Genomic DNA, 72,089 nt, shown 5'->3' with positions numbered 1-72,089 from the left:
AAAATGCTAACCTTTCCAGGAAAAAACCTTAACAACTTACATGCAAGGAGACATGCATCCCAAAACAGCTAGACAACTTAGTTCATTTCTCACAGCAACATCATATTTCCAATGATAAAAGAGTCTTTAAAGATATAGAACTTACTTCTTCTGTATTGGTTCCAAAAATAGTAATGAAAAAACATATACCAGGGAAAGGAAAAGAGATAATTTTAGTTCTTTTCTTAGATCTTGCAACACAACTTACCAAACCCATTATTAAGAAGTAAACGATGTAAGACAGAAAGTTCCCTGTATAATTTACAGAGCAATAAAAATTGTGTTAAGTTGCTCTGACAACTTGCCAATGTAGAAAGGTGGATATAAATCAAGTAAATAAATAGTAAAGGCAGGAACTCCTGCCGTTAATGTAGGAACCTGAAAAGCTGTAACACAAATAGGATGTGCTAGGAAAGAAGAACTAGAATACTAAAGTATTAATTTTATAATGGCATTTGTCATCTCCCACAGGTTCGTGTAATTGCTACTGGGAAAAACACTTAAGCCTTTCTACCTGCAGTTTTTATGTTTTCATCATCACATCATTATTTTTCTCCCCAATTCCTCCCTCCCTTGTTTCCCTCCCACTTTGAGGTGTCATGACTTCAATTTCAGCTGAATATGAAGTCAAACAAATCTGATAAATAAAAAGCAGGTTCCGTTCCTTTTCTGAACTACATAAATGCATTGTCTGTATTTTGGATTGCTGTTTTTATGGATTAACTTGGTTTACTTTGTTTTCAATAGGACTTTAGACAATTATATTTCCAAGCAAGAAGAGCAGATTTCAAACTGTTTTGGAATTAACCATAACATAACTTTACCTTTTGAAAATTCTATCTAAAATGCATTAATCTAAATTTTGTCTGTATTTGGTAGATTCAGGTAATAAAGCAATTCTGCATACACACGTGTTGGGGCTCAGCAGGATTGAGCTGCTGGTGGACTTGGATAGCGAGGAACCATATGAGTCTGCTATGGAAGATGTGACCCTGGGTAGGGTTCAGACTCAGATCAGGGATCAGAGAGGTTGGTTGGCCACCAGGAGGCGCCTGAGGCATGGAGCAATGGGGAGGATCAAAGGCAGTTTGTCTCTGATGCTTGATTTAGAAGGGCTGAGAAACGCAAGCAGCAACTCCGTAGGCAGACTCATAGAAGATAATTACGCACAGGTGGTTGTGGATGGGCCCCTCCCAAGAGAGTTTGTAGGTGAGGCATTGGGAGGGGACATTTGCAGGAAACAACCATTCGAATTAGTAGTGAAGAAAATCTGTCTGTATTCTAGCCGTGTCTGTTCGTTTAGATTATCTGTGTTGCTTCATTTGAACTATCTGGGTTGCTGCCAAGCTATTCTATTGAATGTGAGTTGTCTGGGCCCTGAGCCAAAGGATTCGTTATCTCAGTAATTAAATAGTGAACGAAACATGGACATTTTCATAAAATCAAGCTCAACTGCACAAATAATTGTGCAGTCAAGCTCAACTACACAAATACGTCATAGGTTTTAATCCTGATTTAAGTTTTGCTGTTTTGTCCTGAAATATGCCTCAGTTGAAATCCTCTGCTTTTGTAGTCTATTTCTTTTCCATACTGACTCCTTGTTCATAACAAAACCCAGAAGTATGGGGAAATTATAGCTCCTTCAGAGCTACTGGCTGCTGCTTTGTGGCTGGGCTGCTGCTGCAATCATGTGATCTTCATTTCCAACATTCTGTGACAGCATCACAGCCTGTCTTACAATCCCTTGCTCCCCCTTCCACCTAGCAGCAAGGAATTGACTCATCATGTGAGTCTTAAAGAAACAATAACTTTAAGGTGTACAAATACAGATCTGATTATTTTTATATTTCCTCCTTTTAGCATACAAACATGCACATGTATCAGTATTCCATCTTCAGAAACTCAGGGTATGTACATAGCATTCAATCTTCCTATACGTCTTCATCACAGTTGTGAGATGGTCTAAAAGTCACCAAATGAGCTTCTGTGGCTACAGATGGAATAGAAACTGGTGTCATTTAAATACATTAGCAATGAATACATTGAATAATATAAACAACTTCTGAAATCCAATTAATTCCATAACTAAATAAGTTCATTGTAACAATGAACCTAAATGCCACATGATTAACAGTTTAATCCCTTTGCAATAAAACATTGCATGTGTGATCAGTAATATATGTATACATATATGTGTGTGTGTACAAAGTCAGACTCAAGCTTGTCTATATGTCACCTCAAACACAGTGTAATATTATTTTCTTTCTTTCATTCATTTTGTAACCACTAAGCTACCATTTCACCTTGCTTGTCTTATTTGGTGTTCTATCAAATTTTCCTTCAAGATAGAGATTTTGAAAGATTGCTTGTTAAAAGCACCAGTTGTTCAAAGCTTTCAAAACAGACATTGCTGGAAGAATAAGGGAAACATAAAATGAAAAGAACAATGAAGTGGAACAAGCTTGAATAACAAAAGCAAGATTTTAACAATCACTTCCAACTGCAATTACCTTAATCCCCTCTAGTGCGTAAGTGACCTGACAAGGCATCCAGGAGAGAATGGCATAAAATGTTCATATAGCTTCCTTTGTCATCATGTTCATTTCTTCTGGTTAATTAGTACAATGCAGAAAGTGGCATGTCAAGAAAAGAATGTTAGTTGTTTATAAACACAAAAAAGAAACCAAAGGGGCAGAAAAGACTCCATAGATTCAGTTATAAAATGATAATTCTCAAAAAATGGTTTATCATCTGCTCTTTATTCTTTTCCTTCTGTCTGGCTTACTCCCAAAATCTGATCCTTGAATCAATCAATCACTCAATCAATCAATCAATCAATCAATTAGATTAGAGCTGGAAGGGATCTTCAAGGTCTTCTATACTAGGAGACCGTAAACCATTTCAGACAAGTCTACTCTCTTCTTAGCTGAGGAGCAGTTTGAGTTTTATTTTTCCATATTAAACCCAATATTCCATATTAAGCCAAATATAATTGTAGTCTTGTATAAAAGTTAACATGTTTATTGAAATAAAATATTTTCCTCTTTTCTTACAGAACTAAATAAAATCCATTATTTTTTAGTTTCTTATTCTGCCATAAATGAGAATAAAGTATGGATACCAGTATATACTCTAAATATGTTACCACTTTCTTATACATCAGTCCATCTGATCAAGCTCGTCCCATGAAGGCACTTGCAGAAAATGTCACAACTACAACACTGACACCTTGATAGCTTTGGTGTACACAGCACAAAATCACAGCACAAGATGGAGGAGGTGGAGGGGGGCGAGGTGGCAGCCGGCAAAGAAAGGGGAGAGGAGGAGGAGGAAAGGAAGAGGGGAGCAGGATGGGGGGGAGAGGGCTGCCCCTCTCTTCTCAAACAAACAAGGCTCCCCTCTCTGCGTCTGCTCCTTCCCTCTCTTCTCAAGCAAACTCTCTCTCAAATTGAGAGAGAGTTTGTTTGAGTGAAGTTAAGAAAGAAACACACACACATACACACACAATAAAAACAAATGACAATTACTTAAATTACAAATAAATTGAATTCCTCCCCCCTGCCCCCTCCCTCTGACTCACATACCTTCCAGCTACACCAAAATTCCAGATTCGGTCTAGCTAGGCTCCAGGGCCAGGCAGGCTAGGATAGTGGCTCCTAGAGCCACCACGTGCCCTCTGCAGGAAGAGGCCCAAGAACTATGGGCCTCATTTGCATACTAATTTTTTGCTTTTTAACCCTTGGTTAACACTTAAAAGGCAAAAAAACCCTTATGCAAAGGAGGCCCCGAGTTCTCTGGCCTCCTCCTATACTTAAACACTATGTACACTTCAAATCACTGTGAGTTGAAGTCTGGTAGCAACTAGCTTGGCCTTAATTATTTTAGAAAAAATCTTTAAAATTCCTTCCTTTTCCTGAGGAGACTGGTGAGGCCCCGCCTCCCCTGCCTCTTGTGAGTGCACGTCCCTGCTTCCAGCTCAATTCTGATTGATTGATTTAGTTATCCAAGCACTAATACTGCACTACTGGGAGAGTGCAGAAGAAACTACACATGCTGTTGCACATCTCCATATTATTGCTTTTCAAATGCCTAAATAAGGCAGGTAAGTGAATGATTTAGATCTGTCATAGCAATTGGTAGTTGTAACAAAAGACTAACTGATTAAAAACCTATAGTTACATTATTCACTGGTAACTAATAACACCATTTTCATCCCAAAAAATTGAAAGAGATGGTAAGATATAAAGATTAATTATTGGAATAAATCCAGAGACAAACACTTTCAAGTTGTCTCTACACAAGATAGTTAAAATTGTAATTAATTAATTCTCTTTCATACTAATACTTCTGACAACATTATGAGAATAAAAAAGAATAACAAAACACAAATTCTTTGAAGAAAGGATGGAAATATCAGTAATATTTAATGATCATGTAGGCAAGAAGACATTAATTTGATAAATAACTATATCACATGTATCTTTGCAGTATGAAATACTTTATTCATGTCTAAGGCAAATGAATTATATATTTTTTGAAAAATGTACAAGGCTTGCTGTTTAGTTGGATTGATATTAAAAGGACCTAGGACTAGAACAATTTTGAGGACTTTCTTTCTATCCATGCTTGTCAGCATATTGGAATCAGAAGTAGCTATTTGGTTCTTGTAATGTGCTATTTGTTTTGGTTTTTCTTATCCACCACCACATGTTTAGTCTTTCTTATCCTAAAGAGACATGAAAAATAGAGCCAAACATTATATTTGCCATTTCAGGGAAAACATTTATCCCAAAGTAGAAAAAAATCTAAATAATGAGTTACTGATAACTTGGATTGAAGCTGAATTTCTCATTAACCAGTTCATTCAAAGTTTTAAGAAGCTTCTTTTCTTTCTTTTTTTATTTCTAACTTTATTCAAAAGGTTAAAATACAAAATCTAAAGTAAAAGAAATAATTAGGGAATACAAACAACTAAACTAGACAATAACAAAAGCCAAACTAGACAATAACATTAAACCAAAGAAAAAATGTGGATTAAAAGGACAGAAAATAAAAACATGTATTATTCCCCCTAATTGAACACTGAGAAATATATTGAACAATAGCAGCTTCCTCCCTTGCAAAACAGGTTTTCCCTCAACCTTGACCAGTCTCCCAGTTCCTGCTGTCTCAACATTTTTAATTAATGGCTTGCTGCTGTTAATTTTTTGAGACAATATTCCAGTTATTTGGGGGGCTGCCACAAAGAAGGGATGAACTTATTTTCAAAAGTACTAGACGGCAAAAAACAATGGGTGGAAACTAATCAAAGAGAAAATCAACCTGGAATTAAAGGGAAACTTCATAACAGTGAGAGCAATTGATCAGAAAAACAGCTTGCCATCAAGTTGAGGATGCTTCATCAGCAGAGGTGGGTTCCTACCAGTTTGCACCTATTCAGTAGAACCGGTTCGTCAAATCTACCGGACCGGTTAGAAGAGGTTCCACCAGTAGACCTGGAAAGCAGGCCACACCTACAGAAGAGGTTCCAAAATTTTTTGAAACCCACCACTGGTCCTTGGATATGATTATTCTACACTATCATGCTCATATTTATAAAAGAGCCAAGGTGGTGCATGGTTAGGATGCAGCACCGCAGGCTACTTCAGCTGACTGCTATCTGCAGTTCGGCAGTTCAAATCTCACCGGCTCAAGGTTGACTCAGCCTTCCATCCTTCCGAGGTGGGTGAAATGAGGACCCAGACTGTGGGGGCGATATGCTGACTCTGTAAACCGCTTAGAGAGGGCTGAAAGCCCTATGAAGTGGTATATAAGTCTATATATAAAAAAAACTCAGTGCCTCTGTGAAAGGTAAGGATGACTACTGCGTTTGTGGTGCAATCAGAACATTGCGTGTGTTGAAGTTGTTTTAACGCAAACCAAAGGTGCCTTTTAAAAAACAAGTTTACATCATATTCTTATGCATGCCAGTGCTGTGTGTGAGGTAATGTAAGGTGGTTCTGACAAGTGTCATCGGCATCTTCATATCGGCAAGCCACTCCCACCCGGTCACATGGGTGGCAAGCCACTCCCACAAAGGAGGCCACACCCACAGAGTAGGTTTGAACAATTTTTGAAACCCACCACTGTTCATCAGTGAAGGTTTTAGAGAAGAGACTGAAAGTCACTTGTCTGAACTGGTATAGGGTCTCCTGCTTGAGCAGGGGGTTGGATTAGAAGACTTCTAAGGACCTTTCCAGCTCTATTCTGATTGATTCAAAGATAATAGTTCACTCTGTAGCAGCATTTATGAAACTCCAATATTTAATCACATTTCTTTCAATCTGGGATGTATAAGTTTATGGGATATTCTCCATTCAGTCTCTTTAAAATGTGTCTATTAATTTTAAGACACATTGTAGTCATTTTCCTTGACTCTATGCATTCATCATATTCCAAAATGTAAACCAACTTAAGTCTTGAATGTGTTTTGGGCAGAAAAAATTAACTTGAAAAGATAAATCACCTTAACATTATGCCTTTAGTAGCATTTGTAAAAGTCAATAATGGCCCATCAAATGCCTTTATTGATGCAAAAGAGATTTGCTTTAAGTGAAATAAACATCTTTGCAAAAAGAGTTACCACTCTTTACATTTCCTTAAAAAAAAAAACCTCAAATAAAACTTCCCTGCACAGCAATATACAGTACATCACAATAAACATTGTCATTCTTTTTTTTCTCCCATTTAGTCAAAAAGTATTAAATATTAAACATATACTTTGGGCCTCATGTTGGCTGAAGGGCAATGTTTGAATAGACTGTGGAAGATGACTATAATCAAAAATCAGAAAGAAAAGGAACTCAGGGAATACTCCCAATCTGCATACTGGAAAGGAAAAAAACCAGAAGCTGAACACAAGATATTATAAAATGGATCATAAAACTAATTGCATGGACATAGTGCTTATTGAACTAGTTCTCACTAGCTTACATGGTTTCATAATAAGTAGCATATCGCTAAATTGTTACACATTCTCACCTGACAAACATGTCCACATGTATTTTTCTGAAAGCTATTTTGGTGATTGTGTGTCCAAAAACTTGCCCTATTTTCCCTATTGCTTAGCAAACATTTTGTTACATGACTTATAATGTTTTAAATATGTTCAAAGACAAAGATGAAAAAATTCCATAGTAATCTACCTGCATGGCTATTTTTTGTCCCATTTCCCACCTCTACCCATCCACATCTGTTTGTATTCAAATCCCAAATAAGAGCCATGGTGGCACAGTGGTTAGAATGCAGTACTATAAGCTACTTCTGCTGACTGCTGGCTGCCAGCAATTTGGCAGCTCGATTCTCACCGGCTCAAGTTTGACTCAGCCTTCCATCCTTCTGAGGTTGATAAAATGAGGAGCCAGATTATTGTGGGGCAATATGCTGACTATGTAAACCACTTAGAGTGCACTGTAAAGCACTGTAAAGTAGTATATAAGTCTAAGTTCTATTGCTATTGCTAACTGGAAAAACTGAACATGCCCCTTCAGAAACAATCCAGAACTTGTTGGCATAGTAGAAAGCCTAAGGTTCTTTATATCATCATCACTGCCCCAGATCACGGCCTTGCAAAGCAACTTAAAGTGTGCATTGCGAAGTACATTAAAGTAATACCTGGCACAGCTGCTTCAAAGCCTTTCCACTGTTGTATCTACATATGAATGCCTATACAACTACTTATCTTCCCTGATAGTCCCAGCAGAAGTGTTGTCTGTGGAAATACAGGCAAGCAGAGACAAGCAGAAAAGCTTTGAAGTAGCTCTACAGAGGCCTCCCATGATTGCAATAGTTGCTTTGTAAATACCAGCATGCTAGAGCAAATAGGGGGTTGAGGTACTTCAGTGCAGGATCCAGAGGGACTTCAGCCACTTCTTGGCTTATTTTAGGATTTCATGCTTGAAAAACAACATTTGAAAGATTATTTTTATAAAAAATATAATTCACAATCTTCATATTTCATATCAAATATTTGAACAGTAACGTAATTTCAAAAGTTCCTATCATTAAATCACACAAAACATTGGAGGGGGAGACATTTTCTATAGTAGAAACAGTATTGTACACTGGGTCATTTGGGTCTTTAGTCTTAATTTTTTTTTAAAAAAAGTAATAAAACATGTGTGAAGTCTTTATTCTTCTGGAGATGTTATTGCTGAAGCTACAGCTGAGGTACTGTGGTGATTCTAACAGCAGGTCCAAGATCCAAGGAAGGCTGACAAAGTCAGGGGGGTTGAGGCCCTGCCCAATGAAGATAGGCTTGGGGAATTTGGGAAGCTTGGTTTGGAGAAAATAAAACTGAGGGGGAACATGGTGTCAATGTTCAGGTATTTAAGTGTGCCATAGGGAAGATTGTCAACAAATACTTTGCATTGCCACAGAAACTAGAACCAGAATGAACAATACACCAATCTAGATTTCATTTAATTATAAGGGAAATTTTCCTAGTGGTAACATCTGTATAATAGTCAAATAGTTTACCAAGAGAGGTTTTGGGTTTCTCAATCTCACGAGTTTATAAGAAGAGGTGGACACTCCAATTAAACAAATAATTGTTTCATTCACATTGCTGAGGGTTGAACTAAATGAGTTCTTTATACTATCCCCATCCACTATTCTATGACATGATACTAGATTGAGGATGGATATCCCTTGATTTAGCAAAGTACTTGTTGATATCCAGAATCCCATGCTACTTGTCCTATCCATTTGCTGAACTATCTACATAGGGGTCTAAATTCAGATATAACGATATAAACTGCTGTTTAATACTGTATATATGTCTCTATTTGTGTTATGGTAATAAAAGAAATATATGTACATTAGCACTTTCTTAGGGTATATTTTTTCTTTAATATAGGCTCATAAATGCCTTTGTCCTGTGAGGAGAAACTGTGAAATCATCTGAAGTATACTTCCATTGTTTCATAACAAATATGGCTACACTGATTAATAGCAACAGTTAGAATTATTAGTTAATAAATTTAAGTTTGTTACTTATATGGACGTGCAAATTGAGAGAAACTTTTTGTTAAACTCTGATCATCTTTTTCATTGATGTCTAAGATATTATCATTGATGTACCTTTTGAAAGTTGTTTGTCGCTTCCTTTTCTTGTCTCCCTAAACATCTTTGTGTTTATCCTTTATTTGTAGAAAAATATAGATGAAATATTAATTATCATATAAACATGTGCAGGAAGCTACAGTTAATTCTCCATCTTTATAGGTTAGGTTAGGTTCAGGTTTATTGGTTTTGTATGCCGCCCACTCCCGAAGGACTCCGGGCGGCTCACAATAAACAGGGGAGGGAATAAATAAGACAATACAAACAATTTTAAAATCCACAACAGTCACAATTAAGACGGGGCTGGGTGCTTTAACAGCCCCCAGCCTGCCGGAACAGCCAGGACTTAGTAGCTTTACGGAAGGCCGGGAGGGTAGTAAGGGTCCGGATCTCCACGGGGAGCTCGTTCCAGAGGGCCGGAGCAACAAAAGAGAAGGCTTTCCCCTGGGGGGTCGCTAGCCGGCATTGGCTGGCAGATGGAACCCGGAGAAGGCCAAGCCTGTGCGATCGAATTGCTCTTTGGGAGGTAATTGGCAGGAGGCGGTCTCTCAGGTACCCAGGTCCGATGCCATGTAGGGCTTTATAAGTAACAACTAGCACCTTGAAGCGAGTCCGGAGACCAATGGGCAGCCAGTGCAGCTCGCGGAGGATAGGTGTAATGTGGGTGTACCTAGGTGCACCCACAATCGCTCGCGCAGCTGCATTCTGGACTAGCTGAAGTCTTCAAACACTTTTCAAGGGCAGCCCCATGTAAAGCGCATTACAGTAGTCCAGTCTTGAGGTCATGAGGTTGTGAGTGACTATCTGAAGTGCCTCCCGGTCCAGATAGGATCGCAATTGGTGCACCAGGCGAACCTGGGCAAAGACCCCCCTGGTCACAGCCGATAACTGGTGATCAAAAATCAGCTGTGGATCCAGGAGGACTCCCAAATTGCGAACCCTCTCTGAGGGGCGTATAATTTCACCCCCCAGACTGAGAGATGGAATAATAATTTATATACAAATATGTCCTATTCATCTTCTGTCTTAGTATAGAAGGTCATAAATTACAATCTCTGATGAAAATGATACTCACAATTAAGACAAAAATGTCAGTGAAATAGAATTAATAGTGCAAGATGCTAATTAAATAGGTAAATTGTCTTTCTCCTCATAAAAATGCATTAGCCAGACTCATATTTACTCTTCTTCTGTTCTGAAATTAGTGTGTTCCTTGAAGCTTATGGCAACTGTAACTGTAATGAAGCAGAAAAATGATGAATGTTAAAATATTAAGGTAATCCATGAATGGTAATAAATGTGCTCCTCCTTTTGGGGCCCATGTACATTTGATGAGCTAGTGAAGTTTTAAACCTCTTTTAATTTAAGACAGAGAGGTTTTATTTCTTTCAAGCTACAGTGGAAATAATTTCCTTATCTATCATTTAATGGTTTAATACTTTCATTAATCCACACATCATAAAGCAGAAAGTGATTTTTATACCTATACCAATCACTTTTTCTGGCTGGCTGCAAATGGAAAATGGCTGTTTTTCTGCTGATTCTGAATTTAAACTTAAGGGCAGTATCCCCACAAGCCTGAGTAATTGTGGAAGCAAAGATTTAAAGACAGAGAGAAACACTGTCATCTCTTTCTTGCTGTTATTGGACTTATTATTAGCTTGGAGAAGAAATAAATGAACAAAGCAAAAGGAAATAACCTCAGAGAAAAGAATGGAGCCCAAGCATATTGATGGATGAAAAGAAAGCAATGTCTCAGAAACAGAGATACAATAGTGATTTATTATTAAGTTTTCATTCACAGAATATCAATTTCTCTTTAAATTTTTGAAATACCCTACAAATATTCTTTATCTGCTGATTTTTTGCCAATCCAGAAAATTTCTCAGACTGATTCTCATTAACAATGCTATGAAACATGGTTTGGTTGCTCAGCAACATTTTTACGGTCATCATTATCAACTGTAAAGTATTTTTAAAATTTATACCATACCATCTTATATGTATGTATTAATTAAATTATGTAGAACAATGTATAAAACAATAATTAATAATTGCTAGTCTTCTTATTTCTAACACCAAATGTTAATAACTATACTGGTTCATATTACACCTAGTGAAAGCACTATTAGTGTGGCGCGTGTAAATTATTTCCCTGCTCAGATTTTTGACCTCTGAAGCCATAACAGATCCAGTTATCTTACATACTGCCTTATTATGAACTTGTTCAATTGTTATTATCTACAGAATGTTTTTAATATAACTTAAGCAGAAGATATTTCTTCTTGAGCTTACAAAGAAAGGCTGTCTCTGATGCCATACCACCTTGATAACTAGAGTCTGTCCACATCAATGTGAAACAAACATTCAAAAGATTGAAAAAATCCTTGCATGTTATCCTTGAAGAATTAAATTCTCTATCTCACACAGTAATTGTCAGCTTCTGCTTTGCTATCGCTTCAGCTGCCATGAAACGGGGAGTGAGGGCATGGTATTTGGGAGGGGTTACTCATTGTGCTGGTGGAAGGTTCTGGAGTTCACCGACTGATCGGACTGCGCATGCGTGGGTGTTTCCCGCCAGGTCTAACGGCACTGACATTCCATCTTCATGATGCCTTTTGAAGTTATCTTGCACCTGACATTTGGAAGACTTATGATTGGGCTGGGACTGTGATGCCAAGGGGTGGGGAATGGGCTATTCTATATATCAACTGCTTTCGCACCTAATTAATCAGACTTCGCTATGCATTGCCTTTAACCATTTTTAATTAGTAAAAGTACATTTGATTTCTACGCATGGAGTCTCATGGTCTTTCTTTCCTAATTAACTAATGGAGAGGAGCTGACAGTAATATTGTATTAAAAAAAATATTTCCTTAAACTCATGCAAAAACCTACTAGTTCAAACAAAAAAAACTATATCCATTTCAACCAATGTCACAATGCATTCAGTGTTGTTTGATTTTATAATAGTACATCATCTTAATCTAATGGTATCTACCACAGTTGCTCTCATCTCTCAACTTTTAGATGTTTACCACAATGGATTTATAATTTCTTTAAATATTGACACCCTATCTTGTGCTTGATAGTTTTTAAATAGTATGTAAACCCTAAGTTTGTTCATTACAGTCTGAGAGGTCTTCAGGTGTTTTTTGCAAGCTCCAAGTGGGCTTTTGGGTGTTTTGCACTAAGGAGAGGCTTCTAGCTAGCTAATCTGCCATAAAGCCCAGATCAGTGGAGAGCTGTAGTGATGGTTGTCTTTCTGGAACTTTGTTCTATCTCTACACAGGATCTCTGGAGCTCAGACAATGTGACCATCGGGTTCTTGATCACATTTCTTACTAAGGTTCTTCTCCCCCCCAATTGCTGAGTTTGACTGGGCAACAAACTCTTGGAAGAGTTCTGGTTGCACCAGACTTCTTCCATTTGAGATTATGGAGACCACTGTGCTCTTAGGAACCTTCAGTGCAGCAAAAAAAATGTTATAGACATCTTCAGATCTGTGCCTTGTTATCCTGTCTCTGAGCTCTGCAGGCAGTTTCTTTGATTTCATGGCTTTTGCTTTGCTACAGCTTTGTCTGCTGTGATACCTTCTATAGAGAGGTCTATGACTTTCCAAATCATGTCCAATCAGTTTAATTTACTATAGATCGACTCCATTCAAGGTGTAGAAACATGTTGGCAACGTTCAGGAGAAATGTGAAGCACCAGAGCTAAATTTCCTGTGTTGTTGCAAAGGGTCTGAATACTTATGCAAATGTGATATTTCAGGTTTTTTTTCTTTTTCATAACTTTACAGGCATTTCTAAACTTCTGTTTGTCATTATGGGCTGCTGAATGTAGATTAATGAGATAAAAAAGTAATGTCAATAACTGTAGAATCAGGCTGTAGCATAACAAAATTGACAAAAGTGTAGATAATGTAAGCATATGTTTGTATGTTTGTTTGTTTGTTTGTTTGTTTGTTTGTATGTATGTATGTATGTATGTATGTATGTATGTATGTATGTATATTGATACATGTTGAAATCCTGATTTATGTTCCTGAGCAGTAGAAATGATTCTTTTGATTCCTTTTTGATGCTGCCAGTTTGTAACCATTGACAGTTTCTGGTCTTGTCTTATTTTCAATTTCTTTTATATACTAACTGTATAATTGTTTACTTCTCCAAAATTCTAAAGGGGTTTCTAAGGATTTATTTTTATAGTTATTGTTTTACTTAATGTTAATTCTAGGATATTTTCTTTGCAAAATATGATGCCCTTTTCTTTTTGCCTTGATGTAATACTTTAATTCAGCTTCAGCTGTTTTATTTTCAATAAACCATGGTCATGTTAAATATAGTTAATCAAGAAAACTATATTTTTTCTGTTATTGTTATTAGCATCCTGAGTTAATCCACTGCAGTATAAAAGACTTTTCTTTGAAGATTATGTATTATAATCTAACACATTGATCTTGTCTGATGGGTTGGTTGAAACATATTTATTAACCTTCCAGTCTACAGCTAAGGGAAGATAAATGCCCGAAAGTACATGTGATGCATGTATGTAAGTTTGCATGTATGTATGTTTGTGTATATTCCTAGAGAGCTGTGCAGGAACGTAAGTTTTGTTCATTGTTCATTCTGCTATCTAGTTGTAGCAGAATGCGATGAGGAAATGGATTGAATGTACTTGAGTTAATATAAAAAGTAATATTGCTATAAGTGTACACTACAGGCCAACCAAATCAAGCAGAGGAAATAGTCTTTTTGCTAATCAGTTAACTGAGGTGAGCAGGAAACACACCACAGTAGTAATGGGGGACTAACTATCCTTACATCAGCTGAGAAACAAACTCTGCACCAAGTGGAGATCAAAAAGTTTCTTGACAAGTCTAGTTGACAACTTTATCATCCAAAAAATAGAGGATGAAGCATGTGGAATCATCAGAGTAGTTGCTTTTGTCCAAAACACACTTTAATCTTTCATTTTGTGAAATTCTGTACATCCTATAGATGAGTGATACTGTAAAATTTTAATTTATAATCTGTGTCATTTTTTAATATCTAGTTAGAAATTCAAGAACTTTATACAAAGATTGTTCCATGAGTTCAGCAGGGTGAATACACATATCCAAACTTTTAACATATTTCATTCCTATATTTATATCAGGAAATCAGACTGGAACCATGTGAAAAGCATGTAAGTCCCACTCTTTTGCTATGTCTAATTTAGAATCTATGGTGCTGCCATCTCAAATAGTCAGTTTCATTATTTGGACAGAACAACTGTTCTGATGATTACACTTTGGAAATTACAAAGTATATGTAATCTGTCAGTGATTCTATCTTCTGTTGCATTATATATAATATTCAAAGATGAAAGAGAAAGAGATCAAGTGCTTTTATAATGATATATCATTCCATCTGTTCACTTCAGTCATTTTGTGGTACATTTTGTGCCATCTTCACAAATCTTTGATGGAACATCTTCTTACCAACATTCAAGATTAATTCATAGTATTTATAAAAGGGCCCATGTATCTCTTTCAAATAACACCAGGAGCTCCTATTGATAAAATGACATTCATCTAGAATATCATCTCTTTGATCTTTTTACCCAATTGAAAAATAATGACAAGAATGTTACAAAATGAATTCTTATGCCATTTTATTAAATTTCTCTTCAATGACATTTTACATACTTAAATTATATATCTTTTTCTCTTTCCCTTCACACAACCCTTCTATGCATTATTTAATTATAATCAGTTTGTTATTAGAGTACTGTATTAAGGTATTAATATTCACACAATCATTTTAGTTATATAATGTCTGCATACATCTCATTATAGTAGCCAAATAAAAGTAATTTATATAAGAAAGACATTCTATTATTTATTGTTTATTTTGTGCACTTTGTTTTTTACTTTTTTATTTTTTGGTAATTTTTATTAATTTGTATCTGTGCAGTTTATTAAGTACCTGTACAATTCCTAATAATGTTATTTGGAAAAAAGGAAAGAGATTCTTCCTTCTCACTTCAGTAGCAGATTTTAACAAAGCTATAATTCTGCCACTAATTTTTGTCGCCAAAAGTATTTCCAAATATTCTGTATTATGTTCTTTCTCAAGCTAATTCCAGAACATGCAGTTAATTTCTATAGATCTTTCTTTAGAAGTCACTGAGTTAAATGGCACCTAATACTATAATATAATATTAGATAATACTGTTGCAAATAAAATTGTATAAATTTTCACTTGGAGGATTTTGGCTATAAACCTAATGTGCCTGCTGCAGTGTAAGGTTCTGACTGCCCATTATTGAAAGCAAGGGTAGATACACCTTTGATCTGACCATGTTTGAAAGTAATCATTGAAGTGTAAGGAATGATTTGAACAACACTAGAGTGAATCCAGAAACAGAAAAGCATCAGAAGACAGCAACTTTTATTAACATTTTTCTTACTATTTTATTAGAGTTCATTTTTCTTTTCTTTCTTCTTTTATAAACTAAGAGGAAAATTCAGAAGTAGAACAGCTAGATGAATCACTTCTGTGTATATAGAGAAAAAGTTGTATATAGCAATAGCAATAGCAATAGTTAGACTTATATACCGCTTCATAGGGCTTTCAGCCCTCTCTAAGCGGTTCACAGAGTCAGCATATTGCCCCCAACAATCCGGGTCCTCATTTTACCCACCTCGGAAGGATGGAAGGCTGAGTCAACCTTGAGCCGGTGAGATTTGAACAGCCGAACTGCTGAACTGCAGTCGGCTGAAGTAGCCTGCAGTGCTGCATTTAACCACTGCGCCACCAGCTGTATATCTGGAAAGCTATAGAAAACCTCTGATCTTCGATTTCTAAACATAACTTGATAAATTATAGGTTGATAATCTGAGAGAGCCCTAATCTTGAAGACATCATATACTTTAGTTAGTAGTAAGAAACTGAGCAATGTTACATTTTTGAGTCCTTACACTTATTTAACTCTGAATTTTATGTTCCACAAGTTTTCACAAAGATCCTTAAGGATGCTATTTATTAGCAAATATCTGCCCTGCTCAATGAAAATATCTCTACATCAACATCATTTCATCGCAAACCACTCTTTAATCTCAATGCCACATTATTGACAGCTTTATCGAGCAGTAAGAAAATTGCTTGATCTTATAAACATGCACATGATATCGTTACATGCAATTAAGTCATTGAGCTAAATAAGATATATTCTTAATTGTGTTTTACATTTTAAAGATGCTTTGCTAAATTGACGCTTGAAAGCATAAAGTTTTAGAAGAAATGTCTTAGACTCCTAGGCAAGAAGAACAAAGGTTAAATACATCTTAAATGATAAATCAAGCATAAAAGCAAAGTGCACAATCTTCTCTCTGACAAAGTATCTCACTTTGTCAAAATGAATTTTGCACTTGGAAGGTGGTTTTGTATGGAAGGCAGTTTTGAAAGAAAGAGAAATGGAAAATTGAATATAACAATTATTTTGTACCTCAACTTTATTTTTTCAGAAATATCAAATAGAGAATATTTCTAATTTCTATGGAGTAAGGAAAGTGATAAAATATGTTCATGATGTGAGAATGCAAATGTATTTAACGTATTTAATTCAATGCCATGATACAGATAGCTTCTGTCATGACATCGCAACACACATTTAGAATAGAGTAGAATAAAAGAGTTGGAAGGGAACATGGAGGTCTTCTAGTCCAATCCCCTGCTCAAGCAGGAAACCCTACACCATGTCAGATAAATGGTTATCCAACATCTTCTTAAAAACTCCCAGTTTTGGAGCATTTACAACTTCTGGGGAAAAGTTTCTCCACTGTTTAATTGTTAAAACTTTCAGGGAATTTCTCCTTAGTTCTAAGTTGCTTCTCTCCTTGATCAGTTTCCACCCATTGCTTCTTGTCCTGCCTCAGGTGCTTTGGATAATAGCTTGACTCCCTCTTCTTTGTGGCAGCCCCTGAGATATTGGAAAACTGCTATTATGTTTCCCCTAATCCTTCTTTTCATCAGACTAGACATACCCAGTTCGAGCAACCATTCTTTCTATGTTCTTTATTTTACCATTTTGACATTGTCATAGTCAGGAACAGGAATCTGAACATTTTTATGCAGTAGAAATTTTTGTATTGCAAACAAATTTGTCAGACAATTGTTGAAATGTTAATAACATTAAAGGGAGGACTGCATGCATTGTTTCAATGTGCCCCAAACCAAGCAGAGTAACAAGATTCATTTTGGTATTAACTTTCTGTTAATACCATCAAGGTCATTTTCTCTATGAGATGGATGCTTACTATACAGTTATAGTGGGAAGGATTATTATAGATTATTTTTTGCATAAGCAATCATTGAGAATCAAGAAGTCACAGTAGGCAATGGACTGTGTCTTTATTCTTCTACTCTAATTTGTATGTTTAATGATGTCAGATCAAATTAATTAGCTTTTTTGCAGAACTAAGAAAAGGAAACATCAATGGATCCAAGCTAAGTTTATTAATAAATTCACTTCTAAATTTATGCATGCATTTCAGCTATGCTAGTCAACTATGGAAGAACAACTCTTAATGTGATGAATTAGAGCTTACAATGGCACAACAATTTGAGCAGTCTAGTTTTAATATAAAGGGAGTTAAGCAGGATGAAATTGAATTAAAACCAAAGAGAAAAAATAACTACCTTGTTTACTGGTTTCATAGTGTTCTCTAAAAAAGGTAAACTTAGGGTAGAAAAGCATTAAATATGTTTCTTAAGTAATCACACAATAACTTAAGATAAGTGCACTTACACTCATATTACTCTCCGCAGGCACACAGGATTTCATAATAAAGCTTTTCTATTAAGAAGAAAGAATAATGGAGGCCATTAAGGAACATGTGAATTACTAGTGTGAACTGTGTTTGCCATCTATCCAATATTAATCCCATATTAATTTAATTTAGATGGGAACACTATACATGTTTATGTACCATTATAAGCATTTGGTTTTCCTCTATCTAAAGAGGATTTAAATAAGATTCTCATTATTCTGTTTTCTGTACAATGCATTAATACACTTTTGGAGAGAGTATAGTCTTCTGAAGCTCCCGTCCTCAGTATTCTTCTCTAAAAAATAAAATAAAACTAGTATTATAATACTAGTGGCTAAATAAAACTAGTATTATAAAACAACAAAGACATAACAAAATGTAATGCCTTGTTTTTTAATGAACTTTTTCTTATATGTGCTACTTGTGTCATTCTTCATTGTACTTTATAGTGCTGTCTGTTTCTGATAATCAGATGTTACATTAATAATCCTCCCTTTCCTGATACCATATAGACCCATGATGGTGAACCTATGGCACTTGTGACAGAGGTGGCATGCACAGCCCTCTCTGCCCTCATCGCCAGCTGCTCTTCTGTGTTCCGGCATGCATGCGCTCCAGCCAGTGATGTGCAGTCAGATGAGGCAGGGGAGGCACAGCCTCACCACTCCCATCATGAAAAAAAATGTAAAAGGAAAAAGGTGAGTGCTGAGATGAGGCTAGCTAGCTGCTGCCTCACCGTGGATGTCTCTGCTTAACTGTTTTAAAAAACCCTCTAAAAAAGTGCCCTCTACTATGAGGCAGGAGAACTGCATGCTTCATCTAGTCTGACTTTTTAGGCGTTTTATGATCACTCTACCAGAGTTAAGCAAGAGTTAAAAACCTAAAAATTCCAGAGGTGGGTGAGGCACGCAGTTCTCCTGCCTCATTGTAGAGGGTGCTGGTTCTTCCTTTGACTCAGCGGCAGCAGAGTAAGTGATGAGTCCAATGCAGTCATTGGTCCCTTCCCTTCCAACTCTGTCATTCTGTTTAAAGCTGCAGCATCGCGCCCGCTCTTCCTCCTCTCTTTTTCCATTTCTGATGCCCCCCACCCCCACCCCACGCTCCCTCTTTTCCTTCAGATTTCCTTTTTTTTTTCTTTAATAAATGCAATGCCAGCTGTCATTTGGATTGAGTCTTCTCTGTTGAGTTAATCTTGCATGAATTGCAAAAGGAGGAAGATGGGGGGGGGGGAATGCGAGCCTACCAAAGCTTGCGACAAATAGGTGGGTTAGTCAGTGGGGTGTTGGGGGAGAGGACAGAATGCCTGAGCTCCACCACGGGCGAAAGAAAGTGCTTTCCACTAGTGAGGTTTCCCCGCAGTCCGGGCCAAACTGCAATGGTGGATTGGCTCAGATCTGGCACTTCTTGGCGGGCTGGAAGGTGAAGGGAAAAGAAAGTCTTTTGCCATGCCGGGAAATGGCATGGCAAAAGAAGCAGCTGGCAAGGTAGCCGGGAGAGAGCATGCATGGAGGAGAGGAATCTAAGGCAAAAACAGCACGTGGCTCTCCCCGGACAAGCTTCTTCGCCCCTAGGTGCTTTTCTCCGGTTGCTGCATTTTGTTGGAAGTTACGCTTTATTATAACGAGGTGGGCTAATAATAGAATCCAGTCATTTCTGCTGAGCTAAGGCTGTGCTTATTCCCTTTTAACCACCTGAGGTTCCTTTGGTAACAAACGGGGATGGCTGCTCCCCGCCCCCAAGCTCCAGGAGGAACACATTTATTCTTCATTGTTTTCTACCCACCCCTAGCTAAATAATACCTCGGGTGCAAAGCAGGATGGTTGAGCAGACCTGGACGTGAATTACAGTTACCTGCCATTGAGGGCTTTAAGCATACTGCTGAAGGATACACTGGGGGAAAGAGTAGGAATTCCTCCTCCCCCCTTGCCTTTCATCTCTTCTCCTCCTCCTCCTCCATTCTGAACTAAATATGCAGAAAACTTCACCTGAAGCAACTTTTGCAGGTCAACATATATACATCTGTATTAGAAATGTTCCTTATTCAATGGCTTATGCAAACATCCAGTGCAGGCAACATATATTAAATTAATTATTAATATTTAACTTGCCTTCAATATATTCCAAAACTTCTACCCAGGATTGTAGGGGATGACATGTTTTCAATAGTGGATGCTGTTGTGTATTGAAGAAAGTCCTCGCTGTTACGAATGACAGCTCGGAAGCAGCCAGGTGCGTCTTAGCCAATCAGACGTGCCTGTCAGTTGCCGAGCTGTCATCAGCGCGAGCTGTAACACGAGCCAGGTGATTGCAGTATAAAAGGCAAGCCGTTTAAACAGTTAACTGTCTTGTTAAAGCAACAACCTTGTTGATTGCTCTATTGTTTCAGCTGTTCCTGCAGCCGCCCAGCCGGCTTCATTTAATACATTGTTGCGAGTTTTGTTACACTACTTCAGCTACTGAATAAAAGGTTACAGTGTTTTAAAGGACCTGCCTGGTTTTTTCAGTTATAATACTGGCGACGAAGACTGGGGACCTGTAACCTGAAGAAAATCAACTGCAATTTTCTTCTCTCAGTTGTTTAGAGTTCTCCTCACCGTCATGGCTGGTATGCCTACTTTTGCACCTTTTGGAGTCGGAGGTGAGACTTGGGAAGCATTCCTGGAAAGGTTTGAGTGCTTCCTGATCGCAAATAACCGCCAGGGTTATTCTCAAGCGCGAAAGTGCGGATTTTTTTCTTACAGCTTGCGGTCCGGAAATGTTTGCAACTGCAAGGTCTTTTGCCGCCCCAAGAGCGGTTTATGACCTCTCGTGGCAAGAGCTCACAGATGGGCTTCAGGCTTACTATGCCCCTACCCCCTCCCAAATAGCAAGACGTTTTGCTTACCGCAGGCGCGTCCAAAAGCCTGCAGAGAATGTCAATCAGTTTTTGCAAGCTTTAAGAGTTGCTGCAGCACAGTGCGATTTCCCTGACTTAGAGGCTAATCTTGCAGAACAATTTGTCTGTGGATTAAAAGACATTTTCCTCAGACGCCGGCTTTTGGGCAAGCCTAAAGTCACGTTAGTTTATGCCATAGATGAGGCTCGTGCTGCGGAGTTGGCAGATTCATCATCCAGCGAGATAGAACGTTACCTCGCGCAGATGACAGTTGCTGGCAGTTTACCAACGGGTCAAGCCTCAACTGCCTTGGTTCCTCCTCCACTACAACAGCCAATGTACATCACCAATTTAATTGATGAGCTTGCCCCTCTTCCAGACTATTTACTTAATTTACAGGTGGACAGGATTGGGGCACAGCCCCGCAGACAGCAACCGCGTCAGCAGCAGTCTATCAGCCGTCCACTTTCTAATTCAAATGCCTGTTTTAGCTGCGGTGGTCCGCATGCCAGGGCTTCCTGCCCCTTTAAGGCTGCAGAGTGCCGCCGTTGCGGGAAAAAAGGACATTTGGCCAAAGTTTGTAGAGCTGCTCAGCCTGCTACAGCTGCATCGTCTGCTCCTCCACCTCCTTATGGGGCAGCTGCTTCAAACAGAAGTCCTCAGCCCCGCGCGTCTGCTCAGCGACAGGATAATTGCTTCAACGTCAAGCAAGCTGGCCTGCCGCTTCCTGATGTCTCCATCAATTCTTCCTCAGAGGGTACGAACAAGATAATTGTCACTCCATTGATCGAAGGTCAACCTTGCAACATGGAAGTAGACTCTGGAGCTTCCAAATCCTTGTTATCTTGGGACAAATTTTCTCTTTTGTGCCCCCATGTTAAACGCTGTCACCTTTCTCCTCCTGACTCTATCCTAAAGGACTATCAGGGGTCTAGCATTTCTATTGTTGGTTCCTATAATGTCAGAGTTTCTTATGGGCAGCATTGTACAACTTTGCCTGTTTTAATTGTGCTTAAGCCCTTGCCATCCATTCTAGGTTTGGATTGGTTCAGCCCACTGGGTCTCTCAATACATGGAATTCATTCCATGACAGACACTTCTGCTGATGTGGCATTAGTTTTGTCAGATTACGCTGACATTTTTGATGGCCAGCTGGGCCGGTACAAGGGTAACCCTATCTCTCTCAACTTGGATCCCCAGGTTGCTCCCATCAGACTGAAGGCCCGCAGGGTGCCTTTTGCTTTAAGGCCCAAGGTTGAAGCCGAGCTCGACAAGCTCGTGGCACAGGGCATACTGGAGCCAGTCGACCATTCACCGTGGGAGACCCCAATTGTCATTCCAGTGAAGCCCGACGGCTCCATTAGGGTCTGTGCCGACTACAAATCCACCATCAACCTCGCCTTGCAAGCAAACCCATATCCAGTCCCTGTTGTACAACATCTGCTCCATTCCCTGGGGCAGGGTTGTATTTTTGCCAAACTGGATATGGCGCAAGCCTACCAGCAGCTTCCTGTGGATGACGATGCGGCGGCTGCCCAAACCATCGTCACCCACCGGGGGGCTTTCCGTTGTCGCCGCCTACAATTTGGCGTATCCGTTGCCCCGGGGATTTTCCAGAGTCTCATGGAGCGGTTGCTCCATGGGCTTCCAGGAGTGGTACCATATTTTGATGACGTCCTGATCGCTGCAAACAGCCGATCAGACCTCATCAAAGTTCTAAGGAAAGTCCTCGACCGTTTCAGGGGCGCGGGACTTAAATTGAAACGCAGCAAGTGTTTCTTTGCTGTTCCCCAAGTGGAATTTCTGGGCTTCACAATTGACGCCCAGGGAATTCACCCTACCCCTTCAAAATTGGCAGCTATCAGGGACGCACCTGCTCCAACTTCCAAGGCGCAGTTACAATCGTTCCTGGGGCTTTTAAATTTTTATGCACCTTTCATTCCACACAAGGCATCACTGGCCGAGCCCCTGCATCGGTTGCTGGACCGATCAGCGCCTTGGCAATGGGGCAGCCGCGAAGCACAAGCGTTCGCAGCTGTCAAATCCCTGCTGACGTCAGATGCAGTCTTAGTCCAATACAGTGACAAGATGCCTCTGACTCTAGCATGTGATGCCTCGCCCGTGGGTTTGGGAGCCGTTCTGAGCCATGTCCTGCCCAATGGTTCAGAAGCTCCCATAGCTTTTTACTCCCGGACACTGACATCAGCAGAAAGGAATTACAGCCAAATTGACAAGGAGGCTCTAGCTGCAGTGTCAGGAATTAAAAAATTCCACGATTACTTATACGGGCGGCATTTCACCTTGTTTACAGACCATAAGCCACTCCTTGGGCTTTTGGCAGGTGATAAGCCGACCCCTCCTATTCTATCCCCAAGAATGACACGATGGACGGAATTCTTAGCGGCGTACTCCTACGCCTTACGATACCGTCCAGGCAAGCAGATAGGGCATGCAGATGCCCTGAGTCGCTGCCCACTTCCATTGAAGGAAGTTAAACCAGTTCCTTGCCTTTCAGTTTTGGCAATTGCAGAGCTAGAATTGCCTTTGTCTGCTACAGACATAGCAGCCCACTCTCGGTCTGACCCTACTTTGGCAAAACTTCTTACTTGGGTCCTGAGAGGTTGGCCTTCTGGTACATTACCACCTCAATTCAAACATTTTAAAAACAGACAAGCAGAGCTTTCAATTCATTCCGGCTGCCTGTTGTGGGGCGACCGTGTGGTTATCCCAACGGTCCTGCAACAACAGATTTTGCAACGCCTTCATGAAAGTCATCCTGGGGTCAGTAGAATGAAAGCTCTTGCTCGCAGTTTTGTTTGGTGGCCAGGGTTAGATGCCGACATTGAAGCCTGGGTTGCCAAATGTGAGACATGCCAACAGTCTCGGCCTTCTCCTCCTTCCTCTCCCTCCCGGGAATGGGAGATGCCTCGAGGGCCTTGGTCTAGGTTACATATTGATTTCGCTGGTCCATTCCATGGGCAGGTTTTCCTTATAGTTGTGGATGCGTACTCTCGATGGGTGGAAGTATTGCTAATGCACTCCACCACATCTGACAGCACGGTGCGAGCTTTGCGACGGTTGTTCGCAACCCATGGGTTGCCAGACACAGTGGTGTCTGACAACGGCCCGCAATTTACAGCCACAACTTTTCAAACTTTCCTGGCTGAACTAGGGATACGACATGCGCTGGTTGCCCCTTACCACCCGGCAAGCAATGGCCGAGCGGAAAGGGCGGTTAGATCGGCCAAGGAGGCTTTGGGCCGGCTAAACCGTGGTGACTGGCAGGCTAGGGTGGATGCTTACTTATTGGCACAGCATTCCACACCTTGCCCTCTGACACAGAAGAGCCCCGCGGAGATGTTGATGGGCAGGCGCCTGCGGACCACCCTGGATAGATTGCATCCCGTCTATTCAGGAATTCAGTCTGGCAACCTGGGGCCTCCAACCCCATCCCGTTCTTTCCAACTGGGGGATCTAGTTTGGGCTAGAAATTATGGAGGGGACTTGAGATGGGTTCCAGCAGTTATATCACAAATAACAGGACCCGTTTCCTATAGGGTTGACTTATCCGATGGATCCTCATGGCGAAGACACCTGGATCAATTGAGGAAACGGAAGACAGCAGCCGTAGCTTCTCAAGCGGATGTTCAAGGGTTTCAACTGCAAGTTCAACAAAATCTAGCCGGTGTAAATGCTCCTCCCATTCCAAGGGTTCCAGATCCTTATATATATAGCCCAAACCCCTCAGAGGCAGACTACCAGCCTCATGCCCCTCCAGCATCATCTGCCACCATGTCTCATCCACACACTTCACCTTTTAGTTATGCAATTCCTCCACAATTACCACAAGGACATTGTTGCCAGGATCCGCCTGCAATAGAATTAAGGCGGTCTGAGCGAATCCGTCGTTCCCCTGCTTATTTAAAAGACTACGCGTGCTTGCGCACAGCTGGGGGGGAAGAAGTGTTGTGTATTGAAGAAAGTCCTCGCTGTTACGAATGACAGCTCGGAAGCAGCCAGGTGCGTCTTAGCCAATCAGACGTGCCTGTCAGTTGCCGAGCTGTCATCAGCGCGAGCTGTAACACGAGCCAGGTGATTGCAGTATAAAAGGCAAGCCGTTTAAACAGTTAACTGTCTTGTTAAAGCAACAACCTTGTTGATTGCTCTATTGTTTCAGCTGTTCCTGCAGCCGCCCAGCCGGCTTCATTTAATACATTGTTGCGAGTTTTGTTACACTACTTCAGCTACTGAATAAAAGGTTACAGTGTTTTAAAGGACCTGCCTGGTTTTTTCAGTTATAATAGATGCCATTCCCTGCTAAACTTTATTACTGATAGCTGTTCATTTCCAAGTAGAACTGAAGTAGAATATTAATTCTCCCCAATTTTTTATGCAATTGCAAAAAGATCAAAGATGTCACAGTCCTCCCTTCATGATGATCATTTGTCGTGTTTTAATAGGAGACAGGTAGTCCTGAACCTATGACCACAACTGAACCTAAAATTTTATTTTGCACAGTAAGACAGCTAAGTGAATTTTGCCCCACTCTACGACTTTTCTTCTTGCAGTTGTTAAGTGACTCACTGCAGGTGTTAAGTTACTAACATGGTTGTTAAGTGAATCTGGCTTCCTCCATTGACTTTGCTTTTCTACTGTCAGAAGGTTGCAAAATGTCAGATGGTTGCACAAAGTGATCACGTGACTCCAGGACACTGCAACCATCATAAATATGAACCAGTTGCTAAGCATCTGAATTTTGATCATGTGACCATGGGAATGCTGCAATGGTCATAAGTGAAAAATGATCTTAAGTCACTTTTTTCAGTGGTGTAACTTTGAATAGTCACTAAATGAACAGTTGTAAGTTGAGTATGTGTAAAGAATGCTGATATGAGATTTTAAACATAACCCGTTAACTGCTGCCAATCAAATATTGGATAAGATAATTTGTAGGATTTTAATGTTTGTAAATCTGATTGTGATGACATCAGTGCCTCACCAGCCATAAACCTCACCGCACATCACTGGCTCCAGCCAACTGCTCTCTTTGAGTTCCGGCACACATATGCAAATCAGCCAGCTGGTCTTCACATGAAGACCAGCTTGCTGGCATGCGAGAACCCAAAAGAGACCATCTGGCTGGTGCACATGCACGCCGGGCCAGCTATCTGGCACACATGTGCTCAAAGGAACCCAGAAGAGAAGCTGGATGCTGCATGCATGCATACCGGCCAGCTGCTCTCTTTGGGTTCTGGCACTCCGGTAAACATGCACAATCCAGTTTCAGCACTTAGTGCCGAAAAGATTAGCTATCATTCATTTAGACCAGAAGGAGAAATATATTTTAATCATTTATAAACCTAAAAATGTTTTCTACCAAATGCATGGATTTAGAATCAGAATAAATCCTGCTTCATTAATTCTATATTAGAATTATATCTTCTATATAAGAGCTGTGATGGTGCAGTGGTTAGAATGCAGTGTTGAAGGCTAATTCTGCTGACTGCCAGCAGTTTGATTCTCACTGGCTCAAGGTTGACTCAGCCTTCTATTCTTTGAGGTTGGTAAAATGAGGACCCAGGTTGTTGGAGGAAATATGCTGATTCTGTAAACTGCTTAGAGAAGGCTGTAAAGCACTGTGAAGTGGTATATAAGTCTAATAGGTAGTGCTAGTGCTATTGCTATATGTGGTTTGTAGTTCCTGGTATTCAATCCTACAAAAATGAAGAAATTACAAAAATATAGGGAATGACACTGGATAATAATGGATGAAGATTGATTATTACGGTAGTTTATAAATTGATCCAATTGGATGCATACTATTTAAAAACACTCAAGCACAAGATAGAGCCTTGATTATTTAAAGAAATTATAAATCCATTGTGGTAAACACCTAAAAGTTGAGAGATAAGAGCAACTGTGGTAGATACTGTTAGATTAAGATTATTATAAAATCAAACAACACTGAATGCATTGTGACATTGGTTGAAATGGATAGGTTTTTTTGTTTGAACTAGTAAGATTTTGTATGAGTTTAAGGAAATTTTCTGTTTATACAATATTACTGTGTGAGATAGAAAATTTAATTCTTCAAGGATAACATGTAAGGAATATTTCAATCTTTTGAAGGTTAATTTCTTTGGTGCCATTGGGAGGGAAATGCTTCATTTCATGTCATTATTATTCGCAACAACAGAATTATATCACAGCGGCCAGTTGTTTCACCAGATTTGGCATTGATTACTAGTCGGGCCCCACTCAGGGGCCTAGGACATTGTAACATATTTTCGTAATATGTGTGCAGATCAAAGCAGTGCGGCTTTTTGCATTTGACTGATGGTGATTTTGTCAATTTTTAACTGTTTTAAATGTAATTCCAGTGCTTTTGGATTAGCACCCAGTGTGCCAATTACCACTGGAATTACCACTGCTGGTTTGTGCCATAATGGTTGAATTTCGATTTTTAAGTCCTGGTATTTTGTGATTTTTTTCATATTTCTTCTCGTTGACCCTGCTATCACCTGGTATTGCAATGTCTGATTGTAACCTTATTTTTCTCAACCAGTGTGATGTCTGGTGTATTATGCGCCAGTATTTTGTCCGTTTGTATGCGAAAATCCCACAAGATCTTGACCATCTGATTTTCGGTGACTTTTTCAGGCTTATGTTCCCATCAGTTTGTTGCTGTTTTAATATTATAATTTTTGCACAAATTCCAATGGATCATTTGTGCCACTGAATTGTGCCGCAGTTTATAATCAGTCTGCGTGATTTTTTTACAGCAGCTGAGTATGTGATCAACAGTTTCATCAGCTTCTTTGCAAAGTCTGCATTTGGCATCATCAGAGGATTTTTCGATTTTGGCCTTAATGGCATTTGTGTGGATAGCTTGTTCTTGCTCAGCCAGGATTAGTGACTCTGTTTCTTTCTTTAATGTACCTACTGTTGACCATAACCAAGTTTTTTCACTGTCCACTTTATCTTTTATTTTTTCCAGAAATTGGCCATGCAATGCTTTGTTCTGCCAACTCTCCATTCTTGATTTTATCACATGTTTTCTGTATTCTTGTTTCGTCTGTTGGACCTTCAATAGATTTTTGTTCTTTACTTTGATTAATAGATGTTCTTGACTTTCTTTTAAATAATCAGCCAGTGCATGTTTTTCTTCTTCAACTATTTGCTTCACTTGTAATAATCCTCTGCCACCTGATTTTCGGGGCAGGTACAATCTATCAGTATCACCACGTGGATGTAAACTGTAGTGCATTGTCATTAGTTTCCTGGTTTTTCGGTCCAAAAGGTCCAAATCAGCTTGTGTCCAGTTAACTATACCAGCTGTGTATCTTATAACTGGTATTGCCCAGGTATTTATGGCCTTGATTGTATTTCCACCATTCAATTTAGATTTCAAAATTTTCCTAACTCTGTTGGTGTACTCTCGCCTGACAATAATTTTTACTTCTCCATGCTTGATGTTATCCAACTGCAGAATGCCTAAGTATTTGTAGGCTTCATTTTCATTGCATTTAATTAGTTGGCCATTGGGCATTTCAATTCCCTCACATGCAGTGATTTTGCCCCTTTTTATGGATACAGTGGTGCATTTTTCCATGCCAAACTGCATTGAAATATCAGTGCTGAATACTCGGACTGTGTTTATCAGTTATTGGATTTCTATTTCTGACTTTCCATAGAGTTTCAAATCATCCATATATAGTAAATGCGAAATTTTTTCAGCTTCTTTGGCTGTTTGGTAGCCTAATTTCATTTTTTTTAAGATTACTGATAGTGGGATCATCGCCAATTGGAAGGGAAATTTCTTTGGTGCCATTGGAAGGGAAATGTTTCATTTCCTGTCTATTATTATTATTATACAATTGTATCACAGCGGGCAGTTGTTTCGCTGGATTTGGCATTGGTTACTAGTCGGGCCCCACCCAGGGGCCTAGGACGTCGTAACGTATTTTCGTAATATGCGTGCAGATCCAAGCAGTGCGGCTTTTTGCATTTGACTGATGGTGATTTTGTCAATTTTTAACTGTTTTAAATGTAATTCCAGTGCTTTTGGAATAGCACCCAGTGTGCCAATTACCACTGGAATTATTATTATTATTATTATTATTATTATTATTATTATTATTATCATTATGTTCATCTTTGGTGAGATTCACAGCCTTTGGGGCTCTTTGGTAGCTCAACAGCTCGAGTCCTAACCAAGGACCTAGGAACTGTTAAGGTAACGTTGGAGGATATAAGCTGTTCCAAGTAGGGTGGTTTTTTTGTAGAATCAGAATGTTCAAATCTGATAAATTTAAAATTTCCAAATAGCGAGGTAGCCCTTTAGGTATTGCTCCAAGGGCTCCAATTACAATCGGGACAACACATGATTTCTTTTTCCACAGTTGCTCAACTTCAATTTGCAAGTCCTGGTACTTTGTGATTTTTTTCTTGCTGTTTATCTTCAATTCATGCATCTCCAGGTATTGCAATGTCAATGAACTATATATTTTCTTTTCAACTATTGTTATGTCAGGTGTGTTGTGGTCAAGTGCCTGTCAGTCTGAATTCTGAAGTCCCACAAGATCTTGACTTTCTCATTCTCTAAAACCTTCTGAACCTGATGTTCCCAGTGGTTTTTGCTATACTCAAATCCAAACTTTTGGCCCAATTTCCAGTGAATGATCTTAGCAACGCGGTCATGGCGTTGTAGATGGTCAGTTTGTGAAATTTTGCTGCACCCACTGATCAAGTGGTCGACTATCTCATCTTTCTCATTATAGAGGAGACATTTGCTATTGGTGGTAACATATTGAATTTTTGCCTTCATGCAGTTTGTGGCTAAGGCTTGTTCTTGAGCTGCCAAAATAAAGCCTTTTGTTTCTTTTTTCAGTGCTCCTGATCTTAACCAGTTCCAAGTTAGCTGTCAGTGTTCCAAATATCATGCAGAATTAAATCAGAGTCCAAGGCAGAGCTATCCTTAAAGTTACAATTTAATAAGACAGACAACGGTTGTGGAATCCCAAATCTGAAACTTCCTGGGATTCCACCCAGTTGAAAGTTCATGATCTTATCCCCACACCCATAAATCCATCACATGGTCCATCTTCTTCAGCCACGCTGGCATTTCCACCCAGCTGGTTCCTGTCAGGTGCAGAGGTGCAGAGACAAAAGATGACCTTGGCTTCTAGAAAGGAATGACAACAACACATTCCACCATTCTACTCCTTTCTATTCCCCCCTCCCAATTACTACACTAATGAAACAGCATAGTGAAATAATAAAAAGTGTGGCAGGCCAAAGATCCTAAAAGGAACATAACTACCAGCCTGACATTAGCTTTTGGTCAGCTTTCCCTTCAATACTTTTCAAGTATTGGCTATGCATAGCTTTGTTTTCCAATTTTCAGCTCACTTCTCAATTACTTCTTTCTTATATTTTTAAGGTTTAAGGTTTTATTTGGTTTGTATGCCACCCTATTCCCGGAAGACTCAGGGCGGCTAACAATCAGAAGGGGAAGGGGTACAAAAATAAAAATAAAAGACAACAATTTAAAATACAGTCGTAACCTCAGATGGGGCTGGAAAATTCAACAGCCCCAGGCCTGCCAGAACAGCCAGGTCTTAGTTGCTTTGCGGAAGGCCAGAAGGGTGGTAAGGGTCTGGATCTCAACGGGGAGATCGTTCCAGAGGGCCGGAGCAGCCACAGAGAAGGCCCTCCCTGGGGAGTTGCCAGCCGACATTGGCCAGCAGATGGAATTTGGAGGCCTAGTCTGTGGGATCTAATAGGTCTTTGGGAGGTGATTGGCAGGAGGCGGTCTCTCAAGTAACCAGGTCTGATACTATGTAGGGCTTTAAAAGTAATGACTAGCACCTTGAAGTGTGTCCGGAGACCAATGGACAGCCAGTGCAGCCACGGAGGATAGGTGTAACGTGGGTGTACCGAGGTGCACCCACAATCGCTCGCGCGGCTGCATTCTGGACAAGCTGAAGTCTTCGAACACTCTTCAAGGGCAGCCCCATGTAGAGCGCGTTACAGTAGTCCAGTCTTGAGGTGACGAGGGCATGAGTGACTATCCGAAAGGCGTCCCGGTCCAGGTAGGGTCACAATTGGTGCACCAGGTGAACCTGGGCAAAGGCTCCCCTGGTCACAGCCGACAGATGATGTTCTAGAGTCAGCTGTGGATCCAGGAGGACTCCCAAATTGCGAACCCTCTCTGAGGGGCGTATAATTTCACCCCCCAGGCTGAGAGATGGAATAGCTGGACCATCTTTGGGAGGGAGTATCAATAGCCACTCGGTCTTGTCGGGATTGAGCGCAAGCTTGTTTGTTCCCATCCAGACCCTAACAGCCTCCAGGCACTGGCACATCACTTCTACCGCTTCACTGAGTTGGCACGGGGCGGACAGATACAATTGTGTATCGTCCGCATATTGATATTTAATCCCGTGCCGGCGTATGATCTCACCTAGCGGCTTCATGTAGATGTTAAATAGGAGCGGGGACAGGACCGAACCCTGCGGCACCCCATAATTGAGGGGCCTAGGGGTCGATCTCTGCCCTCTGACCAACACCGACTGCGACCTGTCCGAGAGGTAGGAGGAGAACCACCAAACGACGGTGCCTCCCACTCCCACCTCCCGCAACTGTCGCAGTAGGATACCATGGTCGATGGTATCAAAGGCTGCTGAGAGGTCAAGAAGCACAAGGATAGAAGAGTGACCCCTATCCCTGGCTCGCCAGAGATCATCGATCAGCGCAACCAAAGCAGTTTCCGTGCTGTAACCAGGCCTTAAACCGGACTGAAAGGAATCCAGATAATCGGTTTCATCCAAGGACTGTCGGAGTTGAAAGGCCACCACTTTCTCGACAACCTTCCCAACAAAGGAGAGGTTGGAGACTGGACGATAGTTATTCAAAATGGCTGGATTCAGAGAAGGTTTCTTCAGGAGGGGTCTCACTACCGCATCTTTTAGGAGGTACGGGAAGGACCCCTCCCGGAGAGAGGTGTTAACTATTGTCTGGATCCAGCCACGTGTCACTTCCCTGCTGGTCGAAACAAGCCAGGAGGGACACAGGTCCAGTATACAGGTGGAGGCACTCACCGCTCCCATGGCCTTGTCCACTTCCTCAGGAGTGACAAGTTGAAACTCGCTCCATAAAATTCGTTCAAGACTTTCCCCCAGTACCTCGGTTGGTACCGTGCAATTGGAGTCCAGATCTGTCCGAATCTGAGCGACTTTATCCATTCGAAACCGAACAAATTCCTCAGCTCTACCTTGTAAAGGATCATCCGCATCCCTCCCTTTCAAGAGGGAATGGGCTGTTCTAAACAAGGCAGCTGGGTGCGATTCAGTGGATGCAATAAGAGTGGCAAAATGCGCACATTTTGCTGCCTGTATTGCCACGAGATAGGTCCTGATAAAGGCTCTCATCAGTGCTCAGTCTGACTTGGAGTTACTGGCCCTCCAGCGACGCTCTAGGCATTTCTTTTGGCGCTTCATTTCCCGGAGTTCCTCGGTGAACCAAGGAGCTCTCCTGGATCCATTACCTCGGAGAGGCCGTAAAGGTGTAATCCGGTTAAGGGCCCCCGCCACCGCTGTATTCCAAGCAGCGACTAAGGACTCTACCGGATTGTGGATGAGAGTGTCAGGTATTTCTCCAAGTGCCGTCTGAAATCCCATAGGGATTTTCCCATCAGGCGCCTGGGGCGGAATGACCTAATTGGTTCCTCCTCCCTACAGTGGGGGATTGGTCTCCTAAAGTCAAGCCTCAGTAGGAAGTGATCAGACCATGACAAGGGCAAAATCTTAATGCCCCTCAAATCTAGATCACGTCTCCACTGCTCCGAGAGGAATACGAGGTGAAGCATGTGCCCCGCTGAGTGAGTCAGACCCTGGATTACTTGGGTCAAGTCCATGGCTGTCATGGAAGCCATGAACTCCTGCACCCCATCAGAGTGTACACCGAGCGAAGGCAGGTTGAAATCCCCCAGCACCATAAGCCTGGGGAACTCTACCGCTTTGTGAACCACAGACCTGGCATTTAGCAACAACAGCCTGAGACCAGGGCCCTGACAACTCTAGCCATCTGGTCCTGGAGTGGAACTAGAAGGGGCGGAAGGAGGGATTCCTGTGACGTAGCGAACCCTCCTTCCCCAGTAATGGCTAGCCCTGAAGTTCCCGCCATACCTGCCCCTCCCAGTCATGACCATAATGCTCCGGCCCACCCCCGCACCCGTAGACCCCATTCCCCCTCCCTTAGCCTCCGCTCTCTCCAGCAGGCCATTTATATCAATCATTCTAGGACGGGAGGTAGGCCTGGGCCCCCTACCCCTTCTGCAATAGCACTCAGTGGAGGAGGCACCAGGCTGTAATCCCAGTCCTTTCATCCATTCACCCAAGTAGTCCCCACGTAGCAGTTAAAAAACACAAAATACAATAATAATAAGGTTAATAAAAAAGTGGGATCATTCACTCAGTCACATATATATCACATGCATTCCCCATACAAGTTAAAAATTGTGCAGCTGTGCAAAAATTCGTACAAAGTTTGTATAAAAAATGAAGATTGTACTAATATGAGAGAGGAAGTCTTAGTGTTCTTAATCTTCTCCTCTGCGGAGTCCAGCAAAAGGAGCAAGGTCCAAAAGTTTGAAGTGGCTGGAGGGTTAATGTCAATTGGAGGGAGGTGAGGGGCAAGCTTTTGACTTAGTTGTCTTTAAAAGGCCTCCTTTATTTACTTCCTTAATCATTGGTTCTTCACTTTTCTGGATGTAATCATTCAAACTGTGTTTTTCTTCTTCCACAGTCTGTTTTACTTGTAGGAGTCCTCAACTATCATCTGCTCTTGGTAGATATGATCAGTCAACATCACTTTTAGGGTGCAAAGCATGATTCATTGTCATAAGCTTCCTTGTTTTTCTGTCCAAATTGTCCACCTCCATCTGGGTCCAGTCAATTATTCCTGCAGAGTATTGAATCACAAGTATAGCTCAGGTATTTATGGCTTTTATGATGTTTCCTCTGCTCAATTTGGACTTTAATATCTTGCGAATTTGTCGAACGTACTTGGCTGAAGTTAATTCCTTGACTTTATTATGCATTAAGTCAGAGGCCTCTAAAATCCCCAAGTACTTGTAGCCTTCTTCTGGTTTTACAGCCTTTATCATTTCTTCATTCTAAAGTTCTATTCCACCATCTTCTATGACCTTGCCTGCTTTGGTTGCCATTGTTGCACATTTGTCAATTCCAAACTGCATACCAATGTCTTGGCTAAATTCTTTTGTGCTTTCAATTAAATTCAGTTCAGCTTTTGTTTTATCAAACAGCTTCAAATCATTCATGTAGACCAAGTGCGAAATTTTCAGTCCTTTCTTTGCAAGTTTGTATCCATAGTTCATCTTCTTCAAAATGATTGTCAGTGGTAGCATTGAGAGTATAAAAAGTAGGGGTGAAAGGGAAGCACCCTGGAAAATGCCTTGTTTAATTTCAATTTCACCCAGTACTTCTTCATTAACTATAAGCTTCGTTTTCCAGAGGTTCATTGAAGTTTCCATGAATTTTTGTATGTTGCTGCTGATGCCAAAGATTTTCAGGCATTTCTTGATCCAGCTATGGAGAACTGAATCAAACTCTTTCTTATTGGCTATCCAAGCCATGAACAGGTTGGTTTGTCTTTTAGGATTAGTTTGTCAATCAGCAGTTGGTCCTTTGTTCCTCTTGAATTTTTGCAGCATCCTTTCTGTTCTACAGGAAGCAAGTTATTTCTTTCCAAGTATCCATAAATTTGGTTTGCAGTGATACCAGTAAGGAGCTTGTATGTTGTTGGCAAACAGGTGATTGGCCTATAGTTTCCAGGATCCTTTCCTTTTTCTTTATCTTTTTGGATCAAAAACGTCCTTCCAGTTGTCATCCATTCATCATTTTCAGGTGTTTTTAAGATCTGGTTCATTTGGGCTGCCAATCTTTTGTGCACACTTGTAAGTGCCTTTAACCAGAAGCCATGTAACTCATCTGGTCCAGGTGCACTCCAGTTCTTCACTTTTCTTGACTGTATTTGCACCATTTATTTTGTTATTTTCATATCTTCCATTTTATGCACTTTAATAGAATCCTCAAACTGTTTGATCCATTTTGCATTTATGTTGTAGTTCTTGTTGTTTTCCCACAAATTCTTCCAGAATTTCAGAGCTTTCTCTTTATCAGGCTTTTCATTTGTTGTTACTCCATCTCCAATTTCTAAGCTCTTATAAAACTGGTGGTGATTTGCTCTGAACTATGAGTTTTCCTTGAATTGAGTTACTCGGTTTTCATATCTTTTAATCTTTTCAGCAACAGCAACAACCCTTCAGCTCTTCAATTACTATCGCAATCTCTTTATTCTCCAAATCATATTTTGCTTCCAGGCTGCTTTTGATCTGCTTGTTCTTTAGCTGACCTTGCCTTAGGTTCTTCAAGTTGCTCAAGTCTCCACGAATTTTTTTGATCTTCAATTCCAACTGAATTTTCCATTTAGGCTTCCTCTTCTTGCCTCTTTGGTTCTTTTGTATTTTCAAACCCAATTCTTTGGTCGTTATGAAGGCTGGTTTGTTTCAGCTAATGTAGTGGTTTGAATGGTTTGCACAGCCTCATTGACCTTTTTTAGTACCTTTCTCAATTCTTTCTGGTTCACTTGGTTCGGCTTTGGCAAGCGTGTTCTTTCAGCATCTTCCATTTGATGCTTTATTTTCTCAGCTAATTGAGCAATATCTGTTGGTGTTTGTTCTTCAGTGCTTCCTTGTTCTTTAACTTCATCCATTTCAGCATCCTCTTCCTCCCTTTCTTCCTCAGTTTGCTTTTGAGTCTTCAAATCATTCTTGATGTTACTCTTCTTTGTTGGTATACTCAGACCAATAGTTGCTTTCTCTTCGATTCCTATTAATTCTGCTGTAGTGAAAAATTTGTGGCTTAGAATTACACATCATTGGTCCATTAGCCTTTGTTCACTGATATCACGGTCTGTGTGGTTCACCTTCCAAATCTGATACATTCATTTTTGAAATCCACGTTTTTCTGGCTCAGACTGATAGTAAGCTTCCATAATAGAGATCTTTTCTTCCTAGTCCAGATTTTTCGCTTTTTCACTTTTTCTTCCAGTAGCTTGTCAGCTCCATGCCCTGGTTGCCTAGCAGAGGGAGCTGAGCCCTGTAGCTCATTTTGTGCAGAATGCCAGGAGCCATAGCATCCAACGGAACCCTGTTAATCCAGGTGAAGGTTCAGGCAGCATAAATTTCATTTTTTTTTTCGTATTCACCATATTTGTATGGGTTGTGGAGCAAATTTTGTCTGGCCCTTCACCTAAGACCTGTCTGATATGGTTGTATCTGTTCAGCATATGCCTTAGGAGTGTGTAATACATGACAAGGTAAAGCTCCTCGGAGGGGTTATTATCATCATCATCATTGACTCAAGAGAACCTTCATCCACACAGTGATGTTGACAGACTCTACTTACCAAGATGATATAGCACCACAGACATCCTTTCCTTGTAAGCTCAAGAAAAAAAATCTTCTCTTTAAGTTATATTGAAAACATTTTATGCAGATAATAACAACTGAACAAGTTCATAGTTTGTTAGCAGTCTGTTAGATAACTGGATATTTTATGGCTTCAAAGTAAACTGACAAAAAGATGCAAAGGCCCTTCCTTTTCTATTTTCTTTCTTACTTATTCAGTATACTTCTTTGTTTTATTTCTTTATTTTCTAATGTTTATATTGCGTTTACTCTGTTAAAATTTAAAATTTGTATTGCTTTTACCTTGTTAAAAAGATTTTTTGTTAAAATAGAAATATTAAATAGAATAAATAGAAATATTTAAATAATTGACTTCCAATTTTCAACAGCAAAAAATATCAGCAAAAAGGGTTACCAGAGATTTATAAAAAAATGTCATTTTAATCTTGATCAAACATTTTACATAATACAACTCAATCCAGAATCTATATGACTATGGTTTAAGCAACCTAGATGAAAATCAGAATATTCCATAGCTCACTATTTCTCTATATTAACCATTTTCCCCTGCATAACCATTTTCAATAATCTGTTGTCAACACTTTTATATAGTCTATTTAGTCAACTTTGGCTTTGTAGTGATGGTTCAATTACATTTAGTCTCCATGTTCTGTTCTGCTGCTTTTCCTATAGAGATACTGAATGAATTGAATTGAATTTATTATATTTCTATGCCGCCCTATTCCCAGAAGGGACTCAGGGCGGCTCACAACCAAGTCAAGGGGGGGGGGGATACAAATAGGGGGGAAAAGAACATGGACAAAGCAATACCACAATTTAAAACACTCAACAACCATACCATTCGAGCGGGGACAAGAACTCATTAGCCCCAGGCCTGTTGGAACAGCCAGGTTTTAAGGGCTTTGCGGAAAGCCTGGGGAGTGGTGAGGGTCCGAATCTCCACGGGGAGCTCGTTCCAAAGGGCCGGAGCAGCCACAGAGAAGGCCCTCCTCTGGGTGGTCGCCAGTCGGCATTGGCCAGTGGATGGAATTTGGAGGAGGCCTAATCTGTGGGATCTAATTGGTCTGTTGGAGGTAATTGGCAGCAGGCGGTCTCTCAAGTACCCAGGTCCAATACCATGAAGGGCTTTATAAGTATTGACTTCAGGCAAATACCCAGATTAGTTTCTGCAGTTTCCCTGGCAAGATTACAGAGATGATTGCCTCCTTCCTAGGGATGAGCAAGAATAGTTTGTCCAAGAGCACCTACCAAAGTTCATGCCTAAAGCTGGAGTAGAACTCAATTTCCTTCTTTCTAGCCTGGTGCCTTTACCATTATAGGTACTCCTTGACTTACAACTGTTTGTTTAACAGATGTCTAGAATTACAATGGTCTCAGAAATGGTACTCTGTGGTCCACAAAATGTTGAACTACCATCCCATTCATGTTTGTTTAATTTATATTTCATAAAAATGATGACTCATTTTTATATTGTCACCATATGCTCCAAGCTGGCCTAAGGAGTCTTATTTTAATTTCTTCTTATCAGTTAAAAAAAGTCTTATTCCGCATAATGGGAGATAATTTTGCACAGTATCTATGAATGTGTACAAGCAACTGGTCTAGAGGAGTAATATCTTTACATTTGTTCAATCTATCCTTGCCCATGCATGAATGAACCATCAGCTTTAAATTAGCATAAATATTTTAAAAATTATATCTTGAAATATAATTTATTACAATACTGTTAATTTATTATTCTATAAACTCAGTATCTTGTTTTAGATTTCACTTACAATTAATTTAAGGGTCAGGATTTTTTTTTGTCTATACCTCAATAACTCCCTGGTTCAAATATCTTGTTCCACTAATCAAAATAAAGCTATTTGGGCATCTATGCTCTTTATGTTAGCTGAAAATGTTTGTGATGAACTACTGAAAGTGAAAACAAGAACGGTTGTTATTAAGTATAAAAGACATTTAACCTTTCAGAATTGTTTTACATGTGATTGGACAAATACTTCTCCAACTCAGGTGTCCTGGATTTTGAAAAAGCAATAATCTGATTACACTGTCTTCTCTTTAAAAATAGCATACTTGAGCTTAATGTCCTTTCTATAGTGTACTAATTCATTCTCCAGCAAAGGTCTGGGTAGGCTACTTTATCACAAACAGCCAGAGGTTTTAAACTGATTTACTGTAATTGCTGTAAATGTAATTTAAAATCTCATTAACATGAATGGCATTTGTATGAACACAGTTGGATGGCAAGTTGTAGCTGTCTTTTTCCCCTTTCTTTCTGTCTTCCATATTGAGATGAATGAAAACCTGAACTTCACAGCTTAAAATCTTAGATAGGTTTGTGGAACATACATTTGGAAATCATGATGAACTGGGATTTGTTTTTCCCTTTTAGTTATTAAATGACAAATTCTGTCACCATAGTTAGTTCAAGTTCTTTGAATAATATTTTTTCTATTAAAAATATTATTGCCCATATCACTCCCACATCAATCAGTGATGTATGCTACATCCTATGCAAACTGATAAGTGTTACAAGAGAAAGATTGCAACAGAATAAAATAAAAGCTTCTTGTGAATCAAATAGCAATAATCTAATATTAAAACCTGGTACAATTTGAACTGATATCCCCATTTTCATAGCACCATATATCCCAAAGTTTGTCAAAAACAAAGAAAGAGAGGGGGGGGAGAGGGAAAGAAAGAGAGAGAAAACTGTTGCACTGACTTTCTTACTTTTATCATGGTAATAGCCTTCCTAGATAATAGAGCCAGTACAGTGAGATAGTTAAGGTCCCAGGCTTGAAACCAGAAGTCATTGAGTTCTAGTCCTGCCTTAGGCACAATGCTAATTGAATAATTTTAGGCCACCCTCAGTCCTAGGAACAGGGTAATAGCAAACTACTTCTGGAATTTCGCCAAGAAAATGGCAGGACTGGCCCAGGTAATCATTGGGAGTTTATAGTCAATCAAAAAGAATCTTCCTCATCTGGAGGTCCATCTATTCCAGAGTGTTTAGGCAATGACCTCAAAGGCCTGCCTTTTCATACCTTAGACTTAGGATATCTATTACATTGTCTCTTCATCAATTTGTATTAGCCAAGAAGATTCTGCATAGAGAATATGGCCTTGAAACATCCACATGAGAAACTGATTTATATGTTTATATATTATGATCAGTGTATTAAACTGGGTTTAGAACAGGGATGAAATTCAGCAGGTTCTGGCAGGTTCTGGAGAACCGGTAGCGGAAAGTTTGAGTAGTTCAGAGAACTGGCAAATACTGCCTCTGGCTGGCCACAGAGTGGGGACGGGATGGAAATTTTGCAATATCCTTCCCCTGGAGTGGGGTGGAAATGGAGATTTTGCAATATCCTTCCCTTGGAGTGGGGTAGAAATGGAGATTTTGCAGTATCCTTCCCCTGGAGTGGGGTGGAAATGGAGATGTTGCAGTATCCTTCCCCTGCCACACTCACCAAGCCACGCTCACAGAACCAGTAATAATAATAAAAAATTTTAACACTGGTTTAGAAGCAAATCTTTCCACCCTCATTGTATCCAAAGGTTGTGCCCTAGCTGCCTATTGGCACATTAATACCAGGCTCAGCTCTCAACACTTCATGAACAAAACAACTCAACTTTCTGTAGTTTAGACTCCACATGGTGAAATCAAAGGAAGTACCTTAGGTATCATTTTACAACCTGGGAGTCATCCCCCCTGAAATGTTTATGGAATAAAGGTTGTTCTTTCCAAAGACTTTCATAGTTTTCACTGATGCCAGCACATAATTATAATTTGACTGTCCATGCACTGGCATATCACATTTTCACCTTAAGCATTCATTTGGGTAAACAATAGTTATAGTTAATGTGGAAGGTCAAGACTACTTAGACCTATACAACTTCCTTTGTTATGTATAGATACATACCCTGATACCTCACTTTGAGATCTTCCAGAGTAGAGTTGAAATGTATTATCCTACTTTTCTGTCCATTTATGTTATCCTTTTATGTTAAAATTTAGAAATTAGTAAAAGAGCTAAAATTACTATGAGGAAAAATAAACAGGATTTCTGGGAAATATTTATGGATAAAGCATTTGCAAAATAGAGTGATGCATGAAGTGTATGTAATCCTACTGATTTATATAGTTCTGAATCCTTATTTTGTTTAGGATGGTGGTACTTTAGCTTATAGTCAAATGGCTTTTGCACAACTGCCAAGCCTCAAAAAAGCCCCAGGCTTTTTTGAAACATTGGGTGATTCCAGATTTATGTTAAAATCAATTCAATCTAGCACTACCAAACAATAAACAGTGTAGTTTTTCCAACTGTTTATCCTGTTTTCAGTCATAAAATAACAGAATAAAGTGATTGGAAGAGATGAAAAGGTAACCGCCCCCCCCCCCCAAAAAAAGAAGTGAGATTTGAACATGCCTTAAAGAAGGGATTTCAAACTCAATTTCATTGAGGGGTGCATCAGGGTTGTGTTTGACCTCAGTGGGCTGGGGGGGTGGCAAGGGTGGGCGTGGCCAGTTTGAAATCACTCCTGTCAGGGGCTCCTTTGATGACCTGAGCACTCTGCCAGCAAAAGCAGGCTTCCAAGCTCTGTTTTCAGCTACCACAGCCTCCTGCAACCCTCTGCCAGTGAAAGCGGAGCTCGGGATGGTAGCCCTCCCAAGCTCCATTTTCACTGGCAGATGGTTACAGGAGATGGTGGCAGCCAAAAAACGGAGCTCAGGAACCCGTTTCCACTGGCAGAAGTACTGTAGACCAGTTCTTTGCTGTTTCCAGGGCAGCCCCATGGACCAGATATAAGTGTCCTGCGGGCTGACACCCCTGCCTTAAAGGGAATAGCCATATAATGTTATCCCAGCTGGAAGCATCTCTGATTTCCTAATAATTAAATAAGCATAGTTATTTTTATTCTCCATACAATGTATTCTGCTTATTCCATTATTAAACAACTTCTCTTGCAAATGTATTCTACTGAACAGATAGAGAGATCAGCATGCAAATTAGTTTAGGGAATGCTTTCTTCTAATGTGGAATATAAGTGTCCATGCATATAGAGTTTTCAAAGTACATGGAAAAAGGGTTAAGATTATTTTGTTAAGGATAAATTGAGCTCCAACCCTGCTGGCTTTTGCATTATGAAAATGTTTTATCTGGAATACATTTGTATATTAAAGATCACACATAACCTCCATTTTATTTTTCCTCCTACTGAATATATGCTGTATGTATTAATGGTGGGAATGGAAAGGAGACTTTTTCCCATACCAGTCAAAAAACCGTCATTTAATAATTTAAAAAAGGAAGTGAAAAGGATAAGGGGATCATTTCTTCTCTAAATACTTTCAAAAAGGTAGAGAGAAGGAAGATATATTTCTGACTGTAAAATGCTCAGAGAAATGCTTATAATTTTATCTAAGAAACACCATTCTAATCTTGTAAAACTCTACATTTTAGGGAAAGAAAAGGACAGTGGAAGAGAATACAGCAACATTCTAACTTAATCCGATAACTACATTATAAAGAATTTTCCATTAAAACAGCTTTACTGAAACCTTTTCTTCATTTTGCACTTCATTTGCATTACTCTCAAAACTCCACCATTTTAAACCATTCCTGATGTTTTATAAATGTGTTTCTAACCCTAGACGTATATTTGTCACAGTTCTCCTTTTTTCTCACAATTTATAGAAAATACTTTTGATGAGAGACTCTAATTTTTTTGCTGCTTGCTTAGCCACCTACAAGCTATGGAGGGTATTCAACTAGAGATTCTTTGGATTCTTTGACAATTCTATGATCCTTATTTAACAAAAATCTTTACTGTTACATATAGTGGGACTAGATTGATTGATATGCAGTACACCACTTGCCTGTTCACAACCTAATGATCCAGTTATAACACATTATCTTTTTCAGTTCTTAGTGATGCCTCATTTATGGTCTAGGGTAAATTTTACAATGCAGCTCATAGCATAATAATGATAATGCTATTGCAAAGGAATATGCCCCATTACACCGTCTGTGTATACTTTAACACAGTGTTTAAGTAAAGTTGTACAATAAGCATAAACAGAGATTTTACTAACCATTTACTTTGATTTAGTTCTACTGTCTGGGTGCCTTTGCAAACTCCAGTGGAATATTTACTATTATGCAGTGGGAATCTCTAAGTCTTACCTTTGAGAGATATCAGATGCAGACTTTTTTTAAAATGGTACTTCATTCCCTCAGGAGACAAGCTTTGGGATGAAGAATAATAGCTACAATTGCCTAGATCCCACATGTGATGAGGACCCAATCTAAGCTACATTTTGGCATTTAAAATTCTCTGAAAGATCAATATTTTTCCCTTCAAGGCAGTAAAATTGATCAAAGTGCAATCCCAGGAGTTATTTCAGTATGTTTATCTTCCCTACCCTCTTCTGTTTATTGGACCATTGACTTTGATGGCTTAAAAATGGAGAAAATAAAAACTTTCAGGCGAACACTAGACTCATGTTTAAAAGGATCCTGCCTAACAGCTCACCAGCACAGAGAAAGGGGTACAAGAAATTAAAATTCCTGCAGCACACTTCTCATGTATCAATTGACTCCATTCCATTGCATCATGCTACTCACTCCCCACCACACACTGCCCAACCCGCCACAAGTGTCAATTGTATTCTTAACTGAGCATTATGGAATAAAATGAAGGATGGATGCTATAATGGCAGAAAAACTCCTATTGCATAGTACAATCATAATGGATTTCATAGTGTAGCAGGAGTCTCCTTCCCAATGCCCTGTACAAATCCAATACCTATTAGTTGCTGCAGTGAGTTGTGCAATTCAACAGGGTGCTCCTAATACAAGATTATGCAATACCTCTGACATCAATTAGTTGAGTGGCATGCTGGCAAAAGACATCTTCCCTGGCATCATAAAAGGGGCTGTGGATGTCTCCTCCAATTGCATCACACGATCTGCCAATATTGTCAATTGGCTTGGTGGGTTGCACAATGCTGTGGGATTTTTTTTTCCTATTTCATTGGAGAATCACCCTGATTCCTGTCGAACTATGTGTTAGTTTGATTTTGTTTTAATATATTGTTATTGATTTTAATAAGATAAAAGTATTAGAAGTGAAACAAAAAAAGTAAAGAACAGTAAGAGAGAAAAGAAAAAAAGAAAAAGAAGGGGTTTTGTCAGTGGTTATAAATGCAGTTTGATTTTATCGTCCTTCTCTAGTTATATCATAAATTCCTTCTTCCATAAGCAATCCTGTCTGATAGTTAAACCCATAAATCACAAGTTCATGTTTCTTTTCTTTTTTCAGCAAAAGCTCTATCAGGGATTTCCAGTCACTAATTAATATAATACTTATCTAACCAAAACATTAATTTTGTCATGCCTCTTAGTTCCATTATATTCACCCTCCACACACACAGACACACACCATTCCTTTTATGCCAGACCTTTGCATCTTTTTGCATACAAACATTTCATTGCAGTTATCATGTACAAAAGTTGCTTGACTTTTTCTAACTGTCCATCAATCCCAAAAGAAACATTTCTAGTCTCAGATGTATATAAATTTTTAAATTTTCTGAATTAGGGTGTTATTTGAATCCATAAATTTCTAACTTTTTGAAATGTCCACCAAGTATGATAAAAATGTTCCTTCTTGTTCCACATTTTCAAATAAATTTGAAGTGGCTTTATACAGTCTAGACAATTTCTCTGGTGATGTATACCAACAATATATCATGTTAGAAAAAATCTCTTGAAGATTATAACATGGTGTAAATTTCAATGCTTTCAATCACATATATAATAACCAAATTTTAGTTGCCTTTATCGTATTTCTTTCATTTGTTCTTTTGTTTTAAATTTCAGTAGAAACATGTATATTTTAGCAATTACATATTCATTATCTGTACACACTTCTATTTTAAACTCAATGTTACAATGTTCAAAAAACATAAACTAAGTTGTCTACTTTAAATCTTCTTAATAAGTACATAGAAACCCATTAGCTATTGTCACCAGTTATCTTGATTTTATTTTGCATTTCCTTTGACAAAATCCTAGTACCTTATGATAAGCTACTTGTGTTCGCCTAATATTTCTCATCTCCCAAAAAACTTTGAGAGTGTTTTCAGAGTTTGTGTCTATTCCACATTTTCAAAATGGGATCTATAACATAATGATGTTTAACATCTAAACTGTCATGCCAGAAATATCCATGCTGTCCAAATCTCAGGTCATGTTCTTCTAACTTCAAGAGCCTTCTATTTCTCAGCAGCATCCAATCTTGCATTCAAACAAACAAACAAACAAACAGCAAGCTACAAAATACAATTTCATATCAGGTAAAGTCAATCCTTATCTTTCTTTTATATCTTATAATGCCTTATATTTAACTTTTGGGTTTTTAACTCTGCCATACAAATTTAGATATGTCCACCTGGCTCTGTTTGTATGGTGTATCAGTTATCTGAGGATACATGGGACTACATTTTGGACAAATAAATTTGGTTTATCAAGAAACTTGCTAACAGTTTGGAGATCTCTGCATGGAAAATGACAGACTTGGCATTATAATGCAAACTCCACTTGTTTTATATATTCCTATTGTGCACGTACAAAAAGTTCAAGACTGATGTTCATTACTTTGCCTATTGCCTATTACCACCAGTACCTCCTGCCACTGCAAAAGCTGCTGTTTACTACTGAATACATTTCAGTAAAACCTTAAGTAAAAGTTAAGGTGCTAGACAAGAAACAGGGAAACTGAGTTTTAGTCTTGCCTTTGGTATGGAAGCCAAGTTGTTTGCCCCAGTTATTTCCTCTTAGTCCTAGGAAAAAATGGCACTTCTATAAATATTGCATTTGGTTTCCAAGAGTCATGCCTGACTCAAAGGTATATGTTTATGTGAATGTGTTATATTAGGACAATGTGTAGGACAATCTTAATAAGTATGTAGATGATTAAGCAAGAAGGCAAATCAGAATTGTGGTCCTTTCACACCAAACTCTAGTGCCAGCACAAAGAAAATAAGTATGTTGAGAAGGGTATCTCTACAACCTCCTGTCTGGAAATTACCAGTCAAAATGTCTATGTATGTCTGCAATAACACAATATCTGTTATACGATGTCTGATGGTATTTCCTCATACAAATCCCAGTCAATAAATAACAAAGAAAATGGCTTCAAACATGCAAAGATATTTGTATTGTTTTTTAATAAAATTAAATAAAAACTAATTAGAAAAAAATAAGGCATTTTGGTGGTATGGTCATATTTTTCCCAGCAAGAAATATGTTTTGCCATGTGTAAAGGTTTATCTTTTAAGTTTTATGAGCCTGTCAGTATAATTTTCTTTCATAAATATTCATGACTGGCTTTCCAGTAGATGGCATTTCATTTTGTCAAAACACCACAAACCCTTTAAAAAAAATGCTTAATCACATCCTGGGACGCTAAATTGAACAATATTTTTTGTTGAAATTAGTAAACATTTACTTTGGAGTTGACAAGAATTGTATTCTGAAACGACGACAACTATGTAACAGTGTATTGTGTGTTACCTCCCTTGAATGCTTATAGAAACTGACATTTGCATAAAAATTACTTTGTGCAATAAACAGCCACTGAAATATTTGTGAAGGTGGTAAGGGGAGTGAAAAAAAACATTGTTCAGACAATCTGCTGATATGGCATATAATAAACATGTGCCATCTTTGGTTTTATTTTTTTAGGTTGAAGTCTTCTGTGAATGTAGAGGTTCCTCTGCTACCAGTCATACAGCCTCTGACAATTCTGCACATGTAGTAATCATATAACATATCTTTCTATACTTGCCAATCCATCTTTTTAAAATCTTTAATATTAAGGTTGCAATTCACAGTGCATCTTGCATAGGCAACTAAGCTACTACAATAAGCTATTACAAATCCCTGAGTGATTCAGTATTTACATATTTGGCAGTTTAGAACCCTTGTTTTGCACACTCTGGTTTCATTGACCATAGAGGATCACTTCTATTATTGTATTTAATGGAAACACTGCACTTGCAAGTTGCTCCTGTCTTAGTAAATGACAAGTGGACATGATTAATACATTACTTTGGATAATTTCCGCTTTAGGAAACCTATTTTAAATTTAACCAATAGTGACAACAAATAGAACTGCTTTCTTCTGGAAAACTGCTGGTTTAACTTTTGTCAGTTATAGCAAATAGCATTGTGTTAAACAAATTGCCTTTTCTCTTTTAAAAAAAACCCTATATATGCAATTTTATAGTAGTGGCTTTTTGCAATGTGTCTGTTCATTATGTTTTTTTAACATTCTTGAGTTCAAGAGGTAGGAAATGTTACAATGTTAATTTCAGAGGTAGGAAATAGATGGATTTAACCTACCAAATTATGTCAATTGGCAGACTATAGTTGTTGTTGTTGTTGTTGTTATTATTATACAATTTATCACAGCGGCCAGTTGTTTCGCCGGATTTGGCATTGGTTACTAGTCGGGCCGCACCCAGGGGCCTAGGACGTCGTAACGTATTTTCGTAATATGCGTGCAGATCCAAGCAGTGCGGCTTTTTGCATTTGACTGATGGTGATTTTGTCAATTTTTAACTGTTTTAAATGTAATTCCAGTGCTTTTGGAATAGCACCCAATGTGCCAATTACCACTGGAATTACCACTGCTGGTTTGTGCCATAGTCATTGAATTTCAATTTTTAAGTCCTGGTATTTTGCTATTTTTTCATGTTCCTTCTCGGCGACCCTGCTATCCCCTGGTATTGCGATGTCTATGATTGTGACCTTATTTTTCTCAACCAGTGTGATGTCTGGTGTATTATGCGCCAGTATTTTGTCGGTTTGTATACGGAAATCCCACACGATCTTGACCATCTGATTTTCGGTGACTTTTTCAGGCTGATGTTCCCACCAGTTTGTTGCTGTTTTAATATTAAAATTTTTGCACAAATTCCAGTGGATCATTTGTGCTACTGAATTGTGCCGCAATTTATAATCAGTCTGCGCGATTTTTTTACAGCAGCTGAGTATGTGATCAACAGTTTCATCAGCTTCTTTGCAAAGTCTGCATTTGGCATCATCAGAGGATTTTTCAATTTTGGCCTTAATGGCATTTGTGCGGATAGCTTGTTCTTGCGCAGCCAGGATTAGTGACTCTGTTTCTTTCTTTAATGTACCTGTTGTTAACCATAACCAAGTTTGTTCACTGTCCACTTTATCTTTTATTTTTTCCAGAAATTGGCCATGCAGTGCTTTGTTCTGCCAACTCTCATTCTTGATTTTATTACAACATCATCATCATCATCATCATCATCATCATCATCATCATCATCATCATCATCATTTTAACATTTGACTTATGTCCAAATTTTTCAACTAAGAGTTTTGTTAAATATTTTAATTAAAACATAAGAGGTTGAAGCTAGAATTTGCATCTTGTAGATGAAAGGGCTTCAGCCTCTGCAGAAAGCTAATCTAGCATTCAGAAGTGAATAAATGCAAATGTCATCAATTCTCTCTTTTGACCCTATTCTTTCTTCAGGGAGTTAAGAACCTGTGGAAAGAAGGGTATTTCTGATGAAAAGAAAATGAAAATTGTCAAAATGTCCTCTGCTTACTGTTAGTGTTTGATAACTTTATGGAAATTCCACTCTGAGTAAATAGAAAAAGTGGCTGAGATCTCTGGGAGACTTCAGATTATTTGTCCAATTGTCATGTATCTACACCCCCGTTTGTTGCATTTCTCATATGGAAATCTGTTCACTTAAGAGTTTAGTTATCCCATCTTATTTCCCACTTCAACTGAAGATGCAAGCAAAAAAAGGAGTGAGTGAGTAAACCCTTCATTACTGCCTTGTAACTAAAGAAAAAGTGAAAAATGATTCTGTTGGTTATCAAATGATTGAAAGATACAGTCTCTTCTGAATTTAACTTTCTCCTTCCCCTTACTTTCCCTTTAATTTAATTTTATAGTTTTTTTAACTTTCCTTTCAATTGCAAGGTTTTTCAGAAGTGATTTCCCACTGCCTTCTATATAGGCCTGAGAGTGAGTGACTTGCCCAAAGTCACCTAGCTGGCTTTGTGCCTCACAGTCTCCTGGTTTCCAGATGATGCCTTAGCCACCATACCAAAGTCCCATTTTTGTTTCTTTTTTTATAGAGAGGGAGAAATTGCACAGACTAAAATACTGGTGCCAACATACTAAAGCTATGGTTAAACACTCTGCTCCTTCCAAAACCAAGCAATCTCACTATGCTGTAACCTCTATGAGAGCCATTTCTATAATATTCTAAGACTAGAATTGACTGGACTAAGGTTATACCAATTTACAGTGATTAAGCTATGGATTGTTCTCTATATTTCCTTTCCTTTATACTTAAGATATTGCCAAAAATTACAAACCTCCAAATTATTTTTGTTTGTTTTAAATGAACATAAAGTTGATAAGTGTAGGAAGAAACAAAGGTGTGAAATAAAGACATATTGTTAGTTTCATATCAGGCCTTTAGATATCAATCTAATGAGTTAATATATTTATTTATTATAACAATGAACCCAGCTGTAAACAGATCATAAAAATAATACATCATTTACATATTTCTATATCAACATGTCATCCGTAATTGGAAAATAAATTAAATGATCCATCTGCTTGCTATCATCTATGTTATTCTTCTTCACACCCACAATATTTAAATACAGTCAGTATTATTTATACTAATTATGTGATAAAATAACAAAAACAACAAATTGAACCACCCCAAATCTCTTCAGAGGATTTGATTGATCTGCTCTGTTAATCTTTCTTTTCTCACCCCCACTCACTTTTACTTTTGATTTGGGGTTTTTTATTGTCAGTTTTATTTTCTGTTTTTGTTACAGTAAACCTTACTGAGCATCATGTATTTGGCTTTTTTATTAAAGGCATTCACTTTATCAGTTTTATTAATCAATTGCTTTCAGTGACATGTCTTATATAAAAAAGCTAAAAGACATCCAGTTCATTAAACTATTGAAGGTTAGTTATCCGAGGTTTGGAAACTGATAACTAATAAGTTATGAATGATATATAATCTACAGGAAGCTTCATGTCTTGGTTGAAGCCAGAAGCAAACATGCCTTCTTAGTACTATTCACAAAGGGAAATAAAAACAAATTAATCTGATTAAGCCCCATCTCTTTTAGCATGATATATATGATACATGATACACATAAAAAACTGGTGGACTTTGATTGTTCCCCTGGTTTCTCTCTTTTTCTATTACCCTTTCCTTCTAACAATCCTTTCTCTCTTCTTTTATTTTCTATGCTAGATATACCCACATATTAGGCACAATTATTTTTCAGGTCCTGAAATGATTCTTGTTTCTGTGTGTTGAAAAAGAGTTTTGGAAATTGATAAAATAAAATTTTACTTATCCTGTTTATTCTAAAATAAATTCATACTATTCTATATGAGTTTACAAGCAGACCTGAGATTCCTGATGTTCCATTTCAAGTACTCTCATGGTTTATATCTGCATTGTTCAGTTGCCCCATGACCAGAACGAGCAGAAGTTTATTTGTTTGTTAACTTTTTATGACTGATTGCCTCACCCTAACCCTAAGGAATATTTAAATTAACACCATGAAAGGTGTCTAAGGATATTCCCAATCATCCAGGTCATGGTTGTTTGAAAGGTGCTTTTTTTCCCCAAAAGGACACTGGACATTCTTGGTTTTCCTTTCTTGCCTTTCTTGCCTTTCTTGCCTTTCTTGCCTTTCTTGCCTTTCTTGCCTTTCTTGCCTTTCTTGCCTTTCTTGCCTTTCTTGCCTTTGAAAACATTTCGCTTCTCATCCAAGAAGTTTTTTAATGCTAATTGACTGGTGGCAAATGGAAGGATTTAAATTCATTGCAGTCATTTGGTTGTTAGCAATCTTAGGGTGAGTTGTTAGAGCTTTGAAAGTTGTTGAAGCTACTTGGGGGTTTATCTGTATATTCAGAGTCACCTGTACAAATGGATGTGAGAAGGTTCAGTTGAAGAAGATTTGTATGTAACTGTCATGGGCTGTCAAAGAAAATGCATGATAGAATAGCAATAAATAACAATTTGCAATAATTTTAAATAAACTGGAGTCTATTTTGACAGACTTTCTATCTTTAAACATTTTCCGAATAGAGCTCATATTTGAACAATATATCTCTTAAAATATGCTGCTGTTTTAAAGTTCAAAATCTTGACAATCAGGTACTCCCCTGTAGTCTCTAACCTAACAATTAGAGATGCACATTCAAAGGTAGATCTTTCAACTGAGGTTAACAATAAGTGAGCATCTTTCTGCTTGAATATTCTAGCAAGATTGTTGCTCAGCAATGTTTCATATGCACCCTTTTAAAAGCTTCTGTTGCCTTTTTATGTATAACCCACAATTCAGAACCTCTAACTAAAACAACACAGCTTATAACAAAAATTACAGGGGAAAGGAAAGGATGTCATAACAAATTCAGACCATGGAGCGTGGCAACCAATAAAACCACCAATAAAATAGATGTTGTCAGGAAAGCAAGGACTCTTTACAAGTGAAAAAAAAAACAATTTAAAAGGATACAGGGAGTATTACAATTTAGATGCAGCCATTGAGAAGACCTTGCCTAGAATGAAGTTTTGTTTCAGACAATACCTGTTTTGACAACTGATGTAACATTTAAAGAAGGAGAAAATGATATATCTAAATTTATGCATCAGGAAAAGAAAACCACAGGTTAAATATAAGATGTTCAAGATGCAAAGTAAGAGTTGGATTGACTTTACAAAATTTGAAATTGTACTTGGCAGCTTACTGTATGGTTTGGAAATAAGAGGTGTGCTACTGAGAAGTACAAGGCTTTTGGAGTTAGAAGAATATGATTTGGGATTTGGATGGCATGAGTATCTGTGGTATGATAAAGTCAAGATTAATTTGAATTTCAAAAATTATATTGTTAGAATGAAGGCACAGACACGGGCTGTATGTATGTATGTATGTATGTATGAATGTATGTATGTATGTATGTATGTATGTACGTATGTATGTATCAGCATAACTGTGGAGCGCCTCGAGCAATTTCAACCAAACTTGGTACACAGATGACTGGATCATTCTGGAAAAAAATACTGGGGAGTTAGTCCTGGTGTGTGTGTGTGTGTGTGTGTGTGTGTGTGTGTGTGTGTGTGTTCCAGTATAACTCTGGAATGCCTGGCCCGTTAAGGAGAAAGAGTGCAGTGTCTTAGAGCAGCAATTGTTTGTGATGTCAGTTCCTTCGCAGCTTCCTCTGGAAAGCTAGCCATGGCATTCACCCTCCAGTGCACCAATGGGGAAGCGCCTGATAGATTTGGGGCAATGTGATAGGATCATAGAAAGGGCAGGAAAGAGGAGCACATGGGAGGGAGAAGGGAGAGGGCAGGGATGATGGCCATGGGAATAGGGGGAAGACAGGTCCCTCTCAATGGCTCCCTGTCAGACAAATGCTTCGACATCTATAAATTCCTGGGCAACGCTGGGTTATCGGCTAGTACAAAATAAATTCAAGAGAAAAAATGATATCAGAGGGATAAAGTTGCCAATAGTTTTCTTATTACAGTTTAAAGGTTTAAGGTAGAAGAGAGTTTATGGTTCTAAATATTTTAATATTGAAATACTATAGTGTAGTCTATTTGAAGCCTATTTGAAATAGACTTATAGAGAAATGATGATGAAAATGTTAAATTGAATAAACTTGTGAAAAGGTGGGCTAAACTTTTGGTTATAATATAGAGATGGAACAATGTGATTGAAAGCACTTAAATATATACTATGTTATAATCTTAAAGAGAATTACTGTTGGTATACAGTATTTCATCAGAGAAATTGTCTAGAATGTATAAAGAGATTTCAAATTTATGCTGAAAATGTGAACAAGAAGGAACATTTAATCATGCTTGGTGGGTGTAAATAAAAGCTGAAAAATTGAATTCAAGTATATACATTAATTTGAGGATTTTAAGGATTTTAAAGATTAATAAAGAATTGATACCAGAGATCTTTCTTTTGAAGTTAAGGTAGAAAGATACCTATAAGGCAATACCTACAAGGGAAGAAGAGATGGTGACTATGATGGAATTTTCAGAGATTACTACACTGATTTCTTTGATTAGAGATAGGACAATATCTACATTTATTGCTCAATGGACACCACTTCATGGATTTTGTGTGTTTGTGTGGAAAACAGAAAAAGGGGAACTTATAGTTCACTTTATAGTTCCCTGATTTATAGTTTTGATTATTAGACAGAAAAGAAGATAGTAACTTGTAATTTTAAAGAAAAGTACATTTATAACTATAAAGTTGCTGTAAGGAATATCAGAAACTACTGATTAATATTTTTTAATCTTTCTTTTCTATTTTTCTCTATTTCTTTTACCTTTCTCCTTTTCTTACACTGTTAGATTTCTCTTAAAAAAATTTCTTTCTCCACAGCCCCTCTCCCATTAGAAGAGATCTAATGTAAAGATGCAGTGGGACTAGGAAACACAACTGTACACAGTATGTCCACCCTCTATAAGACCTTAAAGAATGATATGGTCAGAATCAACTCACCATAACCAAAATCTAGTGCTGAAAAGCATATTCTTAGAAGGATTATTGTCGATGTCTATGCCCTAAATCTTAAACATACAGTATATCTGATGTACTTTTTTATTTTACTCTCAGTCATATTTTTTGCCATTGTACACATTCCAAATATTTCAGTATTAATGGGATTTATCACTGAGTAATTTGATTTTCAGAAATTGTAATTTCACAGGGCAAGATGAAAAGCTGCATATGAATGAGCAATTTTAGTTTCATTTATTTTATGACTACCCCAGCTGTTCCAAATTTCCACCTCCACAAATGACTTCTGATTTAAGTAAGAAATGATGTAAGTTGGATGATATAAATCCATATAGTTGGTTTTGGAAGATCATCCTAAAAACCTTGAAACACTGAAAAAACCTGAACTGGACTTTGGAATTCCATAAACACATTTTAATTTCAATCTTGAGTCAATTAACATTGTTGCAGGAAGTAACACCTATTTTCTCTCTCCATTTTACCCATTTTGTTTTGAAGAACTTTATTCTATTTTAAGTCTGATCACAGTGAAGAGACTGGATCTTCAGTATCATCTTACTACTAGGTTTTTGCTGTTGTTCAGTATTTATTTTCATTTGTTATAAACAGAACCATCTTTATACAGAATAGTACACATACTTGGTTATTTTAATAGGCATGTGCTTTGAATACATCAATGCTGAATTAAACTGGGAAATTGTCAAAAGAATTTCTAGTCAAGTGAGATGTTTCCAAAAGGAGCAAAAAAATTGTTAGCATTCAACATTTCAGAAGGCAGCAGAAGGCTAGATTGGTGAATGTGGTTTCAAATATTACTCATTAAACCTTAAAAGGGGGAACAGTTTATATCAAACCCAATGCATATTCTTTTAATTATTGCATTTAATTCTCTTGTGTTTCCCTTTGGAAGCTCAAGTGGCATATATGGTTGTACCCACATAATTTTATCCCCTAACAACAAACCTTTGATAAGGGTGGAACAGAAAGTAATTGACAGCTCTGAAGTTACCTGTTGAGATCTGTGGCCAAGGAGATTGTAATTTGGTTTTCTAGAGCTAATTCCAATATCTTAACACCTAGCCTTACACTATACTCAACCTCAGTGTAGTCATTAAGATATAAGACAGATTGATGATATAGATATATAAAATACAATTGTTCCTGAACTGTTCCTCCCAATTGAGAAAACAGAATATTTAATGTTTAATAGTATCAAGAATCTAATGCATACAAAGTATCTGCTTTGCATCCATATAAAGGAAGTAATTCATAATAAATTCATAACCATGCAAATTTTTCCCAGAAAATTGAGATCAATATAGGCAATCCACAGGTTAAAAACATCTCTATTACCAAACATGATGGATATGTTGTCCTTGCTCAAGTGGACAAAATGCTGAAGTGGCACAATACTTTCAGGAACCGCTGAAACCACATGTTTTTAATATATAGCCAGATTTTAGCAGTTCCTGAAAGCATTGCTTCAGTGTTTCGTCAGCTCAAGGAAGGACAACACCATCCACCATTTTATACTAGGCATTCTGTTTGGAAGTATAAGTACAAGTACTGACTTACATACAAATTTGTGTTAAAGACAGAGGTAAGAAATGGAAGTTGTTCTTAACCCAGGGACTGTCTGTATTGTATATAATTAAATCCCGAGTATTAAGTTAAAGCAATATAACTTTCAAAATGGAATGTAGCCAAGAAATAAATAGCTACAATCTTGAGATTCTTAGTAGTGACATTAGAATAGCACATCAGAATAGCTAATATACATTAGAATAACATGTTGGAGTTTAATTGAATATTTGCAATTTACAGTAAAAAGATTGCTGATCTTTAAAGAGAAATGACAGTATTTTAAACAGTAATGTATAATATTCCTTTTAACTTTGGGATTAGGATAGTGATCTAAAATTCAGACTAACCTATAGCTTATTTTACAGAGAAATTAACCCTCTAATATCTAATGTTTAAGATATGGAGCCCTTGTTATTGCTAATTAACCCTTCTGGTAGAACCTACTACTTCTTGATGACCTATGCTGCGCTGTTAAATTTTTTTAAATGTATATTTGCATTTACTCAATATCCATTTAGAATTTTAGATTTTTCAGCAACCCCATCTTTGTGGCTTGGTACAATAATATCATTAAAACAACAATCTGAAAGAATTAGCAAGATAAATCTTTCTAAGTATGAAGTGCAACAACTTTTAAATGATTTAAAAGAAAAATTCTTATGACATTTCTAGAAATCTTGAAGCTTTTTCCCAAAGAGAAATTGATTGCACAGCTGAAGTTTAGATGAGCCTGAGAAAAAAATTGCAAACATCAGAATTTTATTGAGAAATGATAACTTATATTTTAGAGTAAAATCTCTCTGTCCTATGGAAAAGATTTTCAGAAAGATTTCTGCTTGTATACCAATTCTAAATATAGGATGAAGTTAACTTAATAAGTTAAGGGTTTTCATTACTATATATATTTGCTGCTGGACTACAATTTATGTACATGACTGTTGCTCTGGCTACTTCCAATTATGGAATGAAATCTGGATTATTTGTTTGTTTGATTGTTTGCTTTTCACTTTGTTTAGCCATTGTAAATAGTCCCACAGGTATTACATGGCAATTGTTCTATAAACAAGGGAGATATTTATTTTTCATAGTTCTAATTTTGTAACGCCATGATTAAGATAAGGAAGAAAAATTGTGTGAAAAATCAATCTGGAGAAAGATGAAATGGAAAATAATATAGAAATATTTTAAAGGTTTTTCACACGTGTGGAGAATACTAAAGAAAATTATAAGCAAGGATTTTATTTAAAAGCTTCATCCCAATATGATGCTTTGCCATATTGTTTATGTTAAATAATGTATTCACTTTTAGAAGCAAATAGACTAAACTAATAAAGTACTTTTCTTTTAACAAGAACCATGATACCATGCAAATTGAGATTTTTCTTCTGATATCTCTTAGTTCAGAAAGGTAAATTTCATTTAGCTTGGGCTTCTGTTTGCTTTGTTTTTAAAATCATTAATATTCCTATCAACATTTAATGTTTCTTCAGAAATTAACATTTTGCCTTCTTTGCAAAAACTCTATGCTCACCATGCATTGTTGAGTTTATGGTTCACAAAAACCCAGAAACTAATAAATACCAAAGGACCAGTTAATGGGTCAGCCTTTCAAAGGGACCAAACTAGGAAACCAAAGCCATCAGGGTCAATACAATTTTTATTATAATGCTACAGTAAAAAAAAATCTTGTAATTTTTATTGTGCTTCCCCCTCTTTCCCTTTATCTTTGTGTGAACTTGGGATGGGCTTATCTGACACATTTACTCATATTATTTTCTTAATTGTCTTTTATGTAACCATTGCCTTCATAAGTAGTCTTCCTCTTGTGCTTCAGGACCATTTCCTCTATTCTCTACATAATGCAAAGAATACATACATTTTTAGAATTAGTCAATCATAGGGTAAGAAGAGACAGACATCTTTTGGCATGACCCAGGGAAGGAATCCTCAGATTAGGCCTGTGGCCATCCAACCTTTGCTTGAAGATCTCCAATGGTGAAACACACATGACTCCCTGATGTAGGTTGTCCAACATTCAATATTTTTCACAATTACAATTGTTATTTCAGCTTTGTACTTCACTGAATAAAGCTTCAACCCATTATCTTATTCTCAGGTAGCATAAAAAAATTGTCTTCTCTGTAACAGCCATTCATGTACAAGTGGTCCTTAGTTTATGTCAGCAACTAGAACTAGAATTTCCATTATTAAGTGATGTGATCATAAGCTGGTGTCTGCATTGATCAGTGGTGGCAATCCAAGCATTTTCTATTCCTGACTTGTTTCTCCCAGCCCCAAGTTTTAGTTCTTTCAAAATAATGGATTGCCTCCTCTTACACTCTCCTCAACAACCTGATCCCCTGCTCTGCCCTTTGGCTACCCTGCATCTTGTCTTGTTGGGCAGCAAGCACACTCAGAATTGCATGATTTTGAATTTGCTTGCCGCATGCCTGACCCAGTCTTTGCAAAACAGCTTTTGGCTACATAAGGCCTTCTTTTCCAGGTCTTTGGAAGAAACCATCGCAAGTAACTTCAGGAAGAAAATGTCACATGACTAGCAGCTGCCTTGCAAAAGACCACTCCAGTGTGAACAAGAAATCAGTAAAGGTCAGCTGAAGGCATAGGAGCAAAGTACAAAATGGGCTGCAGAGTGCAGGTGGCCAAAAAGTCAGAGGTGGGAAGAAAGGTGGGCAGGCCACCTAGCACCCAAATTTTGATTATGTGACCATAGGGCAGGGGTGGGTTCCTTCCAGTTCTAACCTCTTCTATAGAAGAGGTTCTACAAATCTACAGTGCTGTTTAGAACTGGTTCCAGCTCCCTCCCCCCGCCCATCTGCACATCATCAAGATGAAGAGGAGGAATTCTGGGAGTTGAAGTCCACAAGTCTTAAAGCTGTCAGGTTTGAACACCCCTGGTTTTTTTTTCTAAAGCTTTAGGGGTGCAAGGGTCTTGTAACTTGACAGCTTTAAGACTTGCGTGCTTCAAATGCCAGAGTTTCTGAGCCAACATTTTGGTTGCTATGCAAGAGCGTTGTTAAGTGAGTTTTTACAAGTTGGCCATGCCCACCCAGTCACATGGATGGCAAGTCACTCCCATCCGGTAACATGGCCAGCAAGCCACTCCCACAAAGCAGGTCACACCTACAGAAGAGGTTCTAAAAAAAATTGAAACCCACCATTGCCATAGGAGCACTGCAATCAGGGACTGGGCGTAAGTACCATTTGTTCAGCATCACTATAACTTTGAATGTTGTTGAACAAATTGTCAAGACCTGTAACAGTATGGGGAGGGGGTGATCTTGGGAGACACAAAAGAGATGATCTCTAAGGAATTATCAGATAAGAATGGGGATCCCACAGCTGCATAACATTCAGAGAAAGAAACTCAGGAAGGATCCTTCCTAACCTATCAGAATGCAAATAGAGATGGTGAGAGATTTGTATTTTCAAGATTCTGTTAATGTATTTATTTATTAAATTTGTTTGCCACCCAACTCACCTCAAAATAACCTAATTAGCCTACAATAAAGTTGAAACTGATCTGCTTCCTGTTTGTATTTCCTCCAACTTCTCTTTGTTAGGCTAAATATAACCTATTTTCTTTAACCATTCTTCATACAATTTAGTCTGCAAGCTTTGCTTCTTTGCCTTGGCAATATTTTGTGTAAATACCTCTATCAGAATCATCTTCCTTACACTCTATGGCTCCCTGCTGGCTCATATTTATTCTGTGTTCTACAAAGACACATAGATTCTTCCAAGAATTACTTCCTATTCAGAGACTACCTATTCTGCACTGAGTATCTAGTATTTCCTACGTAAATGCAGAACCGTATATGTCTTGCCATGAACAGCTTTGCTGAATAGACTCAATATTTAAGTCAGTCTAGACCTTTTTTAACTTAAAGCTGGTCCTCTAAAGTGTTAGTAAAATCCTTGCTTCAGTTTTGTGCAATTGAATGAGCATCACTTCTACCTTCATGTTTGAATCATTTATATCAATGTTGAAGAGCATTGCAAAGCACCCCATTGCAAAACTCCTCAAGCAGGAACACCAACTTGTTACTTTTCTTGCGGGTCATGAGAATATTTGTCTTCTTGTCTATGTCTATTTGTCTCACAAGTACTGTGTAATTCCAAACAGCAACTTCCTTTATACGTTCCCTTGCTAAGACTCTCCTAGATCAAAAAAGATACACAACAGAGGCAAAAATATGTGTTTCTGATATGCTGAAGACAAGGAAAAATAGAAGAGGGAAGGGGAAAGCTAATTGATTTGTTGAATTTCCCAATATTTTGGATCCATGGCTGCTAGCTTGAGCAGATGAGACAAATTTCAATTTGACTGCTACTTATAGAGACTATTTCAGTTATATAACCTAGACAAATTATATAAAGTTTTTGTTCAAGGAACAAATTTTTAAACGAGATCACAGGAAAAAAATGTATGATTAATACTTATTTTTAGGATTTAATTATTTAATCATTAATTTGATTAAAATTGAAAGTGAAAATTGAAAATTATCATTTATATATCTAGCAATAGCATTTACTTATATACTGCTTTACAGTGCTTTACTGCGGTCTCTAAGCAGTTTACAGAGTCAGCGTATTGCCCCTAACAATCTGGGTCCTCATTTAACCGACCTTAGAAGGTTGGAAGGATGAGTGAACCTTGAGCCTGGTGAGATTTGAAATGCCAAATTGCAGGCAGCCTGCAGGCAGCAGAAGTAGCCTGCAGTACTGCACTCTAACCACTGCACCACTGTGGTTCATCTAAAAGTAGTTGTCCATTTTTAGCTATATACATTGCATAACTAGCCCAGGTCTGTTATATGTGGGTGTATATACATTTATATGTGGCTGAACCTGAAAATGGAAAAAAAATGTGTGCACTTTTGTTAACAATTTTTCCTCTATATTCATGTATCTCGTAGGATACTTCTCAATTGAAAATGATGCTTCATTTATTTCACAACATCTACTCCACAAAACATTCTGCTCTACTAATCTTAGTAGCCCTTAATCTATCACTGGACTTGTGGGTTTTGCTGCAACTGACCCACAGGCTACCCCTTTGAAATTAATTACTGTGAGATTATATATTCAAGAGACTATGAATAGCATGAAACAACAACTGCTGTGTAATTATAGAACTGTCCCTAAAATTTCTCAAGAACAAGGGAAAAGGGGAAAGGAGATGGAAAGTTCAATATATTGTAAATATGGAAAATTCCAAAATTGGAGAGAGAAGTAACAAGATGTCAACTGTATTTTCTTGTGTTCTCCTAACTCAACATCTGTCTTAAAAGCATTTAATTTTTGCATCTAATCCCAGTGAACAAGAACTATAAAGAGAGAATGAAACCCCATTTAATTTAACACAAGTGATTGCCTGGTAAACATGAATAATCATGGCACAAAAAACAAAGCATATGACATCTTTTGGAATACATGTTGAAATGTGTATAGTATGTATACTAGAAATTTTCCAAACACAGCAAAGGCATCATGCACTTTTATAGGAATACAAAAGAAAAAACAATTAAGTAATAGCTGTCTAAAACAGGGGGTCAAAACCCCCAACTTATTAGAATTCTCTTTCCAGTGGAAATTTTGAGTAATTTGGAGATCCAGTAAATACTACCTCTGACTGGCCCTGCCCCCATCTATTCTCTGCCTCCCGACTCCCAGCTGATTGGGAGGAAGTGGGGTGGGAATGGAGATTTTACAGTATCCTTTCCCTGCCATGCCCACTAAGCCACGCCTACCAAGCCATGTCACACTCACAGAACCAGTAGTAAAAAAATTGTAATTCTACCACTGGGTTGGACTCCCACTCCCGTGCTTCTTTTCTTAGGCTTAGGGAGAGTAAGGACCAATATTAGTTCACTTTACCTTGAAAATGATTAATATATTTTTGTCTCTTTAAGAATTCTAATGTATCACCTCCAACCAGATTGCACACTTTTGGAAATGCAGTGCTCAACCTGCCATATAAAGCTTGGTATTTCCCCAAGGCTGGCTGACAATATGCTGCTAATGGACAACAGCGCAATGATATATATTTTGTTCATTTCTCTGTTTGATAAGGCATTATCTTTGAATTTTGACAAGATTCTACCTAAAGTAAACCTAATATTTTATTTGAAAACCAGATGCTACTCAAATTCTGTCCTCATCTTTGTTGCACTATATTCTGCTTATTTTCTACTATCGGTTGCATTTTTTTGGGTCTTCATGAGCTGGCAAAGGAGGGAGGGGGAAAGTGGTTCAATACCAATAGAAATATTTTTCTACAAGATTATCGTAAAATTTTTGATTTTTACAAAAATAGTATATGAACAGTAATATTTAGATATGTGAAACAGTTAATATCTATGTATATAACAGTGATTTTTATTCACAGCAAAGCAATGGAAATTGGCCCACAGCAGGAAATGGCAGTTCTCATTTTAAGTCTTCATGAAGGGAATTTAATTAAATATATATCATCTATGGGGCAAGGAGGTAATGGCTGCCTAGTTTAATAGTTAATTAATCTTTTTTATTATTACTATTATCTAAGACCTTTAAATTATTATTTAGCCTCCACTGTAATTAGGTTAAAATCCCTTTTGTATTACCATCTCATTTTCTTCTTATCAACTAAACAGCATGGTCTCTAAAAGAACAAATCTCTTTATTAGAAGGAGGACAAGAAGTCTTGTGTAGCATTAATGAATCTTTCATTAGTTCATTCAGAAATCATTGCATAATAAGTGAAAAGAGAAAAAAAATCATTCGTCTTTTTTCTGGTTGTTGTTTTCTCAGTGAATTTTTGAGGATGCTCCCATATTTCTGATTTGTTTTGACTTTACTGAGGCTTCTATGCCATTGCAATTCATAAATATCCTGAGAATAATCAAAAGGATTAAAAACAGCATATCAAAAAATACAGTGAAAATAAAGGGGTAAATTATTTGCATTTACTCGACATTCAGAGGAATAAACAATCAAATATTGTGCATTCACCAGATCTCTACATCCAAGGGCTTCTGGAATAAACAGTCTTTAAATGCTTTCTTAAAAATTAGGTAGATACAGCCTCCCTGATCTTAGGAGGAACAACTTTCCAATGAATGGGGCTGTGATCAAGAAGGGTTTCTGGATTAAAATAATAATAATACAAAGAATTTTGAAGAACCTTCAATTGAAACTAAAACTTCTCATCCTGAGGTTAATGGTTAATTGGCAGCCAATCAGAAAAAAGCCACAGAAGATTATTCTAATACATGATTACAGGTTGTCTTCAGTTATGATCATTTGTTCAGCAACTAGTTGATGTTACAGTGATTCTGAAATAAGGATATTATGACTGTTCCCCAAAGTCATGGTTGTTGCAGTGACTCAGAGGTCATGTGATAAAAATCTAGGTGCTTGGCAACCCACTGCACTTAATCACTTGCCAGCAACCATTTCCCCCTTATCTATGCTTTTTTGAGCCCCTTCATTCTATAGCCCCTGCTGCCTTAACTGATCTTTATCACTTTCTTGGTCCTGCTGCTGTTTTCAAGAGGCTTTCTTCCCAAGGTCACGTATAAAAATTTATTCATGAAACTTGGGGAAGATAGCCTCATGGGGCCAGCAGCTGCTTTCTTGAAGATCCAGGCAGGCACACCCCATCAAAAGCAGGAGAAAGATAAGATGAAGATCAGCAGCGGTGGAGGACTGCAAGGTGACAAGGATGATTGCAGTCTTCACAAGCCAGGAAAAACAAAGATCCAGAAGACAAGTGACAGCACTGGCATCATGAAGAATCCTGACCCTTTCCATGGACTCAGTAGGTTCAACCCATCCCAGATAAAGCTGTAAGATATAGCCCAAGGCACCTGAACAGAACTTGCAAAAGTTCAATTGGATATGCAGGGTTTGGTGTTGATAAAACATAAAATATTACAAGCAGTTCAACAAATGCTTATTTATTTATGTATTTGTTACATTTGTTTTCCACCTCAGTGTACTTTACAACAATAAAAACAGAGAAAGGAAAAGAAGCATAAACACACAATAACAAAATAATGGAACAATAGAACAATGAAAAAAGAAAACAATGAGATTACAGTAATATGAGAACAAAAGGTTTTTGAAGCAAAGATGATGGGGAGGAGGAATTAATTTAGTAGCCACCACCAGTGTGGTTCTCCCCTATTGGATCCCAATATTCTTCAATGCTCATCCTTTGCTTAAATAGCTTACTGCTCAAATTACCACAATGCAGACTGGAACCTGAGTTTTTTTTATTCATGTCTGACCAAATATGATTTAAATTTTCACCAGTGGTGCTCAATTTCTTTTTCTCCTGGAGCTTCCAATAAGCAATTAGCCCATGTCATCAGCAGACAGAAAGAGGCCACTCAGGTTCATTTTTGTTTAAGGCTGTAGCTTAAGGTGACCAGACGTCCCGATTTTGGTGGGACAGTCATGATTTCTAACAATTTGTCCCATGTCCCGGGGCATTTTAAAAAAGTCCCGATTTTCTGGTTTCAAGTTGAAAGTGCAGTGGATTTGCTTAAGAAATCCTAACCGGGGAAAGACAAAAGACACTCTGTCTAACCTCTCTCTATGTCTCAGTACTTTCATTGAAGATATTAAAATGTTAAACCAACAAAATGGAACAGCTCCCCTGCCAGTTTTACTTACTTTTATAAGAATAGCAATATAGCAATAGCAGTAGACTTATATACCGCTTCATAGGCCTTTCAGGCCTCTCTAAGCGGTTTACAGAGAGTCAGCATATTGCCCCCAACAATCTGGGTCCTCATTTTACCCACCTTGGAAGGATGGAAGGCTGAGTCAACCCTGAGCCGGTGAGATTTGAACCACTGACCTGCTGATCTAGCAGTAGCCTGCAGTGCTGCATTTAACCACTGCGCCACCTTGGTACTGACCCAGTACCATAGAGCTCCAGGAAATACTTTGGCTAGAGAAGTAGCGACTGTTCCTTCCTGCATTTCCCAGAGGGGAGGGGCACAGAGGTTGGAGGTCGGCTCGTGTGGGGAAATGGTGGCAAGGTTTCTTTGAAAAATATTTCCCTGGGACTAATTTCACCATTTTAATTTGCTCAGTTCTTTGTATTAACAGCTACATCATTCTGGATTGACTTGGAGTGCCTGCCAGCTGGTAAATGAGTTGGGTTTTTTTCTTTTATTTTTTTTAATGTATTTTAAAATAATATTTTATTTATTGTGCATAGGATTTTTTAAAATAGTTTTATTCTTTGTGGATTCTTTTTTTAAATTGTCTTAGACTATTTAAAAAAAGATTCTATCCAAAATAAATTGAAATAAACCATTTTAAAAATTCTATGCACAATACTTTGAAATATATAGTGCATAGAATTTTTAAAAATAGTTTTACTTCAACTTATTCTGTGTGGAATAGTTTGAAATGTTTTACTTCAATTTATTCTGTGTGGATTCTTTTTTTAAATTGTCTTAGACTATGTAAAAAAAGATTCTATCCAAAACACAAAATACCAGCTGCAGTTATTCACTTAAGAACTGTGGCAAGAAAGGTGGTATAATTTTAGTGACCAAAGTTACAATGGCATTGAAAAAAGTGACTGATGGCCATTTTTCACACTTAGCGACCATTTTCACACTTAGCGACCGTTGCAGCATCCTCATGGTCATGCGATCAAAATTTTGATGTTTGGCAACAGATTCGTATTTATGATGGTTTCAGTGTCCTGGGGTCATGTAATTTTTGTTGCTCCATATAAAATTTTTATTCAACACGCCCCCCCCCCAGGGTCAGTGGTGTCCCTCTTTACCAATCTGAAAATCTGGTCACCTTACTGTAGCTACCCCTTTATTTCAACTAGCAATTAAGGCCACAACAGAATTGCCCATCCAGGTTTCATAAATTACCCCCTGAAAACCAAATGAACCCATTAAATACCTGGAGCAGATTAATTTGAATAGGTTTATTCCCCCATGCATCAGCTATATTTGAATGCCTAGAGTTCATGTCTGCCTAATATTATTAAACAATATGGCTTTGATTTCAATTGTTTCATGAAATCCCCAAGGCCTTTAGTCAAAAATCACAAGTGTATATTCTGCTAGATGTACTAGCTAGAAGCACAATGAATAACCTTACATGTCAACAGAAATTATTTCCTATGAATGAGATTGCTTATGGGGTTTTATTGACCTTTTTTTGAGGGTCTATAGTAAGCGACTCCAGAACTCTTAATCATAAAATAAAGAGATGCTGGCAAGGGCTGGTGCTAACTTTATTACATATAACTTGGCTGGTCTTATAGACCATAAGGTCTTTTATAGTGGCTGCAAAACATTTGCAGAAGCAGCTAATGTCATGCCAAATATTTGCATGCAATTAAGTACATGAAAATAGCATGGGAAGTTGAAAACCCAAGAACTATTACTATTATTCATTCTCTCAATTGGCAAATGATTCAGGGCCATATCAAGCAAAGTTTTTATTGCTTATACTGCTTTTGTTTGTGTATATTGTATTTTCATCCCAAGGGCCCAGAAATATATAAATAGATATTAATATTGCTCCCCCCCAAAAAAGAATTTGATACCATATATAACAGAATAACGGAGTTGGAAGGGACCTTGCATGTCTTCTAGTCCAGCTGCCTAGTCAGACAGGAGACCTTATACCATTCTGTTATCATGCTGAATCAGTTCTACAGAGGAATTATTTAATCTGTCATCTGGACCTCCATAACTGTCTGGTTTGCCTCTGCAACCAAACAAGACAAATAGATATTTCAACGGATAATTAGAACTGGAGAAAAAACAATTGCTACCAATCTGCCTTCCATTGAGGACCTGTATACTGCACGAGTAAAAAAGAGGGCTGTAAAAATATCTACAAACCCCTCATATCCTGGACATAAATTGTTTCAACTTCAAAACAACGCTATAGGGCACTGCACACCAGAACAACTAGACACAATGACAGTTTTTCCCCCGAATGTCATCACTCTCCTTAACAACTAATTCCCACAACACTGTCAATAATTTACTAAGAATGTATTACTATCGTTCTTCTCTTCCTTCCTAGTATCTATCTCTCCTCACTTATGACAATAATCATGTTGCTTGTTTCAATTTATATTGTTTTTATTGTTTCCTAGTACAATTTGATAGCTTATTAGTAACCTTGACTATCACTAAGTGTTGTATCTTTTTATTCTTGATGAATGTATTTTATTGTCCTTATGTACACTGAGATATGCACCAAAGATAAATTCCTTGTGTGTCCAATCACACTTGCCAATAAAGAATTCTATTCTATTCTATTCTATTCTATTCTATTCTATTCCCACTCTACTCTACTCTACTCTACTCCACTCCACTCCACTCCACTCCACTCCACTCCACTCCACTCCACTCCACTCCACTCCACTATACCATACCATACCATACCATACCATACCATACCATACCATACCATACCATACCATACCATACCATACCATACTATACTATACTATACTATACTATACTATACTAAGTATAATATACTATACTATATTATATTAATTATATTATATTAATTATATTATATTATATTAATTATATTATATTATATTAATTATATTATATTATATTATATTATATTATATTATATTATATTATATTATATTATATTATATTATATTATATTATATTATATTATATTATAATATTATATTATATTATATTATATTATATTATATTATATTATATTATATTATATTATATTATATTATATTATATTATATTATATTATATTATATTATATTATATTATATTATTATATTATATTATATTATATTATATTCTTTTCCAGACAAACAGCTGTACAGTACCTTCTTAAAAGCCTCCAGCTAGGAAAATAATTTTTTTTGGAGGTTTGGTTATTTATTTGTACTTTAATTTTGTATTATTCTATTATCATTTAGAAATAAAATAGGGATTATAAGAATCTTAAAAATATACATTACATAAAGCATTGGACCCCAAAGTTGGAAACCTTAGATGGAGAGCCTAAAGTGCAAGGAAAGAAGGTGAAAACATTGTGATCAGATGCTGCCACCGGAAAAATTTGACTATGTTTCTCAAATATGATTGCCAGGTGACACAATGACAAAGTGAGACTCAAATACACCATAGCATTATGTTCAGCTCACAAAACACAGTGGTTAGTAGATTTGCAATGCAATGCAAATTGTGATTACTGTTAAAATAATTTCCTTTTATTACACGTTGACTGAACCATGCCTTCAGGTTTTTGTGAAAAGCCTTTGTTCACTTCCAGACATATACTGTAAGAAAATTAATAGTACTGTCACCCTGCTCTCTCTTAAGAATTAGGTAAGGCCTCAAAAAAAGGTATAATAAGAAACTTGTTCATAAAGCAGAAACACTTTAATCTCCAGAGACATTTGTATTGTGCTTCACAAAATCATTAGCTTCCCCTTTGCTTGAAGCCACCTATTTTTCAGATACAGAACAAACAACATTAAGGTGACCAGATTTTCAGATTGGTAAAGAGGGACACCTTTGACCGGGGGCGGGGGGGGGGGCTTGATTAAAAATTTTATACGGAGCAACAACAATTTTCATTCAACGCAAAAATAGTATTGTATTTTTTTTATTTCAACATAACTACAATTTACAAATATAAATTGTAACTGTTGCCAAACATCAAAATTTTGATCACATGACCATGAGGATGCTGCAACGGTCGCTAAGTGTGAAAATGGTCGCTAAGTGTGAAAAATTGTCATCAGTCACTTTTTTCAATGGCATTGTAACTTTGGTCACTATACCACCTTTCTTGCCACAGTTCTTAAGTGAATAACTGCAGCTGATAAGTTAGTAGCATAAGTGAATCTGGTTTCCCCATTTGATTTTGTCAAAAGGTGATTATATGACCCCAGGACACTGAAACCATGATAAATACGAATCTGTTGCCAAACATCAAAATTTTGATCGCGTGACCATGAGGATGCTGCAATGGTCGCTAAGTGTGAAAATGGTCACTAAGTGTGAAAAATGGTCATCAGTCACTTTTTTCAATGCCATTGTAACTTTGGTCACTATACCACCTTTCTTGCCACAGTTCTTAAGTGAATCTTAAGTGAAAATGTTATATCTTAAGTGAATCTTAAGTCTTTAGTGAAGATGTTATACAGTAGAACCTCTGGTCACGAACGCTTCTGACCAAAATATTCACATCCCCCCCCCCCCCCAGCTGCTGATTTTCCCTTCTGCACCATTTTTTGGTAAGCACCAAATTTCCAAAATTAGGTTTGATTAATGACCATATCAGTTTGCGACCAAAGTTATGGAACGAATTATGGTTGTGACCAGAGGTTCTACTATATTCATGCCTTTACATACTCTATATCACCTCAAAATGTTGCACAGCCTTCATAAGTTTCTAATACAGATAAAATTAAATACAACATCAAAACCGTAAAAAAGTAAAATTAACATGGCTGGAAAATCCTATGCCTGTCTTGCTATTATTACTGACACACTTGCTGCGGTATTTGATGGCTAAAAGAAAAATATATATTGTTAAAGTGTGTATTATGTTCACTCCCATGTCTTGTCTGTTGCGTTGATTTTGAATTCATTACAATGAATTAAGAGCCAAGGTGGCGCAGTGGTTAAATGCAGCACTGCAGGCTACTGCTAGATCAGCAGGTCAGCGGTTCAAATCTCACCGGCTCAGGGTTGACTCAGCCTTCCATCCTTCCGAGGTGGGTAAAATGAGGACCCAGATTGTTGGGGGCAATATGCTGACTCTCTGTAAACCGCTTAGAGAGGCCTGAAAGGCCTATGAAGTGGTATATAAGTCTACTGCTACTGCTATTACAAGAGCTTATTTTACATCAAATCCCTCTCATATTATTCTCCTATGTTCAATAAACCCTAAGAGACAGCATACTATACATGAAATTCCTATAACTGTATATTTAGTAAATTGTGGAGCTGAGTTTATCCAATTAACTCAGTTTTTGGACTTGAGTAATCACATACAATAAAGGAAATAAAACTATTTAGAATGAAGTGTAGTTGGCTATTTGTGATTAAGGGTGTCATGCAGAAACAATTATAGTTTTGATCAGAAAAATACCCTAAAAAAAAACCTTTTGTTCTTTCAGGTTTTTTTTTTAATGATTTTTCCATGGCACATCATAGTGTTACACATATTGTTTTGAATACAAAAAAAAGCAGCTGCACATTTTTAAAAACCTATTTTAAAATGCATTAAAAAAATAAAAGAAAAAAGCTCACTTACCAGCAGGCAGAAACTCCAAGTCAATCCAGAATGATATAGATGTTAATACAAAGAACTGAGCAAATTAAAATGGTGAAATAGACCCAGGGAAATATTTTTCAAAGAAAAATGAGGAGCCACCATTTTTTCCCACACGAGCCGACCTCCAACCTCCATGCCCCTCCCATCCGGGAAATCCAGGAAGGAACAGTTGCTAACTACTCTAGGCAAAATGTTTCCTGCAGCTCTGTGGTACTTGGTCATTTTTTCTTATAAAAGTGAGTAAAAGGGGTGCGGGGGGGGTCCGTTTTGTTGCTTTAACATTTTAATATCTTCAATGAAAGTACTGAGACAGAGAGAGAGGTTAGTTAGACAGAGTGTCTTTTGTCTTGCCCCGGTTAGGATTTCTTAAGCAAATCCACTGGGCTTTCAACCTGAAGCCAGAAAATCGGGACTTTTTAAAAACACCCTGGGACATGGGACAAATTGTTATAAAGCGTGACCGTCCCACAGAAATGGTCACCTTAAACAACCTGCCATCTGCATGTCAAGTATCTCGAAGAACTTAAAACTGACTGCTACCAGTTGCCTGCAGCATATCAACAGACACCCATATAACTAGGTTTTGTCAGTGGTAATTTGGTTGATTGCTAATGCGTATAAAGCTGCAAGCACAGGAGACAAAGCTAGCAGTTCACTATAAGGTCATATCTGAGTTCTGACACAAAAAGTAATAGACCTTTTACTCTCAATAAAATTTCCCCTCCCCTTCCTTCTTTTTAATGAAATGACTTATTCTGTGCACAGTAAGAAAAGACTCATTGTCTGGACAATTTTAGGCATGGATGTTTCTCAGTCCTAACTCTAAAACGGGAAAGAAAGATGCATATTTGTTAATGAAATCATTTCTATTGAAATTGCTATGGAGAGAAATATTGGTTTAGTAAATTAAGTCTGTGCAAAACATTCAGTCCTTGAAATTAAACATAGAAGATGCAGGAGCAAAATAAGCTTTTATAAAGCCCTTCCTACTGAAAGAAGGTTTTGTCAATAATGTGATCAATCTATATAGATTTACATTATAGAGTATGTTAAGACTGATAAGACAGCTAACAGCTACTAGCCTTTTTTTTTATAAAGGCTGCATTGTTTCAAAAGTAATTTGTTGGGGGCTGCAAGGTGCTAGGGATAAAACACAGTGGATGGCACTAGAACAAAAACTGAATGGGGACACTCATTGGCATTTGCCATTTTCACTCAAACATCTGGCTGCATAATAAGACAGATGGCTCTCATTAGAAGTTTGGACTGATTCAATAAACGTTATGAAATAATGCTGACAGCCACATGAAATTAGCTAAAAGTTGCTCTAGATTATCCTCTTTTTAGAGCTAAGAAGATGATTGTATCCAGATTCAGTTAGTAAACTTGGGCCTTTCTATATGCTGTTCCTGAAGCCTGCCAGAATCACATAGCATCCCCCTACCCAATCCATGTAATATCCTGCAAATCTTTCACTGAATCAAATCAGTTCTAGTATGCTGGGTCAGTGGGTGAAGAAGAAAATCATGGCTCCCATTTCAGTTAAAAGAACAATTTTATTTCAGAATGTCCAAAAGCAAACTGCTTGTTCAAAACTGTAAGCCCTTGTGTTGCCTTTTTTTCTGTCCCATTTGAGTTTTTCTCCAGGGTCAGCACAGCAGAGTTGCCAATAAAGCTGAAAACTTTACAGGTGTGTAAGGAGAATGGAGGAGATGCATGCTTCAGAATTTTGAAGCCACCAGCAAACAGAGTACAGCTGCCAAACAAAAGAAAGTGTTTATTAACACTTCATAAGGAGTGGATGGTCCAAAAGAGAAGTAAAGAAGTATAGCAGCACAGCGAGACAAAGCACAATATAAAAAAGATACAAAGTTCTACATGTTGGCCATTAACAGAAAAAGAAGAAGTCTCAGAGAGAGGGATCCTAAGACAGAACAGGCTTAAGAAAGAATTGTTGATGCAGATTAATATTAATACAGAGCATAGTATATATGTAATTGAAATAGAGTGGTGGGTAATAGTTTAAACATTGTCATAATAGTAATTGAAGAGTAATAATATAGGCATAGCAATAAAATGGACTATAAGAATCACTCACACATCGCTTTTATATGATTGATTTTACAAAAGAAAACATCTCTCAAACCCTTAAAAGGAGATGTAATAAAAACTAACTGTTCAGGTAGTTATATTTGTCTCTTGAGTTTGGGTCAATTAATGAGGATACAATTTAAAACAGAACTGTGACATGGAGGTACAATGATCAACACAGTTTTCATCATATACCATAATATATTTAACAATATACTGTTCTGCAAGTAGCAAAGTCCAGATTTATAGCTTTATATATTGTAAACAAATTAGTGCAAGCCTAAAAATAAAAAGTAACATAATTATTTCATGCTCTTTGAAATGAATAGTTTAGATATTGGGATCCCCTGTCCTATTTAGTTATCTCACTTTGTATGCCGAACTTGATAATACTGAATGAAATCAGCTAGAAAGTATCTATTATATTTATGTTGTGTAAAGTTAAGTTAAATCCAAAGCACATTAAAAAAATCAGACACTGAAACTATGAAAGTGGTGTCTAAACTAGAAATCTCAAGCTTCTACCATCAGCCACCTTCACTAGATGACACCAAGTGAATGTTAAGAGTGACTGAGATATTGACTCACTGATCCACATGACATGGATCTACAGTGAGGACATAGGGATGTCATTAGGATTGGAAAGATGTGGCTAGATGGAGAAGGAAGGTAGTTAAGACTGATAAGATGAAATTCTCAGTGGACCATATAGCAGACATACAGATCATCTACAAGTATCTTTGGATTCTACAATCACATGGGAACTACAATGAGGAGGCTAGAAAGGCAGCACCATCCAAATGCCACCAAATGATAAGAAATGTCCTGAAGAGCCAGCTCAATAGGAAGAACAAGATCCATACCATCAGATATACTGCCTGTATAATAAGCTGGTCAAAGAAAGATATGGAAGCTGCCAGATCCAGAAGCCCCTCATGGTATACAAAAGTTTCCATCCAAGTCCAAAACCCAAAGACTGTATACTATGCAAAAGGAGAGTGGAAGGATTCTGATGTGTGTCAAAGCCACTGTCCTAGATAAAACTCAGAACATCAATAAGATGGCACACAAAGA

This window comes from Thamnophis elegans, chromosome 10 (assembly GCF_009769535.1).
Source record: "Thamnophis elegans isolate rThaEle1 chromosome 10, rThaEle1.pri, whole genome shotgun sequence".
In the NCBI taxonomy this organism is placed as follows: Eukaryota; Metazoa; Chordata; class Lepidosauria; order Squamata; family Colubridae; genus Thamnophis; species Thamnophis elegans.
Note: the sequence above shows the minus strand (reverse complement) of the source record.